We start from the raw sequence: 64,586 nt of genomic DNA, 5'->3' as shown, positions 1-64,586 counted from the left end.
GAATCGTCATCAGCTGCCTTGTCATATTTTCCTGGATCTCATCAATGGTCTGAAAAAAAAAAAAATCTCTTCCCTTTCACAGGTGATTTTAGTTTGGGGAAAAGACAGAAATTGCAGGGTGCCAAATCTGGGCTGTAAGGGGCTGCGTCACCTGGGTGATTTGATGTTTTGACAAAAAGCTCTGCACAAGACGTGATGCATGGGTGGGTGTGTTGTGATAAAGCTGCCAAACACCAGCTGCCCATAGCTGTGGCTGTTTTCGTTACAGTGCATCTCTCAACCAACGAAGAATAGTGAGGTAGTACTCCTTATTGATTGTTTGACCTGGAGGAGTGTCTCATGATGGACAACACCTTCTCAATCAAAAAACATAGTTAACATGATGGTCTTGATCTTGCTGTGACTTTGCAGCGCCTTCTTCGGATGTGGAGAACCAGGCAACTGCCATTGGGATGACTGGGCCTTTGTTTCCGGATCATAGCTGGAGACCCACGATTCATCTCTGGTTATGACGTTCTTCAGGAAATCTAGTTCATTGGTAGCTGTTTGAAGCAAGTTACTAGCAAATGCAGCACAATGTTCCTTCTGCTCTGGTAGTAGAAGCTGCGGAATGTATTTTGCCACAACACATTTCATGCCACGATCCTGCATTAAAGTCTTGGACCCACTCAATTTTGGAATCCCCAGATCAGCTTCTAGTTCTCTGTCAGTCACTGATCTTTGTTGATTGCAGCCCGTACACGTTCAACATTCTCAGGTGTTCTGCTTGTTGCAGGCCTTCCAAAATGTGGATCACTTTCAACAGATTATCCACCATCTTTGAAGCATTTATGCCATACTTTATTTGTGCTGCACCCATTGCATTGTCCCTGAAAGCCTTCTGAATCATCTGAATAGCTTTCACTGAGGAATGTTCAAGCTTAATGCAAATTTTGATGTAGATTTGTTGCTCTACATGCTCAGTCATTTTGAATGCAATGGTCACACAGTACACATGCTCACTCACTGGTGACTAGCGCCCCACTGACTAGTACAGTGAAGTCATCATTGTTCACACATGCATATTCCAGTCTACTCTCGCTGGCTGCCAGGTTACATTGATATCATGCAAACTGTTCTAGTTATATTAAAAATAGCTGCATACTTTCCAGACAGACCTCATATTATTTATGGATACATACATATACAAAAATAATGTGTATACATGCATGGTAATCAAAAACACTGAATTCAGGATAATGGTTATTCTGGAAAGAGAAGGAGAGAACTGGAATTGAGAAGGGTCTGAAGCTAATGTGGTAAAATGCTAATAAGATTTGACAAAGCTTAGAGGCAGTATATCTATCTTGTGTTATAGACACAAAATTCTGAAAACCTTTCTTTTTGTTTCAATTACTATGTAATATTAAAGTATTCAATACGACAGATTAGAAAAAGTATCCCCCAAAGAAGATATGAGAGGAAAACTAGAAGGAAAATTCCAAAATTATTGTATGTCTACTTTGTACCAGAGCGAACCCTGTAGGAGATGGAGTGGTAAATGAAGTGGTATAAGACTACTTATCAAGAATTATGATCGATATACCATGGGAGAGAATGGCACTGAGCCAGGAGCTAAAATCTTTTAAAAATGAGGGGGAGTGGCCAGGCACGGTGACTCACACCTGTAATCCTAGCACTCTGGGAGGTGGAGGTGGGCGGATCGCTGGAGGTCAGGAGTTCAAAACCAGCCTGAGCAGGGGTTAGACCCCGTCTCTACTAAAAATAGAAAGAAATTAATTGGCCAACTAAAAATATATAGAAAAAATGAGCTGGGCATGGTGGCACATGCCTGTAGTCCCCGCTACTTGGGAGACTGAGGCAGAAGGATTGCTTGAGCCCAGGAGTTTGAGGTTGTTGTGAGTTAGGCTGATGCCTAGGCACTCTAGCCCAGGCAACAGAGTGAGAATCTGTCTAAAAAAAAAAAAAAAAAGAAAAAGAAAAGAAAAAAATGAGGGGGAGTGAACCTGGGGGTATGCAGATGACAGCCACAGTAGAGACAATGTGGGGTATATTCTGATGACAAACTGGGAGGTTTCAAGGAGGAGGGAACGGGGATCATCTGGAAAGAACAAGAAGTACAAAGCACACACCTACTTCACAACAAGGCTCAGTAGGAGGAAGGATACAAAGGAAACAGGGTTCTAAGGGAGAGCCATATTTCCTTTAAGAAAGTTGAAGGGACAGTTCAGAAAAGATGACGGAGATGTAAGAGATTTTGCTGATGACTGACCATGAGTTCCAGAAGGCTCTCAATAAAGACCTATAATTAATGGATTGATAAAAAGTGAGACTTATCTAATGTTTGTATATGTAAAATATAAAGCACTACATAAATGTAAGGCATCATTACTACCTCTTTAACTGCCTTGATTGAGGAAGCTTCATTCTGCTTCCATGGTTTTCTTTATATTAATTTATATTTTTTGCATTGACAATATTCTTGCCTAGCCTTATTAAATTTTCCCACTTATAGTTCCTGTCACATTCCCTAAACATCTTTTTTTTTTTTTTTTGATACAGATTCTCACTCTGTTGCCCCAGGTAGAGTGCAGTGGCATCATCATAGCTCACAGCAACCTCAAACTCCTTGGCTCAAGGGATCCTCCTGCCTGAGCCTCCCGAGTAGCTGGGACTATAGGTGTGAGCCACCATGCCCAGCTAATTTTTCTATTTTTAATGGAGATAGGGGGTCTCACTCTTGCCCAGACTGGTCTCAAACTCCTGAGCTCAAGCAGTCCTCTTACCTTGGCCTTCCAGAGTGCTAGGATTTAGTCATGAGCCACTGTGCCTGGCCTCCTACACATTCTTTCTAAAATTTGTTTGGGGAGAGGAAAGAGAAACTCCTCCCTTAGGCAAAATATCATCATGCAATTCTAACTGCATAATTTCCTATTATTCTATATACCTTATACACAAACTTAATGATGACAGGAATTTTAGAACTGGAAGATAACTTAAAAATAACGTAATGCAACATTCTCATTTTACAATTGACCAGACTTTATGTGGTTTGCCAAATTTTATCAGCTGGATACCACAAGAACCAGGGCTAGAACCCATGCCTCCTCTCCACCTTCTTTCTGTTTTTCTTGGAACAGCAGAAATAGAAATTACTCACTAGAGGAGCATTCTATGCCAGCGGTTGTATGCAGGCTTTCATGTCAGAAAACTCAAGCTCAAATCTTAGATCTGGTACTTATTAGCTGTGTGACCTTGGCCAAGTAATCTAACTGCTCTGTGTCTCAGTTTTCTCATCTGTAAAATGAAAGGCATAACACTATCTACCTCATAGGGTTATTATGAGGATTAAATGAATTAACATACTTAAAGCACATAACAGTGCTTGGCACATAGAGCGACCAGCAATCTAAGCTATTGTTACTTTTTAGCACACACTCTGCTAGCTGCTGATACTATATAACAAAGTTTAACAGAGGCCGGGGTTCTATCCACAGCTGTTTTTGTTTGATCTGATCTATCGCTATTTGCCAAGATAATACTTTCTTCTCTTCTATATTACTGATTATAAAAGTTTCAAAAACAATTTAAAGATTTTTGTGTAACATAGTGCAAGTTATCGTTTACAGTTAATAAGTCAATATAATAGTTTATTAGTGGTAATAAAGGTACTTAGGCAAAAGAGACGGTTTTCCAGTTCTCCAGGCTCAAAGAGCAGGCAAAAACCCTTTCAGGAAAAAAAGACTTTTTCATCTCTGACAGTAGTAACATCTTGGATAGCCAGGGAGGTCAAACAATCACTTGGCGGGAAAATGATAAATACAGACCAAATCCGCACAATCTGTTTCTGTTTAGTTTATAAACTGCGATCAAGTGTGTCAGCTTTCGTGCCTTGTGGGACTTGAAGTCCAGAAAGAAGATGTGATCAAAGCTGCTGAGGCATGGAAGCCGGCAGCCCCCGCAGGTCGAAGCACTAAGGACTACAATTCCCAGCACGCACCGGAAGGCCGCGCCGTCGTTACGGGCAACCAACCGCGGCAGAGCAGGGTAAGCTCCGCCCCCAGGTTCTGGACTGCCTCCGCCAATGGCAGAGCTCCCAGCGCAGAGCCTGCGGGTTAGGTTGTGAGGCCGGGGCCGGGGGCGGGGAGGAGCCAAGGGGGTGAGCAAGCTCGGCCGCTGGGTGGGTCGGGGCGTTCCGCGCGCCCTTCATTGAAGCGGCAGTGGCCGGGCTGGGCGCCGGGAGTGGGAAGCGACGGCGCAGCTGGAAGATGCCAGTCCATTCCCGAGGGGATAAGAAGGAGACCAACCATCACGATGAGATGGAGGTGGACTACGCCGAAAACGAGGGGAGCAGTTCCGAGGACGAGGACACAGAGAGCTCCTCGGTCTCTGAGGATGGAGATAGTTCAGGTGCGCGACCCCGCGGGGCTGGGACCCTGAGTCCCCGCGCCGGGTGCGCGACAGGCCGCTCTCCGCACGCCAGGCAGCTGCGTCCTGCTGGGAGAGCGGGGCGGGGAAAGAAGGAAGGGGCGGAGACTGGCTCCCGGCCCTCGGCTGCACCCGGAGCGGTCGCGGGCGCTGCCTGGCTCCAGACGGGTCCCGGTCGGCGCGGCGGGGTGGGCGCGGGCCTGGCTCGCCCGGCTCCGGGACGCGGCGCGATCCGGCTCCCGGTGGTGCCCGCCTTTGGGACCTCCCGGCAGTACCCTGGGGATGCGGACCCAGGCGGTGAACGCCTGGCAGCTTGTCTGGGAGGTCCAGGAAATGCCTCCTCTCCCTAGACCACCGACTTCTTTCCATATTTTCACCTTTGTAACCCTTATCTCAGCGTGGGTGTGTCGTTGGGGCCCAGGGTACATTTGTATTGGTATTTGTCGGCTTAGAACTAATTAGCCTCAGCTTCCAAGTCAGCCTGTCAGTCCGCAGTTGACATTAGTACTCTTTCCGGGGCTAACTTGGGAGCTGTCCCTATACAGTAGCTCCCTGAAGTTTTCAAAACAGGAGGGGACCAACATCAGGGTCTTCATATGCCTGTAAATTGGCTGACTTTTGGCAGCGTTGGAATTCACCAATTTTTCTTCCTTTCGATCCTTTCCAACTTTGGGCTGTTTTAGATTTTTTTTTTTTTTTTATGGGTCACGGGAGGGCAGATTAACACCACAAATAAATTTTGCAAACTTTTAAGAATGATTATTCAAAAAGTGAGTGGAATTTGTGATTACCTGGATTCTTTTCCTTCTAGCCATATGGTGGGGATGACACTGATTTATTTGCCTTGGCCTGATTTTGATCATGTAAAGGAAGTGTTGATGACAGCCTACTATCACCAGATACCTTCTTTTCATATTTTCCTTTCAAAGCAAGTCTCCGTGGAAGGATGCAATTTCAATCAATAAATCAGCCATTCAAAAATAAATATTTATGAGTGACTTCTTTGTGCCTCACTGGGCACTACTCAATATGATGTATAAATAAATAGTTATGGTGTGGTCTCAAAGAACTGTCATAAATCACCACTTGATTAAATTGCTAAATGTATGCTTAGTGCTGTGGGAGGAATTCAAAGGCAGAGGAAATCTTTTCAGAACTGAGTGATCAGCAAAGGCTAGCTGAAGAAGTTGAGATTACCTCAATTATCTTGAAGAATGAGTAGAATTTGGATTGGAGTTGTCGGTATTCCTATGGGTAGAGAAATGTAAGAAAAAGTGGGAAGGCCAGAACTTAAGCCTGATTCAGAAGAGTGAGAAAACCAGTTTGGTTTGGAAGGTATGGATGTGAAGGATTTCAAAGAAAACACAAAACAGGATTGTTGAATGCAAGTTTGGGAGTGAAGGTAAGAGAAAATACAAGGAAAATAGTGGTAATGTCAACAGAAATAGAAAGTAAAAGATTTGAGATGAAAGTAGAAGAGTATTTTAGACATGTTGCTTTTGAGGTGATGGGGGTATATTTAACACACTGACTGCCATGTGAGTTGTATTTAACTCAGGCTAGTTTTGAGCCCAGGGCCTTGTGAAGCAAAACCGTGCAGTTGGTTCTTGAAAATCTTGTTGATGTTCTTATTACAATTAATATTGACAATTTATTCTAAAAACATGAATTGTGTTGCATATAACTCATGCACAGAAAACAATAAAAAATAACAAATTAGAAAGGATCATTTTGTTTTAATAAAACATTATGGCCCCAGGGACGAATTTTTTTTTCTAGTGTGGCTGTCAATGTGTTAAGTAAGAATGCCCAACTGACAGATGTGGCATTGGAACCTGTCTGGGATGTGAAGAATAATTTGGAAGTCAGCTGCCTAGCCACAAAAGTAGGTGAGGTTTCAAAAGTGGGGAATAAAGAGAAACAAGAACATCTAGACTATATGTGAATACATTTCCTAATCTGTAAAGCCTTCAAGTGTTCTTGCTTTTTTTGATGGGAGCTAGGATCACAATTATTGTATCTATTTGTTAAAGTTCATCCCTGTAATTTTTATGTTGACTGTTGTGATTTTTAACTTGTTTTTATTTCATTACAGAAAAAAATGGACAACTTAATTTGTGAAGAATATAATAATAATTTGAACTTCAAGTCAAATTTTTAAGTGCAAAGAAATTTTTAAAATACATTTTACAGTTTTGCTTCTTGTAAAAGCATTTTTATTCTACCATATGTCTTGCATATTAAACTTCCACAGTTTTTTCTTCTCAAACCGTGGTACTGAGCAGATCCTAAGGCTACAGAAAAACCTCTACTATACACAGGGGAGTGAGTTATCTTCAGGGACCAAGTTTTAAGTAGCCAAGGAGTAAGATATCAAGAGCCAGAAATATTTTAAATCTATTTTAGAAAATTAAAAAAAAATGAACCATATACTTCCTTGCTATATGAAAATAATCAAACATAATTTAACTCTTTCTCATAGTTTGACCTTTATTTGATGAAGATCAAGATGCAGATCACTTTATCCTTCAGTTATTTTGATGTGTTGAATATATGTGATGTAAAAATAGAAGATGTGGAATATAGGACAGACCTGGTAATTAACAGTTGTGTTCCTTACAAAGTTTGCTTGTTTTTCTCCTCATTTGCCTCTTTCTCACTGAATGATAGTAATTTGGGGAGAGGGAACAATGAGCGCATAAGAATGGCAGACCAAGATATTCTGTGGTAAAAGTAATGAGATTAGTTTTCTTTTTGAATTGACTGGTAATCCAGCTGTATGGACAGTTCCAAAAGAATTCCAAAAGTGTTTTGAGCAATGTTAACATTTAAAGGACACAATCATTTTGGTGCTAAATTTTGGTGAGTTGGTGGAAAACAAACCAAAAGTTAGTTAATTACTTTATAGTCATAACTTATAGTCAGTCTTTTAAAATGATCTAAAAATGGATAAAAGAGGATTAAAAGAGCTCTAGTTTTAACTCTCATCTGCATTTTAGATTAATTCTATAGTAGAAATTATTTTGGATAAAAGTTTATTTTCTCTTAAGGCTTAATATGGGCCTTGCACATCTAAATTCATATTTCCATTTTTTCTGTTTGAATCAACATTCAGATATATTTGAAACATAAAATTAATTTTATCTTTGCCTTTCTGTTAACAGAAATGGATGATGAAGACTGTGAAAGAAGAAGAATGGAATGTTTAGATGAAATGTCCAATCTTGAAAAACAGTTTACCGATCTCAAAGATCAGTAAGTAGTGACTTTAGAAGGTCATTGTCACTGAATCTCAACTATGTCACATGTATACTAGCACAAGACTGAGACTTTCAGTCTCAACTGTTTTCCCTTTAGTATTTTATGAGACTGATCTGAAAGAGGCTTCAACTATTGTTTGTTTGCTGAAGACCTCATTAACTAAACTGAGGGTTTTTAGGCAAGTTTTTTGGGGAGGTGGGGTAGTGTATAATATTTATGTGTGGATGTTGGTGATTAAAATGTTTTCCCTGGGTTGCTATACCCTAATATGCTTCATTCATTCCTTTGTTACATTATTGGATAAAGATAGCATTTTTAAAATTTGAGAATAAAATAGAATAGTTCCCCTAAATTCTATGTCTGACAAAGTGGTTTTGTTTTTATCTTACATTAGATGGTATGTACATTATATGTTTTTGTATACATTAGTTAGTTTGCTTTTTGCAGCAACTCTGTAAGGTTGGAAGATAAATGGTCTTATCTCCACTCTACCTGTGAGAAAATTGATGCTCAGAGAGGTTAATCCATTTGCCCTTAGTTCATCAGAAAGTGATAATCTAAGCTAGGGTTTTTGCCTCCTGGTGCTATTGTGTTCCTTCCATTAAGGCATCTGACTTTGGAGGACATGTGGTGGAACAGAAAGAGCATAGGCTCTGAATCCAGGCTTTCTTAACTGATTAAAAGGGGATGATAGCTTCCTTACTGTCTACTGTGAGGATTGAGTGAATAGTATGTAAAATTCTTAGCCATTTGCCTTGTGTGTGGTGGGTGCCTATTAGATACTGGTTTTTTTTATTGGCTTTGAAAAGCATGGTATAAATCTTATTCTAAAGATTTACATTACTTATTTTATTTTATTTTTTTTTTTGTGCTAGCATCATACATTACTTATTTTAAATTAAAATTAGTTTGGATCCCGAAAGAATCCATTATTTGGACAATATGGAGAATTCACCCAGAATCATTCTGGAAAAGAGGAAGCAAATTTGTATTTTATATTTTAGCACAAGTAATCCATGAATGGGATTTGGTTTTCAGAAATGTTTCAGAAAAAAATTAATCTTTGTACCAGATTTACAATCATCTTTTTTTTTCCTCTTGCCCTAACTGCCTTGTTTGTTATTTTTATTCTGTTGTACTGTATATCTCTGTAAGCTGTCTCAAATCCTCTTTAGAAGAGGTGGGAAGTATAATAATAATAATAATAATGTAATTATCCTGCTTTTCCTGTTTTGGCATCACAGGGTACAATAGCACTCCCTTCATAAGGCAGAAAACCCACCATTTGCAGTTTCTATAGTGGTGGAAGGTGAGTTCTTCCACCTCCTTCAAAAGATAGAGGAAATTTATACCATCTAAGTTTCCATTCATTTTAATATTCAACATCCAACAACCATTAATTGAGCATCTACTCTGTAAATAATATTGTGGTTGCTGCTGAGGGACTCATGATTCTTGCCTTTGATGAATTTATACTTGAATCCCAAAGTTGTAAAAATTATACCGATTTTGAAGAACCTGTTCTTTTAAAAGGTTAGTTAATTGAATAATGTTAATTCATATATCCTCTTCATTTAAGATGTTGATTCACAAACTCTAGATACCTTATCAATATTTTGAACATATTTGATGTTTTTCAGGTGTGTCAGATTATTAGCATTTTGCCTAAAGTTGGGTTATAATTTCAAAAAGTGAAAGTAGGCCGGGCGAGGTGGCTCACGCCTGTAATCCTAGCACTCTGGGAGGCCGAGGCAGGCGGATTGCTGGAAGTCAGGAGTTCGAAACCAGCCTGAGCAAGAGCGAGACCCTATCTCTACTATAAATAGAAAGAAAATTAATTGGCCAACTAATATATATAGAAAAAATTAGCCGGGCATGGTGGCGCATGCCTGTAGTCCCAGCTACTCAGGAGGCTGAGGCAGAAGGATTACTTGAGCCCAGGAGTTTGAGGTTGCTGTGAGCTAGGCTGACACACCAGGGCACCCACTCTAGCCTGGGCAACAAAGTGAAACTTTGTCTCAAAAAAAAAAAGTGAAAGTATCATGTACTTTTCTGACTTTATATATTTGTTGTATCTTGAGTTTTAGAAAAATTGTATCTTGAGTTTTAGAAAAATTTAACCCAGACATGATGATGTATTATTTTGGCAGTTAACTCAGATAATTTTTTCCGTTTTTGTTATAATAAAACAGATGTTTATTATATTAACACTCAAGTTTACTTTGCCCCATAGGAATCATCATATGAATCTCGTATGCTAGTTATAATGATCAATTATAGACAATTAATATTGTATTGGTTTATATTTATAAGAGGGAAGAGCAGAATTTTATATGAAAGCTAGATACCATAGTGTTTTCAAAGAACAACTGCTAGTTATATTAACACCTACAAGCATAATCAGTGGTTTCTTTTGGAAATTACAACATACCATACTTTTGACATATTTTGACATTTTGTTTGCTTATGTTAAAAGTAACAAATGGAAAAAAATTCACAAAATGATCTTAAATTGTTAATCTGCTTTGAACTTTTTAAGACATCCTTAAAATGCCATAAAACTAGGATTAGAAGTGCTTTGCATAAAGGATGGCAATACAGGTTGAGCATGCCAGATCCGAAAATCTGAAATCTTATGCTACAAAATCTGAAATGTTTTGAGCACCAACTTAACACTCAAAGGAAATGGTCATGGGAGCATTTCGGATTTTTCAGGTTAGGGATGCTCAACTGGTAAATATAATGCAAATATTTCAAAATCTTGAAAAATCTGAAATCCAAAATACTTCTGGTCCCAAGCATTTTGGGTTAAGGATATTCAGCCTGTATAAAGATTTTCCTGTTAAAAATAATTAGTTCTGTCCCACAGGATCATTGCCAAAATAAAACCACGAATTGTCTTATACTCTGATAATCAAACTAAAGGTATTGGTGTGACAGCTGGCAAATTAGAGTATTTGTAAGTGGACTCATAAATGGGGGCAACAGGGACCACCTGCCCTGTTTTTCAATTCCTCGTCCATTGAGCAGTTCATTTTGTTATAGCTTCTTCATTTGAAGTTGAAATGAATTAGGTATGTCAGGTCACAAAGCCATTGGTTTGACCTTCATCACTTTACTTCTCTTTGTTCTTTTTAAAAAGTAAGTAGGCTGGATACCGTAATGTTCTTTTTCAGGAAAGGTAGAGAGAAGCCAGGGAATTATTTATTTTGACAACTAGTAATGTCTATATCTATTCAGAATGACTTGTTTGTTTATTTTAAACTCAGTGTTCAAATGACCTTTTCTCTTAGAATTGATTATTATTCTGTAGGTAAGAAAAAAACAAAAATTGAGAGTGCCAAAGGTAGTTATTCCAATTGTATTTTTTGTATTGTGGATTAACCATTAAAGAGTGATACTGATAAAAAAATGATAGATATCTATTTTGTGATTATGTGCATTAAGTCAAATAATGTAACTGAGATTTCCACTTGAGATTGAGGCAAGACATTTGATAGGTTATTAGAACAAGAATGATATTAAGAAGAAATAATGTATAGAAATGGCAAATTGTTAGCCTTTGTTGGGATTTTTAAGTTAACATCTTAATTTTTGCTTTATTAAGACTTTATAAAGAACGATTAAGTCAAGTGGATGCAAAACTACAAGAAGTCATAGCTGGAAAAGCACCAGAATATTTGGAACCACTGGCAACTTTACAGGAAAATATGCAAATTCGTACAAAGGTAGCAGGTAGGAAAGTGAAACATCTTTTCCATATATAGAATATAAACTCTACAGTAGCTTTAGAAGGTATTTGTCAAGTAACTGTTTGTTGTTGATGGATTTACAAATAAATTTACATTGACTAGAATATTTGACTGTCAGTCAGCCTGCAGTTATTTATTAAATGCTGCTTGTTTTTCTCTGCTGCTGTGGGGGATTAAAAAAAAATCTCAAGTTGCTTACAATATTCTTAAGAAAATACTTCCATATGTGGCAAAACAATTAGAAACTTCGATACTTTCACTAAGAGATACTGTTACTATCACAATTTAATACCCTGAGATAAATTAAGTTTAACTACTCTTGGTGTTTTTCACCAGTATTCTGATAAGGTTATTTTTTTTTAATTTATAAAAACATTTTAAAAAATGTTTGATCAGGATATTATAGAACAGGGAATTAGCCTTTAACCAGATAATTTAATGATTCTTTTTTATTTTGATAAGTTTGATTACTCATTTGTGGGTATGAATAAATGAAGATGTACTATATTTGTATGGCTATACTTCAGTCTTTTGTTTGTAACTGGGATCCAGCCTCAGTATTATGTCCTAGCACTCATGATCAGGGGATATATATGATTTTTCATAGTCAAACTAAAAACTAAACTTTAATTAGTGGAGATACTGATTATTTTATGGGACTCTAATTTATCTTCAGGTACCTGTTAAATAATACCTAAGGCATTGTTGATAATAAGTTCTTTTTGTACTAAACCCACCTTAAACTAAATTTTATTCTTGAGTGCTTGATATTAAGTATGTGGATAATATTAATGTGATACCTGCTATCTTTGCATATTGACTCAGCATACCCTTAAAAATGTCCCTAATTTTCTTTATGTTCTTTTAGACTAAGTGGATGATCAGGAGATACTACTTGAGTACATTATTCACTATTCTATTCTGTGGCCTCTTTTATTTTTTGATTTTGCAAAGAGTAGTGTGTATGAATGTGTTGCTGATGGCATAATTCCAGATAACTGTCCCTTGCCTTTACTATACACATCTAAAGATCTTTGCTTGCCATTTTTGTAGTGGTATATTTGCATGGCTGTGTTGTCTATTTTATACTATTGTCTTGTTACCTCTGAGTTAAACTGTCTTGGGCGTCTGTCCTCTAGGTAAAGCCCTGTCAGGAGTACTCCAAATATCATTGATTGTTTTATATAACAATATAAAACATATATTGTTTTATATGATTTTGTACATTTAATCCTCTTGGAAGCTTTGGACTCTGAAAATAAATAATAGTTTAAAAGTAGTGGTTTTGATGGGGTTATAATATCCATTTGTTACTTTGAGCATATGTGGTTGATGAAACCAGAGTTTATTGTCGCTCTGTTTCTATTTTGAGAAACCTGAGATAGTTTTTCATAGGAAGAGTTTTATTTTCATTTTGATTATTCTCTATCAAACATTTAGGACTATTCTTTAGAAGAATGGGGTAAAAAAAATTTAGCAGTATGGCTTCTAGCTCTTAAATTCTTAGTTTCTACTCTTTTTGCATATATATTTTAAACCTTTTAAAGATAAAGTTAGAGTCACTTGTCAATTTCTTCTTGATTCATCTTATAAAATACACTGAGAACAGAATTCCTATAGGGAGGTGATAATGCAACTTATTGCTAACATAATCAGAGTAATTGTGTTTGGTTGCAGGAATCTATAGAGAGCTCTGCTTAGAATCTGTAAAGAACAAGTATGAATGTGAAATTCAAGCTTCTCGCCAGCATTGTGAGGTACTGTCAATTTGTATAACTTTTAAGATAATTTCATCTCTTCAAGTCTTTTCTGAGCATAGTAGTTAAAAAAGCAAATAAAATAAATAAAACAAAATTAAACAGTATGTTAGCTCATCACTTGTATGTGATTTAAAGAAAAATACAGTTGCACTGGATGCTGTATTGGAATTAGAACACAAAGGACCATAGAAAAAAACAGATAATTTTAGAAGTTTTACAACTGTTACTTTAAAAAGACTTTGTAATGATTATGTCATCTGGCATTATTGAAAATATTAGGATAATTAGCATGATGTGGATGTTTAGATTCACAGAATGTATATTGAGCTATAGAATTAGTTTCTGACTGTCTAGACCTATTTCCACATCTTAGGGCAGAATTCTCTATTTATGGAAAAAAATAGATATATTTTTCTATATGTTTTGCTTATTTTGAATAGCATTTTAAAAACATAATGCTGATTTTGCAGATAACTTTCCATAAAACCTAGACAAGATTGTAAATATACTGGTGGAAGTAAGAGGACAAGTTCTCTAATGATTCTTATGTTGCTTTAATACACCTTATACAAAGAGTAGTTAGATATAAAAATGATGGGGCTTGTTTCATTTTCTTGATTACCACTGAGAGTAAATATCTTTTTGGTGTTTATTAGCTGCCTGGACTTTCTTTCCTAAGTAGTGCCTGTTTGTATTTTTTGTCTTTGTGTTGGGCTTTTAGCCTTTTCCTCATTGACTATAGAAGTTATTTATATATTCTGGATACAAATGCTTTGCTGGTTATATGCTTTGCACATAGTTTTACCCAGGTGGTGGGATCTTTTCCCTCTCTTTGAGGACTTGATGCACAGTTTTGCATTTTAATGTAGGTGAATTTATCATCTTCATTTATGGGATATGCTTTTTATGTCTTTCCCATTTTTAAGTAAAAAGATATATTTTCCTTTAAAATTTGAACTTTTGCTTTTAACATTTGTATTGCCACACTACCTTTAATTATTTTTTGTGTATGGTATAAAGTATGGTTCTAATTTTATTTTTTTGCATATCAATAGGTAATCTTAACACTATTTATTACATATTCCATCATTTCCTCACAAATCATCAATTCTGTCTCTTTTATAGCAAATGTCCAAATATGCGCTGGCTTGTTTCTAGCTTTTTTCATATATTCCATTGGTCTATTTGGCTGTTTCTGCACCAGCATCACAATATCTTTTCCTGTAGCTTTCAGTCTAGTAAGTTTTGGTAACTCAGTAACTCGATACATTTACCTTGCTCTTCTTATAATTATTGTCATTGTTTAAATTTTTTTTGTAAAGTAACAACTTTTAAAAAATTACTTTTTATTTTTTGCTACTGTATAGAAAAGTAATTTTGTGTATTGATATTATATTCAGCAACTTTACTTACCTCTCTTCTTAATTCTAATAATTTGAGTATGGATTCTCACAGATTTTCCATGTAGATAATAATGTCATTTGTGAATAATGACAGTTTGTTTCTTTCATTCTGATCTTCCTCTTATTTGTTTTACTTGTCTTACTGGCACTGATAGGACCTCCAATACAACATGGAATAGAAGCAGAGAAAGCAGACATCGTTGTCGTGTTCTTGATCTTAAGGGAATGCTTCTAACAGTTTTCCAATAAGTATGATATTTTCTTTTGGGTTTTGGTAAATACTCTTTATCAAGTTAAGGAAATTTCTGTTTATTTCTTGTTTTCCAAGAATTTTTCTCATGAATAATTATTAGGTTTTATTAAATGCTTTGTCTGCATCTATTGAATTAGACAGTTTTTTGCTTTTGCTATATTATTATGGTGACTTAACATTATTATGTATTTCTTAATGTTAAACCATCCTTGGATTTCTGGATTGATTCTTTTTTTCTTGCATTGCTAGAGTCAGTTTGTTAATATTTTGTTTAGAAGTTTCATTTCTATGTTTACAAATGAGATTTAATTTTCACTTCTCATACTGTCTTTGATTTCAAGATTCATAAAATAAGTTAGGAATATTCCATATTTTTCTCTTCCATAGAAGTATGTATTTAAGATCTCAATATTCAGTTCCATAAGTGTTTAGTACATCTTGTCTTTATGATATATATATATATATATATATATATATATATATATATATATATGTATTTTTTTTTTAAAGAATTGTGGTCTTGCTATATTGCCCAGGCTAGAGTACAGTGGCTATTCGTAGGCTTAGTAATGGCTCACCACAGCCTCAAATTCCTGGTCTCAAGTGATTCTCCTATCTCAGGCTCCTGAGTAGCTGGGACTATGGCACTGCCCCTGGCTGTGATATGTATTTCTTAACAGTCTCACACTCATAGAAAAGTTGCAAGAAAGAGTTCACCAAAAAACTCTTTTTGGTGAACCACCCGAGAATGAGTTGACAACATGATACACCATCATCCCTGAATCTTTAATGTATATTTAAAACAAATAAGGAACATTCTCTTATATAACCACAGTATAATCATCAAAGTTAGGAAATGTGCATTGCTATGTTGCTAGCATCCAATCCTCAGACCCCATTCAAGTTTTAGTTGCTATCTCAATAGCACCCTTTATATTAAATACATCGAGTTCAAAATCACATGTTGTCTTTGTCATTGCAATTAGTTGTTATGTCTTTTTAGTCTCCTTTTAGGTGGAGCAATTCCTCAGTCTTTCTTTGACTTTCATGATCTTTACATTTTTGAAAATTTCAGGCCAGTTATTTTGTAGAGTGTTTTTCAGTTTTGAGTTGGTCTGCTATTGATTAGAGTTTTTGCATCTTTGGCAGAAAAACCACAGCAGCGTTGTTGTGTTCTTCTCAGTGAAGTCTATTAGGCAGTGCACAATTTTGATATATACTGTTCTTGGCGATGTGCACTTTGATCACTTGATTAAAGTGGTGTCTTCCATGTTTCTGCAAGTAAATTTACTTTTTTCCCATTGTGATAAATGTTTTGAAAAGTAGTACTTTGAAACTATGCAAATATCTCATTCTTCATGATATTTTTAACTTATTTTTATTTATTTATTTTTTTTTTTGAGACAGAGTTTCGCTTTGTTGCCTAGGCTAGAGTGAGTGCCATGGCGTCAGCCTAGCTCACAGCAACCTCAATCTCCTGGGCTCAAGGGATCCTTCTGTCTCAGCCTCCCAAGTAGCTGGGATTACAGGCATGAGCCACCATGCCCGGCTAATTTTTTCTATATATATTAGTTGGCCAATTAGTTTCTTTCTATTTATAGTAGAGACGGGGTCTCGCTCTTGCTCAGGCTGGTTTCGAACTCCTGACCTCGAGCAATCCGCCCGCCTCGGCCTCCCAGAGTGCTAGGATTACAGGCGTGAGCCACCGCGCCCGGCCGGTAAAAGGTATTAATGATGAGGTGCTCCACAATTCACATCCATAGTCTCAGATCCTTTGCTTAAAAAGGATGATGCTGAATGCTTGTGATTCCAGAGCTCCCTGCTGAAACTTATAATATCTTCCATGGAATTTCTTTTTCCTCCTCCTCCTCCTCTTCTTCTTCTATTGTGGTAAGCACATTTATCATAAGATTTACCCTCATGGCTGGGTGCGGTGGCTCATGCGTGTAATTCTAACACTCTGGGTGGCCGAGGCGGGAGGATTGCTCAAGGTCAGGAGTTCGAAACCAGCCTGAGCAAGAGCGAGACCCCGTCTCTACTAAAAATAGAAAGAAATTAATTGGCCAACTAAAAATATATAGAAAAAATGAGCCAGGCATGGTGGCGCAAGCCTATAATCCCAGCTACTTGGGAGGCTGAGGCAGTGTTACAGTGACTGACCGGGGAAAGAACTGAGTGGCACTCAGAGAGTTGGGAGAATCAGCCTTTATTTCACCAGCAGGCTCAGAGGGGCATGCCACCAAATTCTGAGTACCGCTTCCTCCTCCTTCTCCAGTTTTATACATTTCTTGGGGTTACACACAACCAATAAACTGTGAGCATAAGCAGTTGTCCAATCAGTGATGAGATTCAAAAGCAACCAATCAGTAGCAGGATTGAAAGAGCACCCAACCAGCAATAAGCATACATACATCCAATCAGCAGTGGGATTTGCATAAGTCACACCCAGGGACTTTCCCTATCAGCAGTAGGATTGCTTGAGCCCAGGAGTTTGAGGTTGCTGTGAGCTAGGCTGACGCCAGGGCACTCTAGCCCAGGCAACAGAGTGAGACTCTGTCTCAAAAAAAAAAAAAAAAAGAGAAAAGAAATATTTACTCTCATAACAAATTTATAAGTGTACAGTATACTAGTATTGTTAATTACAGGCACAGCATTGTACAGCAAATCTCTAGGACTTAATCACCTTGCATAACTCAAACTTTATAACCAGTTGAATGGCAGCTCCCTATTTCCCTTTCCCCTAGCCCCTGGAAAACACCATTCTGTACTCTGCTTGTTTGTGTTTGTCTAGTTCATGTACATCATATTAGTGGTATTGTGCAGTATTAGTCCTCTGTGACTGGCTTATTTCAGTTAGCATGATGTCCTCAGAGTTTCTCCATGTTGAGGCAAATGAAAGGATCTTCTCTTCTCTTCTCTTCTCTTCTCTTCTCTTCTCTTCTCTTCTCTTCTCTTCTCTTCTCTTCTCTTCTCTTCTCTTCTCTTCTCTTCTCTTCTCTTCTCTTCTCTTCTCTTCTCTTCTCTTCTCTTCTTCTCTTCTCTTCTCTTCTCTTCTCTTCTCGAGACAGAGTCTCACTCTTTGCCTGGGGTAGAGTGCCGTGGTGTCAGCCTAGCTCACAGCAACCTCAAACTCCTGGGCTCAGGCAATCCTTCTGCCTCAGCCTCCCGAGTAGCTGGGACTACAGGCATGCACCACCATGCTTGGCTCATTTTTTCTGTATATTTTTAGTTGGCCAATTAATTTCTTTTCTATTTATAGTAGAGATGGGGTCTCGCTCTTGCTCAGGCTGGTTTCGAACTTCTGAGCTCAAACGATCCTCCTGCCTCAGCCTCCTAGAGTGCTAGGATTACAGGTGTGAGCCACCGCACCTGGCCTGAGTTCAGTTTTTTTTAAGATCTTACATGCAAATGAGATCATGTAGTATTTATGTTTCTGTGCCTGGCTTTTTTCACTTAGCATAATGTCCTATGGGTTAATCCATGTTGTCATAGATGACAGATTTCCTTTTGTGTTAAGGCCAAATAATATTCCATTGTGTATGTATATACCACATTTTCCTTATTCATTCAATCATTAATGGACACTAAGGTTGACTCTATATCTTCGCTATTGTGAATAATAGTGCTCTGAACATAGAAGTGCATACAGTTCTTTGACATACTAATTTCATTTCCTTTCGTTGTATTCCCAGAAGTGGAGTTGCTGGATTGTAGTGTGGTTGTATTTTTAATTTTTTGAAGAACCTCTGTACTGTTTTCCATAATGGCTGAACTAATTTTCATTCCCACCAGTGGTTAACAAGGGCTCCTTTTACTCCACATCGTTGCCAACACTTGTTACCTTTTGTCTTTTTTTATAATAGCCATTCTAAGAGGTGTGTGGTTATATATCATGTGGTTTTGATTAACATTTCCCTGATGATTAGTGTTGTTGAGCATCTTTACATATAGTTGTTGTCTATTTGTATGTCTTTGGAAAAATATCTATTCAAGTCTTTTGCCCATTTTTTAAGCTGATTATTTGGTTTTTGTTATTTGTTATATATTTTGAATATTACTGCTGTATCAAATGTATGGTTTGCATATATTTTCTCCCACTTTGTGGGTTGCCTTTTCATTCTGTTAATTGTTTCCTTTGCTGTGCAGAAGCTTTTTAGTTTTAGTAGTCTAACTTGTTTATTTTTGCTTTTGTTGCCTGTACTTTCAAGGTCCTATGAAAGAAATCATTGCCAAGACCAGTGTTGTGAAGCCTATCTCCTGTGTTTATTTTGGCTATTTGGAATCGTTTGTGGTTCTTTATGAATTTTAAGATTGTTTTTTCTATTTCTGTAAAAAATGCCAGTGGTATTTTGATAGGAATTGCATTGAATCTGTATATCATTTTGTGTAGTATGGACATTTTAACAACATTAAGTCTTCCAATCCATGAGCTTGGATGTCTTTCAATTTATTTGTCTTCTTTAATTCTTTTATCAATGTTTGTAGTTTTCAGCATAGGTCTTTCTTACGTCTTTAGTTAAATTTATTCCTAATTATTTTGTTCTTCTTGTTGCTGTTATAAATGGGTTTATTTTCTTAATTTCCATTATCTCCTTGCATTTCTATCAGTTTTTGCTATATTTATATATAGAGAGAGTATATATTGAGGTTATATTATCAGACTCACACATTTTAGAATTTTTATATCCTTCTAATAAATATAATATTTATCCTTTTTTAATGCTCTTATTTCTCTGTAATAATAATTTTGCCTTTCAGTCTCTTTTGACTGATAATTAAAACAGTTTCCCAAGTTTTATTTATGATAAAAATAAATACTGATAAAAGTATTTTTCATCTTTTTTCTAACTGTTTTCCCTGGTCTTATATTTTATGTGTATTGCTTTTTAAAATAACATATATCTTGATGAGTTTAAGAAAATTCATTCTAACTATCTCTCTGCCTTTTAACTGCTAAATTTAGTCCAATTACATTTGTAGTGATTATTTTGTTATTTAATATCAACATATATTGAGTTTTCTATTCTGATTTGTCCTTTTTTATTCTTTCCTAACATTCTTTGGGGGGTCATTTATTGAATTTGAAAAATACATCATAAAGTTATAGCCTCTATTTCTGTTATTTTAGTGATTACCCCTGTATCTTCCATTTCTATTATTTTAATGATTGCCTTACATTTTCAGCATGCATATCTACATTAGTAGGATCTAAAAATTAATTATTAACTAGCCCTCCTCCTAACTATAAGGGACCTGAGAACCCTCTACCTCTAGTCAGTCCTCCAAAATTACAAGTTATAGTTGTTCAGTATTTTAGTTCCATCTTGCTTTTTTACCCTTCCGATGAGACATTTTGGTCTCATAGAATTAGTTCTATTTAAGTTTGTCCACATTTTACTAGTTTCTTGTTCACTGTTTTTGGGTTACAACTCTTCTTTGCAGGGTCCTTTTTTGCTTCTTGAAGAACATCTAGCCCTCCTTTCATTGAGAGTCTCTTAGTGGGAAACTCAGTTTTTATTTATCCTAAAAAAGCTTTATTTGCAATCATTCTTGAAGGACAGTTTAGGGGAATATAGCATTCTAGGATGACAGTTATTTTCTAAAAATTTTCTTTTATTCCCTAAAAGTCTGTGCTTAAGAATAAGTCTGCAATCATTTGTAGGTAAGTTGTTTTTTCCCTTCTTACTGGCTATAGTTAAGCCCTTCTTTTTGTCAATCTTGAGTTTCTCTAGTGTGTGTTTTTATATAGATGATTTTTATCTCTCCTGACTTGGATTTATAGTGCTTTCTGAATTTGTTTTCCATCAGTTCTGGAAATTTCTCAGCCATTATCTTTTGTGATACGGTCTCTATTCCATTTTCTCTACTTCTTTTCTTCGGGAACCCTAATTAGTCATATGTAAGTTCTCATTCTGTATTCCACATCTCTTAATACTTAATATTTTTATTCAGTAAATCATCTGAAGTTCTTTGGATTCTAATTCTGCTGTTTTTTATTTCTTTCACATCTCACAACTTATTTCCTTATGTCGAACTATGGCAAACTTTATTGGTAGGAATTATCTGAGTCTTGGACAGAGAATGTAATGTAACTCCTAGGACCTAAATAGTATCTACTTTTATATCTGCTTGATTGTTTCAGCTAGGCATCCTGGTGTGCCACCAGCCAGTAACTAATTTTTGTGCTTGGTATTTCTTGGAAGATGTAGATAGTCTATGTTTGAATCTCAAATATATAGAGGTCAGGCCTGAATGACATATTTTCAGGAAAAACTGCCTCCCCCTCCCCCCTCTTATTGCCTAGGCTGAGACAGATATATTTCCCTCAAATGGATCCATTTAGTTTACCTCTACATTGAAGGTGTAACCCTTTGTGCCGGGATCCCAGTTTCAGTTTCCCACTCTCCTGAGGTCCGAGACCTTTCTCTTTTTCACAAGTAACCACTGAAAACCGTGCTTCTAGGTTATTGATACCAGCAAATTCCCTCAAGGAAGCCACAGCTTCAGCATCATGTTAACGTGCTGGTTTCTAGCTCCTTATTTATTTTTGGTCTTTGGGGATATCCCTTACTTTCTTAAGAGCTTAGGTATACCTTTAAAAGGATGGTTGTGGTATTTTATCTAGGATATCTGTCTAGGTCTATTGGGAGTTGTTGGTTTTTTTACTTTTTGCAGGATATTTAGTCCACTATTTTGTCAGAAACAAAAGTTGTCAAATAGTGTTTTTTACTTAGACAAATACATTGATCTTCTTTCTCTTCCACCATTTTTCAGTGTTGAAATCCCTCTCTCTTCCATAGGGATGCTAAATATTTACCTAAATTTCTTCTAGTTTAGTTATGGCTTGACATTTTTTGTGGTTAACATATAATTAATCTGTAATAAATAATCTATTTAATTATATAATCTGACCATGCTAGTAGTTCAAAGGCATTCTATACAGAAGAAACAAAGGTTGGAAGGGAACTTTAATATTTAGAGTGTTATGTATTTTATATTCACTGTCTTATTTTAATCCTTTCAACAACATTAGAGAATAGGAATTATCTTGATTTTTATGAATGGGTTAGCTGAAGTTAAGAGAAGTTGAGTATTTGTTCAGGGTGACACAATTTAATGTGCAGCAGAACCAGGATTGAAATTCTTTGATCTTTCTAATTGTTCATGCAGTTTACCAACAAATCTGAACTTCATTATTCAGGGTTTTTTATCTGCTTATTCTTACATTTGACTCATAGAAATTTTTCTGAGAGGCAAGGGAAATTGAAGGAAGGGAGACACCCTGCCAATTGTCAGAATAAATGTTTGTTTAGCAGCAGATAGAGAGGAGGAGACAGGACCACAGACTGAACGTGTTCACATAGGTATGCACACATAAAATATACCTAAAACTCATAGAGGCAATAGAGGCAGCCAGTGGTTTGTGTAAAATTATGGAAGGAAATCACATGTATTGAATACTGTTAATACAATGTGCCAGACACAAAGTCAGGCGGAGATGCTTTATTTAGGTTACCTCATTTAAGCCTCACCACAGGGCTTGAGATGAGCATTAAGATCTGACAGCAGGTGGTAGCAAGGTCTCAGCCAGAAGCCTTCAAGGGTTAGGATTCCAGTTCTTGAGAAGATAGGTGAGAGCTGTTAAAGGCTCTGATCTTTTGCTTGTCTATTCACTTAATTAATTTTTTTGATTATAACATTAATAAGTATCTATTGAGTAATAAGTCTAAAGAAGGAACTAAAATCAAGCACAATCTATGAACCAGAGGTAATCGCTGTTAATAAGTGTATGTTTGTATATATTTTTAAACATAGCTGGTATGATTCTATATCTACTATTTTACATCCTAATTTATTTTCAAGCAGCATTTCATGAGCATACTGTATTTCATGAGCATGCTATGGTTCTAAATACTCTTTTTAAAAATTTGCTTTTAGCAGGTAATGTGTATATATGTTTTGAAGGCACAGGCTTATAATGAAAAACAGTAGTCTCCTGTCCTACTTCTAAATTCTGTATCACAGTGGCAATTATCTATTTAACTCTTTTACCTACTGCTTCTGGAATTTATCCTCACATTTCTAAGTAATAGCAGTTTTAGACATTATCTATTGGTTTTCTATTATGGAAAGGATTTCCATATTTCTATTATGGAGGATTTCCCTATCCCATTTTTCTAATATTGTGTTAAAATTTTTTGTTTTATTTGTAAATATTGTTCACTGAGCCAAGAGTTATACTGTGCTTAAAACTTTTCTTGTACATTTTTTAAAATCTTGGAATTAATAATTGCTTCATTTATTGTTAGTTTTCTCTGTATTTATCAATTCTTTCCAGAGATTCCAGCAGATCTACAAAAGCATCCTAATGCTGTTTTTTAAAAAATTAAACCATACATGTACAGCTTTATTGATTTTTTTCACATAGCCTGAGTATTCAGCAAGATAAAAAACATGTTACCTAATGGACTCAAGAAAAGTCAAAATAAGCATGGGATCTCATATAGTTTTCAACTATATGAGAACTACATGAGAATTTAAACTCATGTTCAGTAAAGATCAAAACAGCTTCTCCCTTTAAAGTTAATTGTAGACAGTGTCTTCTGTTAACTTGTAGAATGACTTAGAAAAGGCCCTTGTGTTTGCTTCTGTCAGATACCAAAGTCCTAATGCAGTTTTCTATGTGATTAAATGTATCGGATAATCCATCAGCCCCATTTTCTTCTGAAGGGCTCCCTTCTGGCAGCAAGCCCACCACGCATACCCCACAGATCGTCCTCCTGCTCCATCCTTCAGATGTTTTCTAGGCCATCTGCATTTCTGTCTTCATGGGGCATCTCTTTACTGTTCACCTGGACATTCCTTTCCCCTTTCTTCCACCATGTCTCATTTTCTCTTTCAGTTTGGTAGAGTATACCTTTCAGTGGCATCCTGAGAAAAGGGTAAATAGAAGTTAGTTTTTTGAATCCTTTTGTATTCCTTGTCTATTGCTTTGTAAGAAATTACTCTAAAATGTAGTGGCTTAACAAAACAATAAACATTTATTATTTTGTGATCTCAGTGGCCAGAAATTTGGGAGCAACTTAGTTGGGTGGTTCTGGCTCAGGGAATCACATGAAGGTTCAATGAAGATATCAGCCAGGGATGTAGTTATCTGAAGGCTTGATTAAGGGCTGGAGGATTTGCTTTTAGAGTAACTCACTTATAAGGCTAGGAAGTCGTTGCCAGTTCTTGGTTGTAATCCCTCCTCATATGGCCCTCTTTATTGGCTAATTAGTGTCCTTATGACCTAATCTAGTGGCTGGGTTCTCCTATAGTAAGTGATCCAAGAGCAAGACAGGGATAGTGTTTTTTATGACCTAGATTTCCACCACATTCTATTGATTAGAAGTAAATCTCTAAGTACTGCCCATATTCAAGAGAGAAGAATTAGTCTCTACTTTTCGAAGTTATATGTCAAAGAATTATTTGACATGTTTTAAAACCATCACATCAGTTTTTTTTTTTTTTTTTTTTTTAAAGAGGTAGAGTCTTGCTCTATCACCCAGGCTAGAGTGCAGTGGTGAGATCATACTTCACTGCAGCCTTAAACTTCTGGGCTCAAGAGACCTTCCAGCCTCCATCTCCTGAATAGATGGGACTACAGGCTACAGGTGCATGTCACCAGGTCTGGCTAATTTTTTTTTTTTTTAATTTTTTGTATAGACAGGGTCTTGCTACATTGCCCAGGCTAGTTTCAAACTCCTGGTCTCAAGTGATCCTCCTGCCTCGGCTTCCCAAAGTGCTATGATTACAAACATGAGCCATTGTGCCAAGCCCAAAAACATCTTTACTCTCATACTTAAAAGTATGGAATTCTAGTTAGTAGTCTTGTTTTCTCAGAATTTTGAGAGAATTTCCATTGTCTTCTAGCTTCCAGCATTGCTTTTGAGAAGTCAATCATTTTGATTCCCGATCCCTTGTATGTGACCTATTTTCTTCCTGAATACATTTAGGATCTTCTCTTTATTCTTGGTGTTGTGGAATTAGGAGATGATGTACCTTGCTCTGGGTCTTTTTTTATTCACTGTACTGGATACTCAGAGGAACCTTTTAATCAGGAAACTCGTATCTTCAGTTCTGAAAAATTTCTAATTTTTTTTTTTTTTGATGCAGAGTTTCACTCTGTTGCCCAGGTTAGAGTGCCATGGTGTCATCCTAGCTCACAGCAACCTCAAATTCCTGGGCTCAGTGATCCTCTTCCCTCAGCCTTCCAAGTAGCTGGGACTACAGGCATGTACCACCATGCCTGGCTAATTTTTTCTAGTCATCCAGCTAATTTCTTTCTATTTTTAGTAGAGACGGAGTCTCGTTCTTGCTCAGGCTGGTCTCAAACTCCTGAGCTCAAGCAGTCCTTGCATCTTGGCCTCCCAGAGTGCTAGGAATACAGGTGTGAGCCACCACACCTGGCCTGAAAATTTCTAATATTTTAAAAAATTCTTTCAGATTTCATTTTATAAATTTAACTCTTTAGTCTATTTTTATTTATAATGTAAAGCAGAAAATCCTCAGGATATAGTTAAACTCATTTTTCTATTGTCATTTATTGTCAGATTTTCAGAAAATTTGAAAAGTCACTTTTATCATTTTCTCATAACCAGGGTCTCTTTCTGAGTTAAAAAAAATTCTATTCTGTTTTTCTATTCTATTTTTTTTTATTCCAGTGCAATACACTTATTGTAGCTTTTTAATGTGTCATTCTCTGATAATGTTAGCCCTTCAAAATCTCCCAGGGCTCCAATTCTGATACAAGTTCAGAACGATGAGGTAGCTGAGTCAGGGAACTGCCAAAGGGGAGTTGGTTCTGAACACAGGTCAGTGTGAGATTGATACAAAAATGGAATCTTGGGGCTACTTCCCTTGGGGCCACTTTCTTTAAAGCTGCCCTGATTAGAAACAGCCTAGCTGTCAGCCTGGGGAAGGTTTTAGTGAACAGGTTCAATAAGTCTAGGTGTGGAGACTGGAGGGATGTGGGATCTTGAAGCCAAATATAAGTAGTATTTTTAAAAACCAAAGTTATTTCTTGAACACAGAAACCTCTACAGGCACCAAGCAAGGGAGTTTGCCCCTTTCTTTTCCAGGTATCCTCTAGTTGTTCTATTATGACTTCCTTCCTCTTTAGGGGAGCCTTTTGAGAGTCTCATGAGGTTGGAGAAAAGGGAAAGAACTTTCTAAAAAAGGGAAAGAAGTAAGAATGAAAATATATTCAAGGCACTTCTATCTGTATACTTTAAAACAGTGGTCCTCAACCTTTTTGGCATCAGGGACTGGTTTCAGGTTAGATAGTTTTTCCACGGAACCTGAACCGGGGAGTGGGCGGGAGGCGGCGCTCAGGTGGTGATGCGGGAGATGCGAGCGATGGGGAGTGACTGTATAGATGAAGCTTCATCGCTCAGACCCCAGTTCCTAAGTTTCATGGAAGACAGTTTTTTTATGGCGGGGGGTGGGGGGTGAGGAAAGCGGCGGAGCTCTCCGGCCCAGTCCCTAGCTGGCCACGGACCGGTACTGGTCCACAGCCCAGGGCTTGGGGACTGCAGCTTTAAAGTATATCTTGACTGTCTTTAGAGTTGCCTTCCAAGTTTCAAGCATTTCAGTCTTACTGTGACTTTTTAAAAAATCATAAAGAGTAGATTTATTTCAGAATTTTTGCTTGGCCTAGGGAAAATTTATCAATAGAAAGGAAAGAATACACCAGTTAAATGTTCATATTCTTAAAAGCAAAAGCTTTATGACTGCAGCTCTGCATTAAGACTCATCTTTGGTTGGGGAAATTGGATCTGTTTATAGCTACCACATCATTTTGACTGTGTAAGGGGCCTGCTCTCCCAATTTTTCTCTGAAAAACGTTTACCAATTCTTGTAGCAAAATGTAGATAAAGCTGGAATATTTCATAAAGACTTTACCAAAGGCTGGAGAACAAGCAAAAGGAAGTAAGTACAGAGAACAGCATGCATGGAGACAATTTTTCATATGAGATCTAGTTTTGGTCTTCTTTAGCTTTACTTTCTCTCTAGTTCCTGGCTTGCCTCAAAGTGATAAAAACCACCTTTTCACTGCCTCTTAGAGACCCTTCAAGCATTTGTAGATTCTAAATTTCAAACTGTAATAGAGAGGGCTTCATGACTGACACTGGAATTGCTGCCTATATAGCATGGCATATGTCTTCCATAGGAAGTCATATCTAACTCTAACCCAGTAGCTTCCATAAGACTATAGCTGGGCTATCTCCCAGCAGTTGTATATTTTAGTAAGCATGTGGGGGGTGGGTTGGGAATCTGTCAGAGGCTTTTTATATGATCAATCTTTATATATTATATAAATTTTATGGTTTTTAAAATAAGGGCTACAGTGTTATATAATTAAAAATAATGGACCAGGATTAGTAGACCTGAGTTCTAGTCTGATCTATCAGTCTTGTCTATTTTAGCAAGTCAATCTGTCTATAGTATTGTGGAGAGATTTGGATATAATTAGTCTGTAATTTTATAATTTATTTATTTATTTTTTGAGACAGAGTCTCACTTTGTTGCCCAGGCTAGAGTGAGTGCCGTGGCGTCAACCTAGCTCACAGCAACCTCAAACTCCTGGGCTCAAGCAGTCCTGCTGCCTCAGCCTCCCAAGTAGCTGGGACTATAGGCATGCGCCACCATGCCCAGCTAATTTTTTCTATATATATTAGTTGGCCAATTAATTTCTTTCTATTTATAGTAGAGACAGGGTTGGGGTCTTGCTCTTGCTCAGGCTGGTTTCAAACTCCTGACCTTGAGCAATGCACCCTCCTCGGCCTCCCAGAGAGCTAGGATTACAGGCATGAGCCACTGTGCCTGGCCTAATTTTATAATTTAGACTATAATTGAATTATTTAAAATGATTATAAAATTTATACTTGAATCATACTTTTTGTGTTATATTAGTCTATATTTTAATATGATGCTGAGATATTAGTGATATTATTCAATGGCTCAGTTATCATTCCTATAAGAAAATGTGATCTATTGTATAATAATATACTTTATAGAATACGTTTTTTTATTATGGTGACAGGTTGGACCTGCTTAGATTTAAAAGGAGATATGGGAGTTTGCAATGAGTTTTTTATGAAGCAAATATTTACCTCTTTATCGTGCATAAATTTAGATGTTCTTATGCAAAATGTAATTGCATATAGTTAAATTTATATTTAGATTCTATGTTTTCTGTTTTATTTCTTTCATATATTTGATATTTCTCCTTTAAAATTTTTAAGTTGAACTGAGAAAGCAAACAAAAGTACCATATATATGGCCGGGCACGGTGGCTCACGCCTGTAATCCTAGCTCTCTGGGAGGCTGTGGCAGGCGGATTGCTTGAGGTCAGGAGTTTGAAATCAGCCTGAGCAAGAGCAAGACCCCAACCCTGTCTCTACTATAAATAGAAAGAAATTAATTGGCCAACTAATATATATAGAAAAAATTATCCAGGCATGGTGGCGCATGCCTGTAGTCCCAGCTACTTGGGAGGCTGAGGCAGAAGGATTGCTTGAGCCCAGGAGTTTGAGGTTGCTGTGAGCTAGGCTAACGCCATGGCACTCACTCTAGTCTAGGCAACAAAGCGAGACTCTGTCTCAAAAAAAAAAAGTACCATATATTAAAGTACTTTAGGAGTAAGTTATTTGGTAATCTTAGTAATCTATCTTAAGATAGATGAATTTTGTCCAGGCACGGTGGCTCATGCCTGTAATCTTAGCACTCTAGGAGGCCGAGGCAGGTGTATCACTAAAGGTCAGGAGTTCGAAACCAGCCTGAGCAAGAGTGAGACCCCATCTCTACTACAAATAGAAAGAAATTAATTGGCCAACTAAAAATATATAGAAAAAATGAGCCGGGCATGGTGGCGCATGCCTGTAGTCCCAGCTACTCGGGAGGCTGAGGCAGGAAGATCACTTCAGCCCAGGAGTTTGAGGTTGCTGTGAGCTAGGCTGATGCCACGGCACTCTAACCCAGGCAACAGAGTGAGACTATCTCAAAAAAACAAAACAAACAAAAAAAAAATGTTTTTCCTTCTTCCTAAGTATAATCTGTCTTTTTTCCAGAGTGAAAAGCTTTTGTTGTATGATACAGTCCAGAGTGAACTAGAGGAGAAAATAAGAAGGCTTGAAGAGGATAGGCACAGCATTGATATTACGTCAGGTAAGGGGAATGATGTGATTATGACATTTAAGTGACACCAAACCTTTGGCTTACTGCAATATGTCTCATAATATCTTAGTCTTCTAATATTAATGTTATATAAATGAGAGGAGAATAAGAGGAGAAAAGGGAAAGCTCCCAATAAGAGGAGAAAAGGGAAAGCTCCTAAATAATTTGATGTGATTGTGATTGTTACTTGAATTTGAACTCATACTTTAGAAAGATGTAAAAAATGGAGTACATGAAAAGGGACAAAGTAGAAGTGTGATAGGAATCTACTATAGGAATAGTATTGGAAGACAGCTATAGTATATGTTTTTCCCTCTACGTCTTAAAAACTGTCATGTAGAAGAAAGAATATAAACCTTTTCTCTTTGGCATCAGACAAGCTAGGGCAAATTGATAGACATTATAGGGAGGTAGATTTTTGTCTCAGAAAAAGGAGAAACTTATTAATAATTAGATTAGTCCAGTGTAAAATAGGCTTTTTCAGGGGTATTATTTAGGGTTTTCCTACATTTGATTGGAAGTTTACTAGGTTTTCCTATAGTTCTTGAATAAGTATTATTTTATCTGTTATAAATTTTATTTTTCTGGTATAGACATTGTGGAGTCAGACAAACTGAGCTCTAATGCCAGTGTTCCTTCAACTACTCATGGGGTGACCATGGACATTTACTTAGCTTTTCTCAATAGGTTTCCTTGTCTGTCAAGGGGAAGTAATAATAATACCTACCTCAGAGGTAGCTTTGAAGATTAGGTAAGATAATGCATGTAATATATATGTTACAAAATACCTGGCATAACTCATCAATTCTTAGTCATTAAGTGCCAACTTAATGGAAAATCGATAAACGTATAGCTGTTCATGAAATTATATACAGTCTTATGGATACATACATAGTCACCAATGAAGTTTTATACAGTTTTCTGTGTAACTAAATAGTCACCATAAGATTACAGTCTTTTTTTCCTTCTTTGATCACTAGAAATTAGCTAATACTAAATTTTTATTTACCTGCCAGAGCTGTGGAATGATGAGCTTCAGTCAAGAAAAAAGAGGAAGGATCCTTTCAGTCCTGATAAAAAGAAGCCTGTTGTTGTTTCAGATATCCTTTTCTAAATTTTCTGTTTTTTTCCCCGTTGATGTACATTTTTGCATCATACACACCTTTATAACTTTATTTGTACACCTTGACTTTATTTACATGATCCTGTAATAAGCAAAAGATGATTTATAAAACTGATTGAAGGCAGAAGATATAGTTTAGATTAAGAGAGGTGGGAGAAGAGAAGACATTTAGTCATGATCTTGACTTTGAAAATTATTATGGCTTTGTGGTTCATAAAGGCCTTGATGTGAAACAGCTGTTTGGTATATAGTATGATTGTTTAATTCTCATGTATACTTAAAATTTTTTTTTAATGTTTCTGAAATTGGAGTGTGAACTAATATGTGCACTCAATCTTGGCATTGGTACCATGCCCTTGCCCTGTCTCATTTCTCCCTCCACCTTAAAAACTTTAACTAGGTTGGTGATATATCTTACAATCAATGATATCACAGAGTTAAGGGAATGTGCTTATGGCATTAGAAGTACCAGAATGTATTTATCCTGGTACTAAGTGTCTTAAAGAATAATTTCAAGCCAGAATTCAGGATACTGAAGAATTATATCTATAAATCATTATTCTGTTCTCTGAAAACTAGATCTTTGGAAATATAACTAAAAATGTGATATTCTTACAGCTAAATTGACCTTGACTTTTCAACGTCCATATATAGTTTATATGCTACAAGATCTTGATATTCTTGAAGACTGGACAACAATTAGGAAGGTATGATTAAAAAGCAGTAAAACACAAGTATATTTTTTATAGTCTATTTTTTAAGATTCTATGGTTTTCTACTAATCTATATGAGAATATGATTATTATAAATATGCTTTGCTTTTGCAACTTTTTAATAAGGCAATCAATACTATTGTAGATAACAGTGACTGCAAGAATATTTTAAGAATTAAAGATATGTCAGCAGTTTGATTGCATCTTTTATTTTATTATTATTTTTTGAGATAGTCTCATTCTGTTGCTTGCGCTACAGTGCAGTGGTATCATCATAGCTCACTGTAACCTCAAACTCCTGGGTTCAAGTGATCCTCCTGCCTCAGCCTCCTAAGTAGCTGGGACTATAGGTGTGTGCCACCATGCCTGGCTAATTTTTTAATTTTTTGTAGAGATGGGGTTTCGGTATGTTGCCCACGCTGGTCTCAAACTCCTGGCCTCAAGTGATCCTGGCTCAGCCTCTCAAAGTGCTGGATTACAGATGTGAGCACTGTGCCTGGCCCAGATTGTATTTTTTAAATAATAATGTAATTAATAATTTATGTAAAAGTACAGAAAAGCATTGATTTAGTTTGCCCCAAAATAATAATAATATCACCATTCTGTGCCTAGTCCTTAGCCCAGTCCTGGCTTGTAGAAGGCACTCAAATAAATATTTATTGAACAAACAAAAGTGAACATTTGAACCCTTATTATATGTCTTTTATTTTGTCATTAAATATTCAAGAATTATAGGTTTTTCTGTGTTTATTTGAAAGTGGAGGCTTATTTTCCTCATTACATTTTTCCATTTTTATAAACTTCTTAGTTGAGGATTAGGGATTATTTCAGGAATTGAAAATACCTCTAGGAGAAATTGTTATTCTTTATGTACATTCCTTATGGTCTTAAGACATTAAAATTTTATTAGAGCAGCTAATGGTCATATTTTACTATATTTGTTATGGAGCTAATCAAGCGTTATGCATATTAAGTAGATACCAAAATAAATTTTCAGTCTGAATTTAGACAACTTCTTTCTTCCTCTTTTTTTTAAATTAAGGCAATGGCTACACTGGGTCCACATAGAGTGAAAACAGAACGTAAGTCATTTTGTCTGAATTGAGAAATATTCTCTGTAGAGACTTGTTGAATCAGGGTTGTTAAATCATCTATATATTAAAGAGCTCCCCTTTTAGTGGTTTTATTTTATCAGTGAACACCATACCTGTCATTATGAGGAGTTGTTCTGGAGTCATTTGTTTCATGTAAAAGTTTCAAAATTTCTGAATGCAGTATATTCTTTCAGTGTTCAGCCATACTGCTATTGCTAATAATGGATCAGTAACTCAAAAAGTATTTATTCTGTATTTTATATGTAATTCTATAGGGGAGGTGTGTGGAATTTGTGGATTGACTTCTAGGGTTCTGAAATTGTGTCCTCTGAAATTGTGTGCAAAATTTCTTCTATGTGCACATTTTCTGAGGAGAGAGATTAGACTGCTGACAGTGGATTCCATCAAAGAAATTTATCCTCCACTAACATTTACACATTCTGATGTGCCTTAGTAAAATTCACATCAAATTACCCTTCCTTGATTTTTTTTGAAAGTTTAAAATCACTGCCAAAGTCATGATGGACATGAGTGTCTAGGATAACTTTCTGTTTCTACCTTCTTTCACTACAGATGAGATTTCCTAGTCCTTCTAAGTATAATGAAGCTAGATTTTTTTAAAAGCATGTTTTAAATACCAAAAGGAATTTCTAGTCACATTCTAACAGGTAATCTATAAGAGATCAATTTCCTTTTTTATCTTTAATCCAAGAATTCCTTTAAACTTTATATCATGTCAGGAAATCACAGCAGTGTTATACTAAATTCTGCCCTTGGGAATTAACTGGCAGGGCAACTGCCTAAATCTCTAGAGCAGTGGTTTTTTTTTTTTTTTTGAGACAGAGTCTTGCTTTGTTGTCCAGGCTAGAGTGAGTGCCGTGGCGTCAGCCTAGCTCACAGCAACCTCAAACTCAGGCTCGAGTGATCCTTCTGCCTCAGCCTCCCGAGTAGCTGGGACTACAGGCATGCGCCACCATGCCTGGCTAATTTTATATATATATATATCAGTTGGCCAATTAATTTCTTTCTATTTATAGTAGAGACGGGGTCTCGCTCTTGCTCAGGCTGGTTTTGAACTCCTGACCTTGAGCAATCCGCCTGCCTGGGCCTCCCAGAGTGCTAGGATTACAGGCGTGAGCCACCGCGCCAGGCCGGTTTTTAACATTTTTGAGACATAGATTCCTTTGAGAATCTCACTTACCCTGTTTGAATGGGTCTCCCTCCTACCCTTGTTATCTTTAGTATTGTCTCCTATTAGTTGTATTTATAGCACTTACCTCAATTTGCACTTTTTAGTTTATTGTTTACTTATTTGTCTATCTCCTGATGGATTGTAAACTCCACAAAGGCTGGAACCATATCTCTGTTAGTCTCAGGTTTTTTTGCAGCACCCAGCACAGTTCCTTGTGTATAGGAAGTGCTCAGACAATATTTGTTGAATGAATGAATGAATACTTATTGAACTCTTTCTACATAACAGGCACTATTTTAGTCCCTATTTTAGGCCCTGGGAATACAGTAGTGAGAGAGATGGACCTCCTGGAGCCTCCTTGGGGGAGGTGGAATCATAGATATATAAATAAATAATTAAGGAGATAGTTAAGATGATAACTGCAATGAAGGAAGTATATAGTTGTGATGACAGTTAACTGAGGAGTGGGTAGGGTGGTTGGGGAAGACCTCTCTCAGGAGGTGACATTTGAATGGCGAAGTGCCTACTTCATGGTATACTTTTGACAGTATGTTTCCATGAAGAATGTTTTTTTCCCCATATGAGTTTATCTGACTAATGCTAAACCATTTCTGGGATTTAGAAATAGAAGTTCTACTTAGGATAATTCCTTTCTTAGAATTAAAGGCCTGGGGAACTTTGGAATGTATATTAAACTGTGCTTCTTTGGAAGTGTTAGATGCCTGCAGGGGAGAAAATATAGAAAGTATAATTTTCAATGGCAATATGCTGATTGATATTTTAACTACTGCTTAAAATGAGCACTAGAAATCAATAATGTACCTGCTTCCCCTTCTGTCACTTGTCTTTTAACTGATGATTTATTGTTCATTGTGTAGCTTTGTTCAGTTGTTATATTAAAAATTTAGTGAATTATATAAAAGAATGTAAGAAATCAAATTCTTTTTAAATTTGATTTTAGGTTTGCTGTTTAAGAAGCATTTTTAGTGTTGTTTTCACATATGTGCATGGAGTGATGTTAATTCTTAATATTCTGGCCCTTTTGTTTTTCTGACAATGTCTTATTAATATAACAGTTTTTGAACTGATCCCTTTAGCACCTGTGAAACTGGAAAAACATCTGCACAGTGCTAGATCTGAAGAGGGAAGACTGTATTATGATGGTGAATGGTATATACGTGGACAAACAATATGTATTGATAAAAAAGATGAATGTCCTACAAGGTAAAAAAAACCTTTATGATTTCAGTGTGGCTCAGTATTATAGTTTACAACATTGATGTCAATAAAATATCTGCTTCCTCTGTGGTGCATTCATAATACATCATCAGTTGCCTGCAGATCTTTTTTTCACTTGACATATGACTTGATTGTATGTGTACAACAGTGTTAATATTTATACACCAGTCTTCATATTAAGTTCATGAACACAAGCATTAACACAAGTGGAGATGTTGAAATTATTCAACCAGTTAACTGATCTTGTTTGTTAATTCTTTTTTTTTTTTTTTTTTTTTTTTTTTGAGACAGAGTCTCACTTTGTTGCCCAGGCTAGAGTGAGTGCCGTGGCGTCAGCCTGGCTCACAGCAACCTCAATCTCCGGGGCTCAGCGATCCTACTGCCTCAGCCTCCCGAGTAGCTGGGACTACAGGCATGCGCCACCATGCCCGGCTAATTTTTTTTTGTATATATATTTTTAGTTGGCCAATTAATTTATTTCTATTTTTGGTAGAGACGGGGTCTCGCTCAGGCTGGTTTCGAACTCCTGACCTTGAGCAATCCGCCCGCCTCGGCCTCCCAAAGTGCTAGGATTACAGGCGTGAGCCACCGCGCCCGGCCTGTTAATTCTTATAGTAGGTGAATTATTGTGATCCTAATATAATGATCTTCAAACCAGACTATTGTGAATCTTTGGTGGATTTGGTAATCCTTAACTTTTTTGGGTGTATTACAGTATTTTGGATAAAAAGAATTTGTATCAATTAGAGTAGAAAACAAATGGAAAATTAATAAAAACCTTAAGAGTAATAGTAAAGTATAACTTGAAAACTGAAAATTGACTTTTAAAAGTCTCAATAATCTGTCTAGGCTTAAATCAAGTTTATGTAATTATTTATATAGCCTTATAAATTTTATCTGGTTGTAGTTTTTTAAAAATATTGTTAATCAGCTTTCCTTCCTTCAGTAGTTTAAGAGTTAATTCTCAGAATAATAATCTTGTATAGTAAGAAAATGTCTTTTTTTAGGTATCAGTGGTGAATAAAACATTTTAATTTAGTCTAGAAAATTCATTTCCTAAATACAGTGGTTTTAATTGGATTATAATTTCATCTTTAAATTTTTAGAATTCTAGGAACATTGTATACAGTAACTTTTCTCATAGAACCTCATTGATCTAATTACTAGGTTACGTATGCTACTCCTGGATTGTTCTCTTTATTGGTTTTGAGACATTTTATTACTACTTAATATAAAAGTGGTTTAAAAAGAGATAAAATAACATAAAAGGATAAAACATAAATCTATTTCTTAAAAAATTTCTAAGTAAAGATCAGTAGTGTCAAAAAAATTCATGTAAGTACTATAGATGGTTTGACACTGGAAATTGAGGATTAGTATTAAATTTGAAAGATAGCCTATAGCCAAAGCTGATATGAGTTGGGGGTGTAATACCATATAGCTCTACTCTCTTGTTGGGGGATGGGAATAGAGTAGGAATGGTGTACATTTAATAGTTCTAATAGAAAGTGAATTTTACCAACTCTATTAAGAAAAGAAAGATGATCTATTAAGTATTCTTGAATGTGATATTTTTGACAGCATGACCTGCTAATAGTACAGCACTCTGGTAAATGAATGCTGAATCTACTGTTGTAGTCCCAGTGAGTTTGGTTTTATAGCTAGTAATCTAAAATGAGTCGAGGAGGCATATTGTAATTCACTCATTCATTCTTTTTTGTTTTTCCTTTTAGTGCCGTAATTACAACAATTAACCATGATGAAGTTTGGTTTAAGAGGCCTGATGGAAGCAAATCTAAGCTTTACATTTCACAGCTACAGAAAGGAAAATATTCAATTAAACATTCGTAATCATGATTTAAGTGTTATCTAAATCTACCTTATTAGTGTTACCAAGTGTGATGTGTCATGGGAGTAAAAAATGTATTCAATAACTTAATATTCTCATTGAATCATGAGAGAATGTGTATTTGTAGGTAGTACTCTAAGTAGACCTCATATTGATATGTTATTAAAAGAAACAGTAATAAAAGTTTAATCATGATCATTACATTTATTTGCCTCTTAGGTCTGACGACCAATAATTATACTGTATATGGTAGGGGTTTCTTTCTAAACATTTTTCTTCAGTTTTTAAAAAAGTTATAAAATTTGTCTTATCTTTAGTGAACTATGACTACAGTTATCTGCAATTTAAAAATTTTTGCATATCTTTGTCATTCATCATGTGTTTGTAAATATGACTGATAAAATGTTTTCCTATAAATGGTTTGTACTAGTACATTAGTGTTAAATCAGAACTGAAATTTAAACATATATATGTGAGTATGTATATATGATATGGCATCATCAGCTTATTTAGAACTGATGGCCTTACCTTACAATCTTGTTTTACCCAAAATTAAGCTATTGGGTTTGAAAGCTAAAAAGGAGCACTTTTGTAGAATAGCAGCTTTTCTTCTCCTCTTCCTTGATTGTATGGTGGTGACCTATTTTTACAAATTATACTTAATGTTAATTAGTAAAATATGTGTCAAGTGATAACATGCTTCTACCTGTATTTCTTGTGACCCTTTAGAGGGTGGTATTTATACCTGGTATTTATGATGCAGTATATAAATGGTGAACAGTAACTGACAGTATTGTGGTGTTTGCTGTACATGTCTGATCTTTTGAAAAAGATTTTTAGTAAGCATTTTCCAGAGGTAAAACTAGGTCCTTATACTAATTGTATTCCTATGGCAAAATAGGCAGGGATCATTTCCTTGAATCTATTCCCAAATTAATATTATCTTTGGTATTTCTATACCTTAAGGCCATTTGGTGCAATTTAGAAAATGGTGGTCTCCCTTAGCCACATTCAAAATTAACTTCCAAAGCCTCAGGAACAGTACAAAGAATTGAAACCCTTAATATGGCAGCACATTGGCTGTAGTATATATTTAGGGTACAACCAAATCAAGTATTCCTGGTGGTCTTATGCACTTTAATTTCTGTTACAATAAGACTTAAGAGGATGAGGAAGAAATCTGCTTATTAACACGTAGGGCAGGAATATCTGCATGATTCCGTTTCTTTTCTTACTATTTTTACCTCTGCAAACATCTTCCTGTGCAGATCACTACTTCACAGTTGCCAAATTTTAAAACATTTGACTTCTGAAATTCAGTATCAGCAAAGTTATGCTACTTTGTTCTGTTTCTAATTAACCTTAGCAAATGTACATAATGTCATAACCCAATAGTATTTCACAGTACTTATGTATACAATGTTTGATAAGCATTTTTAATAAGATTTGTATTTTTAAATTTAGTATATAATAAAAAGATGTGTTTGAGTGTCATTTGTAGTGTCTTGAATTACTTATGTGTGTTTAGTTTTTTTAGTATTTATAACCTGTCCACTTTGAAGGATTTGAATCAGTTTACATCAACAGATATGGAGTGCTGCACAAAGGTGTCTCTCTAAACCACAATTCAGCCTCTATTGGGGTATATTTAGATGTTCAAGACAGCTGAGTTATACTTAATTTAAAAATAAAGGCCAGATGCAGTGGCTCACACCTGTAATCCTAGCACTTTGGAAGGCCAGCGTGGGTGGATCTCTTGAGCCTAGGAGTTGGAGACTGTAGTGAGCTATGATTGCACCACTGCACTCCAGCCTGACAGAGTGAGACCCTGTCTCTAAAAAAACAAAAAAAAGGATATGCATATCTGTTGTACTTTAATAAAAATGTACTGTAAACTTGTGAAATTCTAAAATAGAAAATCTTTATTTTGAAAACTATGATTTAGTATATTTAGTTTCAAAACTTTAATATTTATATCATGTATACTCTTCCACTATAATGTTAAGATTCAGATAAACATATGCTTGTCTATGATTAAAATAGTATAATGTATATTTTATTATTGGCAGTTTCTCATTAGACTTCTAGTCATGAGGTTTAATTTGGGAGAAATGTTAGAAACTCCGAAATGTGGTGGAGCAGTTCCTGCTGCAACAGTATTTATGGTCAGCTTCTGTTTTAGGATTAAGTTTCTGCACTTTTGTTATTACAGCTCCCAGTTTTTCATGTCGTTTCCCATTTTAAAAAGTAACCAATTTATCACTGATCCAATTCACCAACTAATAATATTAGCAAACATTAATGGCACACTTATGTCCTTTTTCATTGTTCATATTGGTGAGCTGGGCGCTAAGTACTTTTCATTGCAGCCTCATGTTAAAGTTGTTCTGATATACATGCTACTCAGATCTCCACTTACAGAACCATGTTCACCTCATTGATAATTATTTAAAAAGAAGAATAGGGAGCTTGATTGTTATTTCTAAAATTTTGTTATTGGACCCAGTAAATCCGGTACAATAAAATTGAACTACAATGGATTTCTCTTACAAGAAAACAGATGTAGGATGAATGAATACATTAGTTAGGATTTATGCAGTCTCTTGCTAAATTGGAATGCAAACTATTCTAGGTGCTAAAGATGAGGAAATACGAAATACTAAAAAATGTGAAAGCTCAGAATGGGGTTAGAGGCAATGTTCCTTATGTTGTCTTTATGATGAAATGCAGGAGTATGGCTGGCATATCAGCTAGGATTTAATGGGAAGTTCCCTGTTGGTCATTGTGGGCCAGAATCGTGCCTTCTGCTTCATAGGTGCAGGAACTCGAATGTTTATCTATATGCCCTGTTATGGGCTGAATTGTATTCCCCCAACCCCAAATTCATATGTTGAAGCCCTGCCTGATCCCTAGTACCTTATGATGTGACTGTATCTGGAGATGGGGCCTTGAAAAAGGTGATTATGTTAAAATGAGGATGGGTCCTAATGCATTCTCACTGGTGTCATCTTAAGAAGAGGAAATTTGGACACAGACACCATTTGTGTGTGCACAGAGAAAAGGTTATGTGAGGACGCAGTGCGAAGGCTGCCATTTGCAAGCCAGAGAAAGGGGCCTCAGAAGAAACCAAACCTGCTGACATCTTGATATTAGACTTCTAACCTCCATAACTGTGAGAAAATAAATTTCTGTTATTTAAGCCACCCAGTAGTTTGTTATGGTGGCCCTAGCAAACTAATACATGCCTCAAAGTGACACCTCTGGGGGAGTTAGACTGAGCAATTTACAGTGGATCAAAGTGCACAGCCAAATGTTAGTTTAATAATAATTTAGTAATGTTAGTTTAATAATTTAATGTTAGTTAATAATGAAGTATAATGGAGAAGATCTGACTCCTCAAGTCAACTAGTTGACACAGTTCTTCCTTTTAGAAAAATCTATGTGAAAGCAAAATTGTAATCAGATTTCTTTATTTCAGTGACACTTTCGGGATTCACCAATCCTCTGGTGAGGCTAACTCCTTCTGGTATTGTGCTGAACATGTTGCTATAATCTTATTTTTGACTTTTCTTGGTGCTCTGCTGACAAGATCTCTTTCCTGTTAACATGTGCTGTGCAGGCCTTGCCCACAGGCCCTCAGTTTTTTCTACCCATGTACCTTTATCCACTCTGGCCAGTTTATTGGACCAGTGTGGTCCCTGACACATGGGCAGCCAGTGATAATAACACTTGTAATTTGGGTGACTGCCATGTGCCAGGAACTATGTTAATATATAAACTGAAAGTCCTTATGTAATATTTTTCGTGTTCTAAACAAAATGAACATAAATCTAAGAATTCTGATATGTCTACTCTTTATATATTTGCCATGGATTGGAAATTTCTGGCTATAATATTTTCCTCAAGGTGTGAGAGGCAAAATCCTGTGGCAGAACTTATATTTTGAATGTTCTAAAACATTCATCTCAAGTTGTTAATCTTTCTGAAAAATATGGATATGCTTGGCTGTAGCATATCTCTAAAAAGTTCTTTGTTGCAAAACTTGAAGCTAATGTGTTCCTTTTAAAGACACATTTTACTAAAGGAAAGTCAAGAGAGAAGTTACATAGTAATAGTCTTTAAAGTCTATTTTTTCTTTCCTTTTCTATTTTCCTGTTTCTACTATAAGTTGAGGTGAGTGACCTTGCTAGGAGAGAAGTGCCATAATTCTAGTTCAAAAATAGGCCACATAGTAGTATTTTATTTCTGCTACTAAAGGTTACAAATTATGTTAAACTGCTGAGAAAACCAGACCCTTAAGCAGAGTATAAATGACATCTGCTGTTACAGGGATGTTGAAAGAAATATATTTCATTTATTATTGAAAGATTTTGAAAATGGCATTGTTAATGGCAGAGATAGTAAAGTGCTTGCACTTGTTTAAAGATAAATGTATGATTTCAGTATATTATGTTTAAGTACGTCTGTGGGTAATTGCACTTATGGAAAACTGATTTTTTTTTTAGACTTCACTCACTGTTCAAATTATTTATTGACTCTAGCAGTTTTTGATTTGAACCTAACACTCCATGATATTAACTTATATTTTACAAATACATTTATATATGTACATATAATAATAGATTGTCCACTATACAAAGGCCAACTTGGTTTGGGCCTTTTCTGCATGTACTTGAGCTACACTCACTCTCAGGCCCAAAGGTTCTACTGGGCGTGGCAGGCTTCTCACAGAAAGGGGAGCCCAAGGGTGTGTTCACTCACCCTTCCCTTCCTTTAGAGTGCTCTTCTCCCTCCTCTCCTGCACGTCTGCCCAAGGGAACTCTCAGCACCAATCATGGCCCATGCCCACTCTGTACAAGGCTGCCAAGTGGGGAGGAGACTCATGAATGTGAGCCTTCTGCTCTGGCCACTGCTTGCAAGGTGCCTTTTGTGACCTCTCCTGGTTCTCCGGATTTTCTCTTTTGTGACTTCCATTCTGAGATTTTAAAAAGACTCTGTAAGATTCTATGTCTTATGTATATTGTTTTTCTGCCAGTTAAATAGAAAAAGATATAGTAATCCTATTATTAATATTTACATTGTACTGCTCTTTTTCTTTCTTTTTTTATCATAACATATGTTGGTGATCTTTCCATGCCAGACCCTAAAGAGCTACCTTCTTCTTTGTAATAACCATATGGTATTCACTTTTATAGAATAACCACATGGAATTCTGTGGTGTGGGATACCAGCACGATATTGATGAACATTTAGGTTGTTCTCTTCCTTCCTCCTTCCTTCCCTCATTCCCTGTCTTCCTTCTTATCAAACAAGATTGAAGTGAACACTCTTGTACACACATCTTTAACCCTGGGAAAGAGTATATTTGTAGCATAAATTTCAAGAATTGCTGTGTCAAATGGTAGGGGAATTTTGCATTTTATTGTATTTGCCAAATTTCCCTGCAAATAAATTGTACCAATTTACATTCCCACTAACAGTATAGGAGGATGCCTATTTCTCTTAATCATCAGAAACTCTAGGTTAATTAATTTTTGAGGTCATCATTCAAGATCATTCTTTTACCTTCTCTTTGTTGTCTGCAGGTTGCATGCTAAGCCCTCATTCTACTCCCTTTAGAAGACTTTACTCACTTCATAGGCTTTGGCTACTACATATGTCCTAACAAATCCCAAAAGTAAACCTCTACCTTCACCCTTGTTACATATTTCAAATTTCCCACTGAGCATTTCCATCTATTATGCTCTTTACACTTTTAATATGTACAAACCCAAATCTTATCTCCTCTTAGAATTCCTCCTCCAGCCCGAAATGCATTCCATCTGTGTTCCCACCTACCCAAACTCAGATCTTGGAGAAATTGTGGCAGGTGGCTAAACACATGGATTTTGGAGCCAGACTAACTGGGTGTAAATTCTGCCACTTATCAGCTGAATGATTGTGGGCAACTTCTTAACCTCTTTGTGCCTCAATTTCCCCATCTAAAAATGGAAATAATATTTCATAGGGTTGTGGTGAGGATTTAATATGTGTCAAGTGCTTAGAACAGTACTTGTTACATGATAAATCCTATATAAGGGCTATATATAGGATTCTAACTCTGAAATCATTCTCTTTACTCCCACTGATGCTTCCCTAGTTCAAGACACGGGTATATTTTACTGGAATGATTCTGATGATCCAACTGGTTGCCTTGTTTCTTGCTCTTTCTTTGTAGCAAATGTTATGTTTCTAAAACCCAGAACTGTTAGGCCGGTACCAAATTTGCAGGTGGCAGATATAGGCCAGGAGGGTGGTTCCTAGGGGCGGGGAAGCCAGGGAAGGGACTGCAGGAAAATGCAGCTAACAACCTCAAAGAGCAGAACTTGAGGTTTGAGGCACACACACCTGTGGAGCTGCACGCTGCAAGAACACCTGTCAATCATGTATATCACTCGTCTGGTGACGGCCCACACGTCCCGTAAGCCCCGCCCCCAGACCAGACAAATAAAAGGAAACTACCTGGGAGTCTTCACCGTCTTTCTCCACTTGTGGAGACTGACCCGTTCCTCCCTAGAACTTACTTTCTCTTTGTGTAGCTCCCTTCTTTTCTGCAATAAAAGCTGTTTGTGTGGAAGTGCTTCCTGTCTGTGGTCACTCTGTCACACCAGCCCTGCTTATGAGTTTTCCAAGCAAGCAGCCAAAGAACCAGGACAACAGTCTGCCAAGAGGCCAGACCTGACGCCTTTGCTTCTTGCCCTTTCTTTGTAGCAAATGTTATGTTTCTAAAACCCAGAACTGATTTTTACTCCCAGCTGGACTTCAATTCTTTTGTTTACCCAGAATGCCAATTCTACTTTTCCCTGGAAATGCTTCTTTCCTGATTTGACCATGTAGTTCTAATGAGAACACCACTTTCTCTAATGCTCCACCATTCTTGGTCCTAGTTGATTGGGCTAGGTGGGCATGTAATTCAAGCTGCCACAATTAAAACCCTTCCCTGGGATCTTTCAAACTGTAACTGTGGAAAGAGTGTCAGTCTCCCTTTGATGTTTGAAAGTGGAACAACAAGATTTGGAAATTATAGGCAATTAAGTTTCCTGCCCTGTGGAGCTACCTAAAGAGATGAGAGATAGTTTCCTAGCATTTAACTTCCTGATATAAGCTGATCCATCATACTTCTGCACTCCAGGCTTTCTCATGTTACATGGGTCTTCAATAAATGCCCCTTTTTCTAAATTATTTTGAGCTGGCTTTCAAACTCTTATAACATTTATGATAAACACTTTGGCTTCATATTCTATTGATTTCCATCTTGAAACTCATAATAAACTTTTATGATGTTACCACAAACTTAAGGAATAAAAAAAAGGTATTCATGAAATTGCAAATGTACATGGGAGAAAGAGAAAAGCAGTCCCTGACAACTAGGAACTGCCAGGCACTCACAGATAAACCTTGGTGTTCTTTTAAACATAAATAATCTCATGGAACACCAACATCAGACAAGGCCATGAGGAAGTAGGACAAAAAAACAAGACCCCTTTCATACCACCCCAATCTTGTCTAAGTATAGACAAAAACAAGGTCAGTCTGCAACCACAAAAATACTAAACATTCCCCTATCCGGGCTAATGTGAATGATTTCTGCTTCTTTGCCAATTATAGCATAGCTTCATTTCATTCTTCCTGCTTTATAAATAAGATTTATTAAGATACTCAATTATAGTATTGCCCCCACTTCCTTACAGCATCTTATCCAGAGCAAATCCCACTTTCTTGAACCCTACCAAACATCTTCGAATACAAGCCCACTCCTATAAGTGCTTTCAAACACTTTCTTATTCAGGCACTCACAGTGCCCCATGATGTGCTTTCTCCCTCACTGCAATGAACAAGAAACCCAACTTGTTCAAGTGTGTTCCTGGTGGCCTTTGGCTGGAGGGCATTTAAAACAGTTTTGCTTTGAGAGTTTTTTTATTATTTGCTAGATTTAGCCTCAAAATACTTAAGTATATTCTGGATACTGTTCCGAGAGCTTCCAGCATATAATTGTAATAACTGATACAACACACTTAGGCTTTCACTTTCAATTACACATTATTGAAAGAATCATGCCGGGCATGGTGGCTCATGCCTGTAATCATAGCTCTCTGGGAAGCCAGGGCAGGAGGATCACTTGAGGTCAGGAATTCGAGACCAGCCTGAGCAAGGGCGAGACCCCGTCTCTACTAAAAAAAAAAAGAAAAGAAAATAGAAAGAAATTAATTGGCCAAGTAAAAATATATAGAAAAAATTAGCCAGGCATGTTGGCACATGCCTGTAGTCCCAGCTACTCAGGAGGCTGAGGCAGGAGGATAGCCTGAGCTCAGGAGTTTGAGGTTGCTGTGAGCTAGGCTGATGCCACTACACTCTAGCCCGGGCAACAGAATGAGACTGTCTCAAAAAAAAGAAAAAATCACAAAAGACAGGTGAAATGACATTTCCTGAAAGACATGTGTACTGTAATCTAAATTAGATAGTACATTGTTTCCAAAACCAGAAAATATTTCTACTACATTAACCAGGGACTGTTTGCCTTCTGGAAATGTAAAAGCTATGGCCCCAGTGCATTTTGATTAAAACCTGAAGGTGGCAGTAAATTCCTACTAGACTTAGGTATTTAGGTTAGAATTTGTATTTTTCTTTCTAAATATGCAAAATTGTACAGTGAGACTACAGTTGTAGTAAATCCTATTGCAGACTAATTAAAAGACATTCAGGAAGAAAATAAAGTTCTAAACAAGGATTATATTTTTATTACTGTTTATTAACTGAAAAGTATTCACTATATATAAGGCTTAAGGATATTGTAACTGGTTATATGCTTTCTGCAGTCCCCAACACCTGGCCACAGCCCCAATACCCGTATGTGGCCTGTTAATAACCCGGCCTTGCATCACAGCCTGAGCTCCGCCTCCCACCCGCCCCTCCCCGCCCCTTGCCCTGTCAATGGAAAAGTTGTCTTCCACGCATGAAACCGGTCCCTGGTGCCAAAAAGGTTAGGGACCGCTGCCTGAGAGTTACTATAGAAACAAAGTATGTAATTAAAGAAAAGGAAACAGAACTTTTAGTACAGATCAAAGTGCTCTGAAGGGATGTAGCAGTAAATACATCATCCTCAGGGGATTTGTTCCCGGAACCCTAAGGTTATCAAAATTCATGGATGCCCAAGTCCCTTACATAAAATGGCATAGAATTGGCATATGACTAACCACATCCTCCTTTAATTCATCCCCAGGTTACTTATAATTCCTAATAAAATGCTATGTCAATAGTTGTTATGCTATATTGTTTAGGGAGTAACGACTAGGAAAAACGTCTGTACATGTTCAACTACAGACAGAACCATCCCTTTTTCTTTTCCTGAATATTTTCCATCTGTGGTTGGTTGAACCGGGTGCATGCAAACCCATGGATAAGGGAGGTCAACTGTATGTAGCTTATATTTGTCTATTAAACCAATAACCATTTTGTAAGCTTTTGTCCCAATTCACCAATTTTATCCTCAAAATTCTTAAAATAGGATTTTATATGGATGTGTTTTTACCCAGTCATCTACTTATAATCAATATAATGTCTAAAATATTATTAATTGGAAATGGCTTAATTGATACTTTAATATAGAAAATGTATGAATAGCAAATTCATAAAATTAATTCATATTGGAAAATAAATTACTTCATTGATCTTTTATGTAAAGCTCTAGAACTAGATTGTTTCATAGTTTCTTCTCTTAGGGTGTAAATGTCATTGGTCCACTGAGTTATACCCAAAGTTATAGTGAGTTTTTAGTGGCCTCAATATCTAGGCACTAGATTATTAGACCTTTGAAAATTAGGAAGCATAGAACTTCTATAATTTTTCTAGATAAAAATTAAGTATGTACTATGTTTATTAGTGTGTAAATATACAAATTATGGTAGTTAATTTTGTTGAGAGAGAAAAATGATTCGGATATTTTAAATATCTTCGTATGACTGCTGACACAGGAATAAATAATACAGTTTAGAAATTGTTAACTTCAGTGATCTGAATTTTCAAGATATTATTTTATCCCTCTACTTAATTTTATTTAACTTTATTTTCAACCCAAGTTTATATAATGGTAATTACTTTATTAACCATATCAAATGCAAATTTAATTTTAATAATTCCACAAAACTTATTTATCATTTGTTTTTATGGACATCTTCCTCAGGCAGGTAGAAATTTTACATAATGACTGAAAGAGGACAGTCGTGGGATTTGTTTTTGGCCAAAGAAAAATGTAAAAGTTAGAAGCATAGACATATGACATATATTTATTACAGAACTATGCCTGTTTATAATACAAAATTATAAAAGTTATTTTTTTTTGAGATAAAATCTCATTCTGTTGCCCAGGCTGGAGTGCAGTGGCATCATCATAGCTCACAGCAACCTCAAACTCCTGGGCTAAAGTGATCTTCATGCCTCAGACTCCCGAGTAGCTGAGTCTACAGGCATGTGCCAACACACCTGGCCCCAGAACAGGTATTTTAATATAACAATTATTCTCAATATTATAAATGATTAGTCTATTTCATATTCAAATAGTGTATAGATTTATTTTGCTTGTAATACCTGAAAACTTGCAAAAATGTCTTTTAACTATAGGTTCTGTGTAACTTAGCACTTTTTAATTTATGTAGCATCATTTCCATTTTGTTATTTGGAGAACATATAGTTAATATAATGAAGTCTTCCTTATTTTAATTACAGACTAGTGGTAGTTAACACTGGCTGCCAGCAGAGGGCACTTTGAGGTTTTTATATGTTAGAATTTTATGGTGTTTGTTGGTGGCCCAAGACTTTGTCTTCAAGCTGTTTTCCTAAAAGTAAGGATATTTCTAATATTTCTTGATTATCTGTAATTCTCTGTCTCAATTTATAAACTTCTGGGCTGTCTGGGAAGCGATAAGGTCACCTAAAAAATCCCAGCAGCAGTTCCCAGCTGTCACCATGAACAGGTGTGAGAGACAGTCCTTTGCTGTGAAATCTGAGAAACTTCCTGGATTTTTTTTTCAGTCCCTTTTCAACTCCATCATGGCTGTCAGCAGTCCTCTTCTAGAAATCTGAATGTAACCCAGGAATAAAATCCTGTGGTTTTAAAATGGTCTAATTTAGTCAATAACAAGGTCAACACCAAGTGGAAAAGATGAAGCTGGGAGGAGAAGCATCCAGCTTTCAGGATGACCTAGGGCAGTGTTTTTCACATTTTTTGACTGGGACATGTGTTCTAATACCTTTGTATGTTCACACACATACAATACACGCACACACCTAAAACAAATGTCTCTTGAAACAATGTTCGCCCTTATAATGTATGATGAAAGCTTACGTAATTTTTAAATACTCAAATGAAATACAGAAAATAAATTTAAATTATAAAAACAAAATTTAAAATATTTTAATGTTTATGTGTGCTTGTCTGATTATGAGTTTCAGTTGGGTCTGGGACATATAAAGATAATGTATACATGCATGTTATATTGTTGAACCTTTTTTTTTAAAAAAAAGATAGGCTCAAGGTCAGGATTTCAAAACCAGCCTGAGCAAGAGTGAGACCCCATCTCTACTAAAAATAGAAAGAAATTAATTGGCCAACTAAAATACATAGAAAAAAAATTAGCCAGGCATGGCGGCTAATACCTGTAGTCCCAGCTACTCGGGAGGCTTTGGCAGAAGGATTGCTTGAGCCCAGGAGTTTGAGGTTGCTGTGAGCTAGGCTGACGCCATGGCACTCTAGCCTGGGTGACAGAGTAAGGCTCTTTCTCAAAAAAAAAAAAAAAAAAGATAGGTCTGAGCTGCATAAAATTGGACTAAAATCTCAGATTCCAAATGTGCTGTCAATACCACTGGTATATGCATGATCCTTTTAATTTTACTTATTCATAATATAATAAATTTAAAAAACTATCATCCAATACAAGAACTAGAAAATTACCAATAACTCATATCTACTTTTATTTTCTTTCCCATTCTGTCCCCATGCCTTCTTCCAAGAGGTGACCATTCAACTAATTTTGTTTATTATTCTTTTTCTTTTTAAAAGTATGTATACATACCCACACAGACACACATGCAAACATCTGTGCAGGGGAAGAAGAAGGAAGAACAGGGAAGCGCAAAACCCTAAAGCAGTCAGCAGGTATTCTTTGGAAAGCAAGGTGGGCCAGTTTGATAAGCGGAGCTGAAACTTGGAGGGGGTTTGCTTTCTCCAATACCGCATGGGTAGGCTTTGCATAACAAGGGCTGAAGCAATTGGACCCCTGATAACTTCATTGATGGGTCAGGACCCTGAATCATTACCTGTTTTTTTTTTTTTTTTTTTTTTTTTTTTTTTTTTTTGTGACACTAACGGTATAGTTCAAATTTACTGGTTGATTTACTACAAATAATTGAACACACCATATTCCGCAGTTCTAGAATAATTTATTTAGGCTCTGTGCATTATTCTCTTTTTTGCCACATATTATGATGTAGCTCATAACTGTCTTTTTCTTTTTCTTTCTTTGAAAATATTTGAATTGTTTCTAAGCGACTTTTAAATTTTGAAGTTTTTAAGCTTTCATTTGTAATATTAGAAATTTAGATCTGATAGTTTATTTGAGTTTTGCACATTTGTTAAAATCATATTTTAAAAACTTTATTAATAGGTTTTGCACATGATATTTTTCTTTTTTGAGATAAAGTGGTTTAAATGAAGTCTAAGATTACTGATTAGAATGGATGCTACTCTTAATATTATTACTATTTACACCTCTAGGTACAGTATTTGAACTTGAACACCTCTGTATTTTTTAATTTATCATTCTTTTTTCTTCTAATAATAAAACTACCCATTTTAAGAAAAATTTGTATCAGTTCTGTCATAGTGTTACAATTGTCATACTAGAAAAATGTCATGTTTCCTAAAATCCCTTCTCAAAAACACACTGAAAAGTTTTAATGAAACGTCCTTGAGAGTCTTGAAAATCATAACACTTTCGCTAATGGTAGAACAATACTTTCATAGGTTATCTTCATAACTATTAATATAAACTTAAACCATATAACATTCAACATTAAATCTCCCATTACAGTGATCGGATTGATCATCACATTCCAAAAAATCAGAAAAGATGCCAGTGAACAAAATATTGAATGACTCTTTCTTAGCTAATGTGTGTATTTATCACATCTGCCTCACTGTTTCTCTCAGATCGCTCATAGTAGTTGGCTGCAGTAGTTGTTGCAATATGCACATCTCTTGCTAAGAATTCTTGTTTTGCACTCTGATATTTTCTATTCTACTGTGGTGGCCAGCTTTCAAGATGACCTGCAGTGGTTTTCACCTCCTGGTATTCACATCCTCGTGTAGTACTCTGTCACATTGAATAGGACTGACCTGTGTAGCCAATAGGATATTACATAAATGATGTAGCGTGACTGCTGAGGTTTGGTCATAAAAAATATTATAGCTTCTACCTTGTTATCTCCTGGATCACTCACTCTGGGGAAGCTGCCTTGTGAGGACTCTCATGTAGTCCTATGGAGAAGTCCAGATTGTGACGAACTAAGATCTTCTGCAAATAGGTCAACTTACCAACCCTGTGAGTAAGTCATCTTGGAAGTGGATCCTCCATCATCAGCCAAGTCTTCAGACGACTGCAATCCCTTGGGAGAGCTAAACTGCTCTAAAATTCCTGACTCCCAGAAAATGTGTGAGAAAATAATATTTGTCTTTATTTTAAGAAAATAAATTTTGGGGTGATTTGTTACACAATGAAAGATAATTAGTACTGTTTTTGGTGCCCAGAATTGGTGCTGCTATATCAAATACCTAAAATGTGGGAGTAGTATTAATATGAACCAGGGAGTGGGTAGAAACTAGAAGGACTGTGAAAACACTTGTAGTGAAAACTTGAAGAATCTTGAAAAGTTTGTTAGTATTTGCCTGGTGACCTCTGGAAAAGCTGAGGGTGAGGAATTAAAGGAAAGTGAGAAAAACATTATTAGAAATTGGAAAGAAGGGGATCCTTGCTATAGTGTGGCAGAAAATTGAGAAATCTGTTGTCTGTGGTAACATAAAAAGGAGAAAACTTGTCTAATGAACTGGGTGATCTAGTTAAGGAGATTTCTAGGCAGTGTTGAAGGGACTGCTGGCTTTTTCTTGTTGCTTCTAGTAAAATGTGAGAGAAAAGACATAAGCTAAAGGAAGCAATGTTTGTTGTAAAGGAGTCAGGACTCAATGTTTTAAAAACTCCAGCCTTTCCAAAAACAAATGGTACTAAAATTAAGAAATGGCTTCTGAGCAAAGATCAAATCTAGGGCAGTACAAATAACGCCATGGGTATGAGTGTAAAATCCTTTGTTAAGATTTCAGAAAGATCTAAAGAAGTGCCTCAGAGAACTGTTCTAAGGAGCTTAAGGGTTTGGTACTTCAGCAGTCATAGCAGAAGCCCAAGGTAGAGAGGGCTTGTCTTCAGAGATGTGTAGGTGTGGCTTTTGTCTAATGGAACTAATCCCACTAAGGCTTAAAGGAGACCCACAAATATTTTTAAGATAATTTTATTGTCATAAATACCACCATCTTTTACTGAAAGAGAGTACAAAAGGAAAAGAGGCCTTTGGGCTCCAAATTCTATGACAAAAAGCAGTCTGAATAAACTATAATGGGGCTGTTTTTCATGGAAAACGAAGGATAAATCAGAAGACAGACTCAAGATCCCAGGAGTGGAACCAAAAATTGAGAGTTATTCCCAGGCGGGAGTAGGACTGTATCCTAATTAAGGAATTTTCAACATTTGCTCTGCTGGATTTTAGAATTGCTATGGATCAGTCATTTACATGTGCTTTTCTTTTTCTTCTTTTTTGAATAGAGGTGTCTGTATCACTTTTGGTATGTCTATCTCACAATTGTGTGTTAGGTATGTACAGGGCAGATAACTTGTTTCTCTAGATTGACAACTGTATTTGAGGAGTTACACTAAAGAAACTATACCTGAGGATTCTAATTCTGTACTTCAAATTGGTTCTTTAATGTGATTAAGGGCACTTACAAAAATTAAACTGTTTATTTTTGAGAGTCACATGCTGTTGTAAGAAATAATACAAAGAAATCCTATGTACCCTTTACTTAGTTTCCCCCAGTGATAACATCATGCAAAACTATAGTCTAGTATCACAACTAGGATATTGACATCTCTATCACCACAAGGATCCCTTAGGTTGTCCTTTTATAGCCACACCCTCTTCTCTTTTCACCTCATATCCTCCTTACCCTCTGGCAACTCTACTCTGTTATCTGTTTCTTTAATTTTGTTATTTCAAGAATGTTGTGTAAATGAAATCACACAGTGTGCAACTTTTTGAGATTTACTTTTTCACTTAGCATAATTCTCTGAGCATTCATCCAGATTGTTGTTTGTATTAATAGGTTGCTTCTTTTTTATTGCATAGTAGTATTTCATGATTTAAATGTACTGCAGTTTTAAAAAATCATTCTTTTATTGGTTATTGTGAATAAAGCTGGTATACATATTCAAATACAGGCTTTTGTGTGAAAATAAGTCTTCATTTCTCTGTGATAAATGCCTAGGAGTGTATTTGCTGGGTTGTATGGTAGTTGTATGTTTAGCTTTTTAAGAAACTGCCAAATCTTTTTGGAGTGTCTGTGTTATTTTATATTTTCACTGGCAATGCATGAGGATTCCAGTGTCCACATCCTGCTTATTGTCTATTTTTATTTTAGTCATTTTGATAGGCATGTAGTGATACCTAATTGTGGTTTTAATTTGCATTTTTCTAACAACTAATGATATTGAAAAATCTTTTCATGGGCTTATTTAAGATCTATAAAATGTCTCTTCATGTGTTCTGTCCATTTTATAATTATTTTCTTACTATTGAATTCTTTGTATATTCTAGATATTTCATAGTCCTGTATGAAATATGTGGCTTGCAAATAATGTCCCTATCACTCTGTTGCTTGTCTTTCACTCTCTTGAGTCCTTTAACTCTTGAGAGAAGAAGAGAAGGGGAAAGAGGCTGGGCCGAACAAGTACTCAAAGATATAATGACTGAAAATTTCTCCAAATTGGCAAGAGACCTAAACCCACATGCAAGGACCTGGTACCCAAACAGACTGAAGCCAAAGAAATTTATGCCAAGACACATTATAATTAAACTTCTGAAAGCTAAAGACAGATACAAATCTTGAAAGCATCCAGAGAAAAATGATACCTTCCCTATCAGAGTAAAAAGAAAAACAATTAGAATAACAGAAAATCTCTCATTGGAAACCATGGAGGCCAGAAGAAAGTGCCACAATATTTTTCAAGGGCTGAAACAAAATAACTGTCAACCTAGGATAACTGTCACACAGTGAAAATATTTTTCAGGAATGAAGGAGAAATGAAGACATTCTCGGATGAAGGAAAGCTAAGAAAATTTGTTGCCAGCAGATCTACCCTTAAAGAATGGCTAAAGAAAGTTCTTCAAGTAGAAAGAAAAGGATAAAAGAAAGATCTTGAAACATCAGGAAAGAAGAAGAAGCATGGAAGAAAAAAATATGGGAACAAAGGCTTTTGTTCTCTTGGTTTTCTAAATTATGCTTGATGGTTGAAGTAAAAATTATAACACTGTCAAATGTGGTTCTCAATGTATGTAGGGAAAATATTTAAGACAATTATATTATAAATGGGGAAAGGTAAAAAGACATAGGGAGGTAAGATTTTTCTTCATTCAAACAGGCTAAATGGTCCCACCAGTAGATTGGATAAGTTATATACATATACTGTAGTAGTTAAGCAACCAGTAAAAATCTATACAAAGTGATATACTGCAAATTTATAGATAAATCAAAGTGGAATTCTTAAAAAAGGTACAAGTAACCCACAAGAAGTTAGGAAAAATAAACAGGGAAATGAAGAACAGAGAACAATCAGAAAACAAAAAACAAAATGGAAAACAAAAAATAAAATGGAAGACTTAAGCCCTAACATATCAATAACAATATGTAATATAAATGGTTAAAATCCACCAATTAAAAGACAGAGAATGGCAGAATGAATTAGAAAACAGGACTCCATATACTAAGCTTTTTATTTTGGTTGTTTTTAGTTTTAAAATTTCCATTTGTTTCTTTTTTATAGCATCCATTTCTTTGCTGAGGTTGTGATTTTTTCATTTGTTTCAAGTGTGTTTATAATTTCTCATTGAAGCATTTTTAAAATCATGGCTATTTAATCTTTGTCAGATAATTCTAACATCTCTTTCATTTCAGTGTTGGCATCTATTGATTGTCTTTTTTCATTCAGTCTGAGCTCTTCATTGGTATGATGAGTGATTTTTCTATTGAAACCCGGATATTTTCATATTGTATTCTGATACTCTGGATCTTATTTAAACTTTCTATTTTAGCTGACTTTCTTTTTTGGTAGCACTGCTCTGGTAGGGAAATTGGGGGACACTGCCTCATTACTGCCAGGAAGAGGTAGAAGTACAGGCTCCTCAGTCAGCCTTTGTTGACACACAAGTGTGCGGAGGCACCTCATTACTGCTGGGCAGAGGTGGGAATTCTGGCTTCTTCCCAGGTCTACTCTGCACTACACCACAGTAGGGATGGCCTCGTTACTGCTAGGCCGTGTCAAAAGGCCTGACTCTCCATTAGGTCTCCTGTTACTGTATCTCTATAGGAGTACTGAGGTGTTCTGTTACATTTTCTTGAGGATGGAAGTCTAGGCTCCCCACTCAGACTTTACTAGCTTGGGTTGGGGGAGGTTTTACTGCTTTTTCTGTGGTGTTTGGGTGGAGTAGAGTGGTTATTGTTTAAAAGTTGTCTGCCTTGCCAGGCTGTCTTTTTCCTGGTCTGTTGGCAAGGGACAGAAAGCTTTTGTTGGGGCTTTTCTTGTCCATACCAATTGGCGATTTTGGGTTGTCAGCTTCTTCAGCTCCAAGTCTGGGATATATGAGGCAAAAAGAAAAGCCAGGGAATTTACCTCTATGTTGTTATTCAGATCCCAGGAGGCCTTCTTTTTCTACCTTTCAGAGTCATCTTATTTTTTTTCTATATAATGTCTAGGGTATTCAGCTATAGTTAGTGGGAGGAATAGGAAAAATTATTATATCTACTCTATCTTCCTGGAAGTGGAAATTCCCAAGGCATCCTCTTAAGTACATGAGACAAAAGTGATTTTTTATGGTGCAGCTTTATACTTTTTTGTCTTTTTGGTTTGAATTTTTTAGTTTCAATTAAGAACATTTTGATTTTCATTCATTCGCTCGACTCTTACTATTCAGTTAAAACGAATAAGAATAAACTAGCTCTTTGGATGGTTCATATTACTTCTGATTTTGGGGTGGGTGAGGGCGGGGGGAGGAGACAAGTGTCCACACACACATTTCAGTCTTCTAGTGTGTCATTGGTGTGTGTCTGTGGTGGAACGATTCCCATCTTCTCAACAGGAGCCCAACAGTAGTCTTTCTTGTTTCCCTTCATGCATATAAAGGAGAAAGGCCATTTTGGTAGTAATTTCTGAAAGTAAATACTGCAAATGCAGATAGTGAGTTTGGGTTTTGAGGACATTCTATTATAGGAGTCTTAGTCTTGTTTGCACAACTGACTCCATAACTATAGGAGGTAAAACTATTTAAGATATGTCTTCAAAGTATGGGATGAAGCCACTGTACCTTGACTATGTCTTCTATGGTCTGAACAGACTCATCCACAGCAACCAAAAAGTGAAGCTTTGGCATGTTATCTATTGTGTTTTGTATCACTCTGCAGACCAACGGGTAAAATCATCACTGGAGGGGAAAAAAAATCAAAAGAAATGTAGTAAGCTAGAATTCACTGAACATCACCCGCATGGGCCAGGCATGGTGTTTGGTGCTTTAGTAAGTTCTTTCACTTAATTTCCAGCAAGGTCAGGGTTGAGGTTATTACCTGCACTCTGCAGATGAGGAAGATGTGAAAGAGGTGAGTGACATTTCTCAGGCTGCAGAGCCACTGGGAAAGCCAGAGAGCCAGCATTTGAAGTCAGATCCATCTGGCTTTGGATCCCGTCTTCTTTCTGGCACACTGTACTCCCAACAAGAGCACCTGACCTGACGAGACTGCATTTATGAAGCTCCTGCCCACCAGTGGCTCATCTGAGTCTCACAACAGTCCTTTGGGATAAGTATTTTATAAAGTAAGACACAGATTCAGAGAAGCTGTGGCTGTTTTAAAGAAGTCACTTAGCAACACAGTGACTGAGGCAGAGATTTTCTGTTCTGAACTGCCAACATTGCCGAGTGCTCACCTCTGTGTGTGGACTGTGCTGAGGTCTTTACAGGTGTTAGCCCATTGACTTCGTATAACCACCTTTTGAGCCTAAATAACTTTCTCAACTTCACACAGCTGGCAAGAGGCAGAGCAGGGATTGGAACACAAAATAGAGAGTTCCAGAGAGAAACAACAGTGCATAGAAGTCTGTCACCATGACCTGTCAATTCTACTTCCATTTTAGCTTCCTTTTCAGTAAAATGAAATTAAATCAAGTGCATAATTCTAAATACCCATTTCACATTTATTTCATATTAATTTCTCAGAACACCAGGTTTTAGCTTCTTCCTCTGTTAAATATTTGACAATTTTCAAAGAAACTTCTAGGAAAAAATGCTTAAAGGGGCCTGTCAAAAGACAAAATTTCACCAAATTTAGTTAAAGATCTCAATTGGCTTTATTTGTAATTCTAGAATCAGGCAACACTTATTTGGATGGTTTGAGAGAAGAAGATGGGAGAGTCTGAGGGGTCATAATCAGCCTTACTCTGGCTCCCATGGTATTTTTAGGAAACTTACACCTAGCAAAATTTTCTTCTACTGCTGAATTATATCCCCAAAGTCTTATAAAATGTGTTTTTTAATTGAAAAGTTTAACATCGGCTTCACCTTGTGAATGACTGGCAGGTTTGGGTGAACTCAGCAACATCGTATAGGCAGCTTTCCTTAGTTTTTGATAAAGTCTTTCAGCTCCACCCTGAATGGTATACAAATAGGAGAGGATGTTTGAATTAGCACAGAGCCAGAATTGAATCAGTTATTAACGCTTCACACTGGGTATAAGGAAATCTTACCCAAACTGTGCAATGAATCAGAAGTGCCTCTTTTTAACTTAAAAAGACACCCAGGCTGAGCATAACTTCTTCAAGGTCAGTATTTTAACCTGATTCTCTCTTTCTCACATCCAAAAGAAAACAACATCAACGTTAAACTGGACTGTGGACTTTTGCCCATAGACATTTGAATGTCAATGTCTCTTCTCTGCTTTATTTTTCGGAATATGAGTGATCTTTTTGGTTGTAATTTTCTTTGATCTTTTTATCCTTTCATTCTTTTAATCTTTTAAATTAAGAACATCTCAGTATGTTTAGTTTTCTGACCCTTATCTTAGCCTTAATGAGATTGACTATCACATCACCTAACACTAAGGACAACTACTTTTTATGCAGTCTTTTGTGCCCAGAGCTACCTTCTCTCAGCAGTAATGGCAAAAAAACCCAAAGAATAAACTGTCCTTCTTCTTCTAAATTACTTTTAAAGCTTTGGTTGCTAGTATTATTGTCTTGTTCCATCTAACCCATTTTTTCTTTTTTTCCATTTCATATGTATGTTTACCTGCCTTGGTTAACAAGACCCAATCACCCTTACACCTATCCAGTGTAACTTTGATCTATTTGTTTCTAGATCCTTGATTTTTTCTTGGCAACTGATAACTTCACAAATTCCCTAGCTAAACTGATCTGTTTCCTAACTGAGGCTTATTTAAGACCAGGATTCTATGGACTCTCTAGTGTCTGATTCGTAGAATCTTAGCTTAGCCTTGATCATCTACCCAAATTACTAGCTTTCAGACTCTTAATTTGTTTCTGATCTTCATCCTTCCATACATAATCACATATTGTAATTTTGTGAAACGTAAACACCTCTTCTGGCTTGTATGTAGGACCCTATCCAACCTTCTCCCAGCCTAAATCTCCATCTGAAAAATTAATTTTCCATATCCAATTATCATGAAGCCCTGTCAATTTTGTGTCCTAGAAATTTCTAAAACCCATCTCCTTAGCATTAGGCAGGACTGTTTCAGTTTCAAAGTAAATAAACTCAATTAAAGGCTAAGGGGTAGGGGAAGTAAAAAAAAAAAACAAAAAAGGAAACTCAATTCAAGCCAAGTTTGCCAAAAAAAAAAAAAAAAAAAAAAAAAGGGTGGGGTGGAACTTATTCTTCCTCATTCCTAGAAAATTCCAGATATTGAATGGGGTCAGAGTCAATTAGATCCATATATTCAAGCAATGTGATCAGGAACCTGCCTTTCTCCATCTCTCAGCTCTATGTCTTTTGTACAGCCTTTACTCTTTGGCAAACAGAGTCTTCTCTAGTTGGGAAAGCCAGCACTCTGCAGCTCCAGACTTACACAATACGTATAGCACACACCCTTTGGATAAGGAAATTGGGGCACAAGGGTGGGAAGGAGACTTGCTTTGGCAGGCTGTGGTCTTTATGCCTCATACTGCTAATCAAATAAGTGCAGCAATACATCATTACAAATTGTATTATGAAGTGGAAATTCAATCCATAGGGATATGAGGTAAGTAAAAAATAAAAACTCTGTTAATTAGGTGGAAGGTGAGGAGAGTATTGTCAAGAGTATTAAATACTGCCTAGGGGACAAGCAGGAGAAGAACTGAAAAGTATCAATTGGATTAACAACATGAAGGTCAGGGATGAATTTGACAAGGGGAGTTTTGTTGGGACCAGTAGCCAGAATATGGTAGGCTGTGGAATGAAAGAGTGATGAAAAAATGAAGGGGAGCAAGAAAGGAGGGAAACTGTGGGAGGGGAGATGTTGGAAGACTGGTGGGAAAAAACCAGTAGAGAGAGGCAGTTTGACTATATAGGAAAAAGAGAAGACATTAAAAGCGTAAGGTACTTGAAATGCATAAGAGGTAGGCCACTTCTTTCTCTGAAACAGGAAGAAAGAGAAGAAGATTCATATACGGATAGTTTTGTATTATTGTTCTGGTAGCAGGAATTTGAGGGAGTTCTTCTGATGGCTTTTGTTTCTTCAAGAAAACAGAAGTCTGATTGCCTCAGATTGCCTGCTGAGTGATTTGTCAAGGTAGGAGGTGGCAGAATTCAAAAGTTTGAGAAGAATAGAGAAGATTTTTATCTATGTTATAGAGATGTAGAGAATAGGGAAGTAACACAACTAGAAAAACATTGTTCTGTAGTTGTCATTCAGAGCTGAGAGCCCATTTGAGGTTGATGACCATAAAACTATATTAGATTCCATCTACTTGACTGTGATTTTTCTCCAGCAGAGCTCAGAGGATGGTTGGATGAGGCAGAGAGTGGTGTTATCCAAGGTTGTAAGGACAGTAGGATAATGGCATTTAAGGCTATGCTTCTAATATGTAGTCAATTCGGTATTCTTTGAAAACGTTTCCCATTTTTTCCATGGTTATTAATCTAATGAATATGGTTAATTCATGTTTATAATTTTTATTTTCTCATAAAATCATATATATTTTCAACATTTTAGTAGAGAGGGGTAGATAGTATTTTTTTTTTTCAGAGGAAAATGTATTTCAGCCTTTATTTTGAAGGAAAGTCTGTAAAACAAACATTTATTATGCCATTGAGTACAGAGCTCACATTGCAAACATTTAGCCATTTTCACCACATATCTGATGATCTAAAATAAAAATCACTTTTAAAGGCTTAAGTCTTTCACTGTTTCATGAAAATCATGTTATCACATTATAGTGAAATACTACAGTACTGTTTTAAAGGCTCAAGTAAAAATGAGACACAATTTTTAACCAAAAGTGTATCATATCTTACAGCTTGTTTTAAGCACTATACTAAGACTTAGAATTTAGACATAAAACATGTCTAAACCCCCTGAAGAATACATTAGAAATAAGCAAGACATTTAGAATGTTTTAATATTTCCCATTAACACCATTTGTATCAGTAACTGCAACGTTGTAACTTTTAGCGTCTCATATAACTAGTCAGTAAGAATTTTTTTAAGGGTGGGAGTAGAACAGAAGGACATCCAGAGATATGAGAATGTCAGGTTTCATACTTCTGTTAAAAACTCAAAAATCAAAACTATTTTCTTCTCTGCATCAAAATTGTACCACAGACTTGAAGGATGCTCTAGCTTTAATCCCAGGACTCATCATCTACTGGATTGGAAGCTTGTGAAGAAGAAAACCCTGTTGTGTTCAAAGTGCTCTTGCCCTGGTAGTTCTTTCTAGTGTCAACTGATGCAAACATATTTCCTCTTGTACTACCACCACTGAAGCCAGGAACATAGGTATTAAAGGCAATTTCTTCCAACCACCCAGGAACATCCTGTTGAGCATCTGACAGTACTTTCACCAGAGGCTGGGCTAAACGGTTATCTGAGTCAGGATCAAAAAAGGAAATAGCTCTGCCAGTATTCCCGCAACGACCAGTACGCCCAATTCGGTGAACATATTCATCAATTGGTAGAAAGAAGATCAAAATTGATAACATGTTGAACATTTCCAATATCCAGTCCTTTGGCAGCTACTGAAGTAGCAACAAGAACTGGGCACTTTTCACAGCGAATATCTCCAAGAGCTTGTTCTCTCTCTCTCTCTCTCTCTCTGCTCCCATGAATACTTGTAGTTGATATTTTTTCCTGACAAAGAAAAGTTGCAATAAAGTCTGCTTTTTTCTTAGTTTCAACAAAGACCATAGTTCTTTCACCACCTGTGTTTTGTAGAATTTCGACAAGTTTTTCTCTTTTTGAGTACTGGCCAACTTGGAGAATGGTCTGCTGAACATCTCTACATACTCCACCCACTTGTCCAACAGCAACAAACAAATAATTCAACTTTAAAAACTCCCCAGCCAACCTTTGAATTTCTTCTGGAAAAGTTGCACTGAACATAAGAGTTTGACGCTCTTCCTTTGATGGCATTCCTGGGAAAGAAATTCATTTCTTCATTTCTGGTCAAAAACCCATATCCAACATGCGATCAGCTTCATCCAAAACTAAATATTTGATTTGTCTCAGACCAATCTTTTCTTTGCCTGTGATGTCCATCAATCTTCCAGGAGTAGCACATAATATATTACAGCCTTGTACTATTTGTTGAATTGAATGTCCCAACTGGGTTCCCCCATGTATAACAACAGCTCTTACACAAGTCCCAAAAGAAAATTTTCTGGCTTCCAGATAAATCTGGTTGATTAATTCTCGAGTTGGTGCTACAATAATACACTCTGGTTCCTGCAGCTCTTTAAAACGACTGGCCATTATTCCATCACGCATCATATGAGCCAAAATTGGCAAGAGAAAAGCTGCAGTCTTCCCAGACCCTGTTTGAGCCTAAGCCATCAAATCTCATCCTGCTAATATAATAGGAATACTATATTTTTTGCACAGGAGTAAGCTTAGTATAACCAGCTTTAGCAATATTGTTATTCAGTGTCTGACAGAGATTAGCTTCTTCAAAAGTCAGAATTGCTGGTGGTGCATCATGTCCTAATACTTCTACAAGAATAGTTTCATATTTGTCAAAGTTTATGCCTGTCTGATAGTGTGCAAAGATGGAGTCCTCACCATAGGTGACTTTCGGTCCTTGAATGTCACCACTTTCTCCTCCTTCTGCTTCTGACTTCCAAGAATTCTTTCCAGAACCTGTTATTACTTCTTCATTTAAACCTTTGTAACCACCTCGTCCACTTCCACTGCCACTTTGGCTTTGAGAAGTGTCACCATTACCTTTGCCACTTAATGCTGGTCTTCTAGAACTGAAAAGGCCACTAGTGGGCTGCATACCCTCATCTTGGTCGAATTCATTATTTGGGCGTCCTAGACCAAATCCTCCATGGCAACCTCGGAAACTACCTCTTCCACCTCTTCTGGATGGCCCTGAAGCTTCTGAATCATTTCCAGCTTGATAGCCGCCTCTCTTGGAAAACCCTTTGCTCCTTGTTTGATTATCTTCATGGTCATTGTTAGACTCTCTCCAGAAACCAGAGCTGTCACCTTCTTCAAACTTACTTGAAATGTACTCAAACTTATACAAACAACAAATTTTTGACAAAGGTGCAAAAACAATTCAGTGGAGGAAAAAAATCTTTATAACAAATGGTTCTGGATATCTGTATACAAAAAGAAAACACTTTGATTAATACCTTAAACCACATATAAAAATTAACTAAAGAAGGATTATAGATCTGATGTAAAACCTAAAACTATAATAATAAGACTGCTAGGGAAAAAATACAAGAAAATCTTTGTGACCAGAGGTTAAGCAAAGATTTCTTAGCTACAACAACAAAAGCACAATCTATAAAAGAAAAATTGATAAGTTAGAATTCATCAAAATTATAAATTTCTCTTCAAAAGACATTGTAAGAGAATGAAAAGACAAGCCACAGCCTGGAGGAATATTTGCAAAGCATATATATAATAAAACTCTGGTCCCCAACCCCCGGCCGCAGACTGGCACTGGTCCCCAGCAGGCCAAGAACGGGCTGCATAGCAGGAGGCCAGCAGCAAGCAAGGAAGCCGCACCGGCAGCCACAGCTGCTCCTCATTGCTCGCATCACCGCCCCAGCCCCGCCTATTAGATGAGCTGCGGCATCAGACCCTCACAGGACCCTGAACCCTACTGAGAACTGTGCTTGTGGAGGGGTCCACGTTGTGTGCTCTCCATGGGAATCCAACGCCTGATGATCTGAGCTGAAGGCGATGCCCTCTGCCCTCCCCCAACCCACCCAGTCCGTGGAAAAACTGTCTTCCGTGAAACCGGTCCATGGTGTCAAAATGGTTGGGGACCGCCGTTAAGGATAAGCAATCCAATTTAAAAACAGGCAAAATATTTTACCAAAGACATCACCGGAAAATATATACAGATGCCAAATAAACACATAAAAAGATGGTTAATATTATTAGTTATGAAGAAAATACAAATTCAAACCACAGTGAGATACCACCCTATACTTTTTAGAATGCTTTAAATGAAAAGACTGACCATATCAAGAGTTGGTGAGGATTTGGAAGAACTAGACTTCTCATATGTAAAATGGCACTGTAAACTGGTATAATCACTTTGGAAACCAGTTTGGCAGTTTCTGATAATATTATATGTAGTTTTAACACATGGCCCAGTCATTTCGCTCCTGGGTATTTATTGAAGAAGAACTAAAGCTTATGTGTATACAGAGACCACTTACATAAAATTCTAGAAAACACAAACAAATCTAAAGTGACACAAAGCAGATAGGTAGTTGCCTGGGATTAGGGGAAGTAGGGCAGGGGAGAGACAGGAGGAGGGACTACAAAGGAGAATGAGGAAAGATTGTGGTGGTGATTGCATGGCTATGAAACATATATCAAAACTTATCAAATTGTACACCTATATATAATCAGTTTATTGTGAATCAATTATACCTGAATAAAGGTTTATTTTTTAATGCTATAGTCATTCTTCATTGTTCAATGAGTAATGGGTTGTGATAGGAATAAGAAGTTCCCAGAATATGTTTCCTGTATAAAATGTTAGTTTGGAAGGCACAAAAGGTCAAGATCATGAAACCATTTTCCCCCTGGTGATTCCCTCACAGTGATATGCTGCAGTGTTACTATGCAATTATGTTTTGGTTATTATTCAAGAAGTATTAACCAAGTGTTCCAGACCAACATCAAATTTCAAAATCTTTTTTCTTACAATATTGTGTAAATAATAGTGATAAACACTTTCCAACGTTCACTTTGACAGAATGTGAAGACATCTGAAATTGTCTCATTATCCTCTGACTGCTCTCCTTTCAGACCCTCAGCAGGCAGTGTGCATGTCACAGAATTCTAAAAAGCAAGCACATAGAGGCGGTGTCTGGGCTGGCTGGGTTCCTGGCAATATCATGAAGTTTTTATACATACACAAGGGAGACTTTTAGAAAGAAACTGCAGGCTTGTTTCTTGTGAAATCATTAAGAATTTTTTTTCTTTGATGCAAATACCATGGCATATTTTGCAAAACTCAGGATGCAAAAACATGTTTCTGGAAGAGTGGGAGCCTTGGAAATTCTGGATAGCAGAAATTCTTCATAAAATTTGTCTTTGTGAGATATTGAAAGTTTGGGTCTTTCTGTTATTGTTTTGTTTTTTTAAAATCTCTCCTGATTTATACCCTTGGGTTAAAAAGATTAGTCCAGAGATGGAGTCCTCACTCAAAGATTGCTCCACAGCTTTCTTAAACAGTACATTTCAGTCTTAAAAGAGTAAAATATCAACCTCTATTACAACATTCTCTGGGTCCATTCTCATCTGTCTCCCTCAATTGCCGTTTGCCTCTAATTTCAACTCAATTTATGTGGTGGCTGAGATAAAATCTAAAATAATTGTATCGGTCACTTTTTGTTGAATTTAAGAATGCAGGCATTAAGGATATCTCTAAAGATGAAATAGGATAATAGATACATAGAAGTCGGTGGACATTACCTTCCTTTTTCCCCCCACTTTTAGTTAATTATGGACATTTATGGCTCATAATGAGCATATGTGGCTGATAGTTCTAGTTAGAGCCAATTGAGGCAGGTGATTTGTCACTCTCCGAGATAGCTATTAAATGCCTCTGCGTTTCAGCCATGACTGCAATGCCTTGGCTCAACTAACATGTCTATATTTGTTTGGTTTTCATTTTTCCAGAATTGGAGTTCAGATTATATAAGTGAAGATCTGGGATGACATGTATTAAATTATCTTACCCTTTAGAAACAATACAAATATGTTTAACAAGCTAGCCTATGTGTATTCTGTACCTTATTTTTCAATTTATAAAGTGCTGCGTATATATGCCCTAGCGACTTTACTATGAAGTAATTACTTGTTTTTGTGTAAGTTGTGGCATAGGACTCAATCCTTGGTGGTCTGTTATTTATGTTTTGTTCTATTTTTTTCTCTGAGTCAGATATTTGAAATATTATTTGTGGCACTTTTAAAGGTCAAAACACTTAAAAATACTTGAATATTATCAGTTCTGCAGATAAGAAAATAAAGAACCCAACTGATAATTCTCTAAAGTTTTATAAAAGTCAGTTTATGTTTAAGGTATATGTATAACTCCTAAGCATTTATGAATCCATCTTAGTCTGGGATCTTATAACTTTTCACCAGGACTCTTAAAATACCCTTTCAATTGGCTCCTGTTGTAGACAGACTACAGGGCTGTAGGGGGCTCTAAC

At 36.4% G+C, this 64,586-nt stretch overlaps 1 protein-coding gene and 1 pseudogene across 3 annotated transcripts; one reads left to right on the top strand and one right to left on the bottom strand.

Annotated features, from left to right (window-relative positions):
* The first annotated feature begins 4,089 nt into the window (after window positions 1-4,089).
* On the top strand, window positions 4,090-37,778 carry BRMS1L (BRMS1 like transcriptional repressor). Of its 3 annotated transcripts, XM_012736538.2 has the most exons (11): window positions 4,293-4,410; window positions 6,911-7,024; window positions 7,593-7,683; window positions 11,297-11,424; window positions 13,119-13,198; window positions 28,969-29,065; window positions 30,091-30,174; window positions 30,840-30,904; window positions 31,953-31,992; window positions 34,273-34,420; window positions 36,169-37,778. In XM_012736538.2, exons 3-11 carry the CDS (start codon window positions 7,595-7,597, stop codon window positions 36,284-36,286), a joined length of 849 nt encoding a protein of 282 aa, XP_012591992.1. In that variant the 5' UTR covers window positions 4,293-4,410; window positions 6,911-7,024; window positions 7,593-7,594; the 3' UTR covers window positions 36,287-37,778. The 3 variants fall into 3 exon arrangements, with proteins under 3 accessions (XP_012591991.1, XP_012591990.1, XP_012591992.1); XM_012736537.2 differs by lacking the exon at window positions 6,911-7,024 and having other exon boundaries at window positions 4,090-4,410; window positions 34,294-34,420; XM_012736536.2 differs by lacking the exon at window positions 6,911-7,024 and having other exon boundaries at window positions 4,157-4,410.
* Window positions 37,779-59,409: 21,631 nt separating this feature from the next.
* On the bottom strand, window positions 59,410-61,946 carry LOC105855481 (putative ATP-dependent RNA helicase DDX4 pseudogene; annotated as a pseudogene).
* Window positions 61,947-64,586: the final 2,640 nt, after the last annotated feature.

The sequence above is a fragment of the Microcebus murinus genome, chromosome 6 (assembly GCF_040939455.1).
Source record: "Microcebus murinus isolate Inina chromosome 6, M.murinus_Inina_mat1.0, whole genome shotgun sequence".
NCBI lineage: Eukaryota > Metazoa > Chordata > Mammalia > Primates > Cheirogaleidae > Microcebus > Microcebus murinus.
The sequence above is the reverse complement of the archived record's forward strand: the minus strand, read 5'-3'. Positions and strand labels throughout refer to the sequence as shown.

Bases quoted from the DNA above. Each gene is read 5' to 3' on its own strand.
- BRMS1L (XM_012736536.2), top strand. From the start codon at position 4,269: ATGCCAGTCCATTCCCGAGGGGATAAGAAGGAGACCAACCATCACGAT. The intron at 29,066-30,090 runs GTAAGGGGAATG...TTTACCTGCCAG, and splicing joins CAGCATTGATATTACGTCAG to AGCTGTGGAATGATGAGCTT. The intron at 30,905-31,952 runs GTATGATTAAAA...TTTTAAATTAAG, and splicing joins ACTGGACAACAATTAGGAAG to GCAATGGCTACACTGGGTCC.